The 71,747-nt window shown below is 41.8% G+C and overlaps 4 protein-coding genes across 6 annotated transcripts in view; all 4 read right to left on the bottom strand.

Moving 5' to 3' along the window:
* Positions 1-1,784, bottom strand: part of HOXC10 (homeobox C10) — a 5,192-nt gene extending 3,408 nt beyond the window's left edge. The window contains exon 1 of the mRNA XM_061615085.1: positions 834-1,784. Within this exon, the coding sequence (XP_061471069.1) occupies positions 834-1,662 (829 nt within the window). The 5' untranslated portion in view covers positions 1,663-1,784. The remainder of the gene's footprint in view (positions 1-833) is intronic.
* An 11,612-nt stretch (positions 1,785-13,396) lies between these two features.
* HOXC11 (homeobox C11) lies at positions 13,397-15,764 on the bottom strand. The gene is made up of 2 exons (XM_061621725.1): positions 15,086-15,764; positions 13,397-13,629 (listed from the first exon to the last, which is right to left on the bottom strand). The coding sequence occupies exons 1-2, from the start codon at positions 15,762-15,764 to the stop codon at positions 13,397-13,399; spliced, it is 912 nt and encodes a 303-aa protein (XP_061477709.1).
* Positions 15,765-34,307: 18,543 nt separating this feature from the next.
* On the bottom strand, positions 34,308-41,883 carry HOXC12 (homeobox C12). 3 transcript variants are annotated; one of them, XR_009761203.1, is made up of 4 exons: positions 41,824-41,883; positions 40,051-40,749; positions 37,901-38,564; positions 34,308-35,310 (listed from the first exon to the last, which is right to left on the bottom strand). XR_009761203.1 is itself a non-coding variant. In XM_061615084.1 (3 exons), the coding sequence occupies exons 2-3, from the start codon at positions 40,613-40,615 to the stop codon at positions 38,326-38,328; spliced, it is 804 nt and encodes a 267-aa protein (XP_061471068.1). In that variant the 5' UTR covers positions 40,616-40,749; positions 41,824-41,883; the 3' UTR covers positions 34,308-38,325. The 3 variants fall into 3 exon arrangements, 1 of the variants encoding a protein (XP_061471068.1); XR_009761204.1 differs by having other exon boundaries at positions 34,308-35,305; XM_061615084.1 differs by having other exon boundaries at positions 34,308-38,564.
* A 9,213-nt stretch (positions 41,884-51,096) lies between these two features.
* HOXC13 (homeobox C13) lies at positions 51,097-55,995 on the bottom strand. The gene is made up of 2 exons (XM_061621724.1): positions 55,201-55,995; positions 51,097-52,498 (listed from the first exon to the last, which is right to left on the bottom strand). Exons 1-2 carry the CDS (start codon positions 55,862-55,864, stop codon positions 52,242-52,244), a joined length of 921 nt encoding a protein of 306 aa, XP_061477708.1. The 5' UTR covers positions 55,865-55,995; the 3' UTR covers positions 51,097-52,241.
* Positions 55,996-71,747: the final 15,752 nt, after the last annotated feature.

The raw sequence follows: 71,747 nt of genomic DNA, 5'->3' as shown, positions 1-71,747 counted from the left end.
AAGGACACAAATGTTTTTTTAGGGGGTGGGGGGTCTGCACCAACAAGACTCCTGATGCCGGGAACCGCGGTTATCAATGAGGAATGCAGCAATGATAATGAAACTCAACAATCAAGTCCAGCCTGAAGTGTTTGACAAACCATCTCCACGAGCCCTCCCCCCCCACCTTCAACAAGCAATCCGGACTTCGCAAGTTGAAGAAGAAGAAGAAGAAGAAGGTGTTACCCAGGGAGAAAAGAAAGAGGATAGGAGGAGGGAAGGCATCAACAACAACAAAAAAGCACATTTCTAGCGGAAATAGCCTTTTAGAAATTTCTACAAACCAAAAAGGCATTCGTTCATACTCAAATCATTTCCGAACTTTCCTACAACAGACTTAGGAACTTAGCAAATATAAACACGACGACTTCGCTCGCAAATTCACCATGAACAGATACACCTAACACAATCCGCCCCAAAGGAAGAGATACAAAACACAAGAACAACAAACAACAGCAGTAGCAGCAGCAACAACAACAACAAAAATAGCAACATGAACTTTTAATACTAATGTTTGCGTTTGTATTCATTTGAATACCTAATTCTCAACTCCATTTACTTCGATTATATTATTATTATTATTATTTAGGAAAGGGAGAAGAAAGCTTAAGCAATTTCGAAATGACTGCATTAAAAAAGAGTAGAGAGAAAAGTTACTGCAACTAATGAACCATAATACCAGGATCATTGCTTTCTGATTATTATTATTATTAACAACAACAACAACAACAATTATTCTGATTAGTACTGTGATTTTCAAGTTAGTTGCCTAAGGCCCAGAAGAGTCCCTTTACCTTTTGCTTCGTTGTCAGAATTGTCAGTGCTGGTTTCTGTACATTTATTCAGTTCTTTCTCCGTTTCCGACGGACTTATTTTGGCAGCAGGGAGACTTTTTTCTGTTTTGATTTCGTTGGCGGAGGTGTTCTGAAGATTATCAGGCTTAATGTTTTCAGGGAAGCTGAGTTTAGCTCCTGGCTGTGATAGCGGTGGCTGCTGAGATGGTGGTGGTGGAGGAGGAGGTGGTGGTGGTGGAGGAGGAGGAGGTGGCTGTGGTTGCTCCAGATGCTCACTCCTTTGGCTGAGGCTCGCCCTGGGTTCAAAACTTTCCTCAAACTCGCTTGCGTTGCTGCAGTCTGACGCCTTTTCCATGGAGGAATAACCTTGGCTGGCTCGGTAGTAGCTAGGTACGGGGACTTCATGGTTATTTAGGCACGATTCGGGCATCTGACTGGGGTAGCAGGTCGCCTCAGTGGCGTTTTTAGCTCTTTTGTCAGCATTGTACATACAGCAAGCATTTTCTTCCTTGACATTGGTCGGGAAAGAGCAGGAGGGGAGTTGTCTCGCAACAGGTTGTTCGATTCGATAAGTATTTTTGGGGTCACACCAGGTGTCTAGCTGAGAAAGATAAGATGGATAGGTGTTGAGAGACAGGCTGGCGTTATTCACCTCGTCTCTTTTGGAAAGAGACGGGATAATTCCACAGTTCCTCATCATTCCACAGTTGAAGTCGTTCCCAGACTGCATATACATTCCTTGGTTAGAGGAATAATTCTCCCCTCTGCAGGTACCGGCTAACGAGTCCATCAAAAACGAGTTAGAAGTCACATTGTTGGGACATGACATTTTCAGAGAGGGATTTTAAAGAGGAATACTACAGCCAGGGGCTGACATCTTTTTTTTAGGGAAAAATATCAGCACCATAATTATCCACGCATTGGGTCCCAGCCACGTGACTGCCAGGCCAATGAGGATTGAAAATGGCCTTGATGATTCAGACGCCGGTGACGTCACCGGGGTCAAGTTGTCGAGAGAGGAAAAAACCAGCGTGGAGCAACAGCGACATCTATCAGTTTCTGAAGGGTAGAGAACCCAGGACCTTCACGTTGAACAAAGGAGAGACCTCCTTTTCCTCGAGTTTGTTTACCAATGAACGAACGCGTGTCTGCAGCGGAGTGAGGGGGGGAAATAAACGAGGCGAACGCGTAAATAGAGGCAAAGTCAAATTCAAATTAAAAGGTCAGCAAATAATCAACCTTCATTTCCCCTCTTTCCTTTCATTCTTACCTGTTCTTTCACTCACCTGCCCCCTTTAAAATAAGTCTAATTTTTTGGGGAAAATAATTAATCAGCCCCAACCCCTAAATTAACTTTCTTTCTATCCTTTTCTCTTAGTACCAATTCCTCTTTCTTTTTCATTGTCTCTCCCCACACCAAGAGCTAAAGTTGAAATGCATGAGGATGCTTCCTTCAAAATATCCCCTCCCCCCCTTTCAGAACTACTTTAGTAAATTCATTTTTTAAAAACTCGAAATATTGGATGCAATTCCCTAAAATCGAGGGCGAAAGAATCTTTCAAATTCTCCTTTAGTATTAGTATTGGCATTGTTAGTATTTAAATACGGCCTAGGGTCAGACAACTCTAAAGCAGTGTCGTTAAGTCACTTTGTTAAGTTCAGGAGTTTCCTGGTGAGAAACCAGCTTAATAAAAGTAACTGTGTCATTTTAGATTTTTTAAATTTTTTATTTTATTCAAACGGTGCTTTCTAGTCTTCTGTTATAAAAGTTCTGTCTGTTAGCCTTCCTTCGGAGTACTTTTGAAGATATCTCCCCTCCAAATTCTCAATAAAAGGGGCTCTTTTTTGTAAGCAACAAAAAACTCCAAACCCTCATTCTTGTTTTCATTCCTTTAGAACTCTGCACCAGGTTTGTAAAGAAACTTGAACAAATTGCATCAAAATAAATATATCAATGGGAGAGAACACAGAAGTATTCTGTACTCTAAGCTACAACTCTGGACTTTTTTCCTCTTCAGGAAATGGCTACAATAAAATAAAAATGAAATTTTAAATGATGAGATGTTTTAGGGAAGCTTGATTCAGCAGAAAGGTTGCCTGATCAAACACGATTTTTATCTGATCTTATTTTCATTGATTGCACTCTAAGCAATCCAAGCAATGTGTGTTTATTTCTTCTTAGTTAATTTCCCTACTCTGGACTCATTATTCTTTAGGAGCTTAACTCTCTTTCTCACTCTCTTTTTGAACTTAACGATCACAGAAGAATAACTGGCTTTACAGATATAAAGGTATGTTGAACTAGGTGCTTTCCTTGTGGCTTTTTTCTTTATTAGACGTTTTCTAAACCGGGCTGCAATTAAGATAATTGTTCTTTAGTATGTATTAAATTGACAAAACTGTAACAACCCAACTTCTTTGGGTTTTTTTTTAAAAAAGAATCTGACACTTTCTGACTAAATCCATGAAAAATACTGCTAAACAATGAGAATACCACCACCACCACCACCACTACTTCCATTACTACTAATAATGCCAGCAAGAACAGAATGAGCTAAATGGTAGGAAACTCAAGATCATTACAAAGGCCTGCAAACCTTTAAAGGGTTCATAGTCATTTTCAAGGGGTGGGTGGGAAGTTCTTTTTTTTAAAAGAGTAATCAGTGAGGAAAACTGTGCCAGAAGGTGGGAAACAGAAGCACTGAACTAGATCCATTTCATTTATGTATATATTTTGGGTTTGTTTTTTTTAAAAAAATGCAGTGCTTGCTGCCTAAAGCCATCAGCCCTTTTATAAAAATATTTTCTGCAACATTGTGTGATAATTCCATTGGGCTGTTGTTTTGGGAAGGCGTGCAGGCTGGAGCCCCCACTTTCAACACACCCTCCTCATCTTCAAGGGTGAGAAGTTTTAATATCTTAGGCCAAGGAAGTCTTAAACCACATCATTCTATTTGTCTCAAACCCCCCTCCACACACCCACACACCCCGAAATATAGTGCTCTAAGAGCTTTTCCTGCACTTTAAACGCCGTTTGCTTCCTCTGCAAGGCTATTTGCGACTTTATAGCCTCTATTTGTGTTATCTGCATAGCTCTTTTTAAAACAGTTTGATAGAAATCGTTCAGTTTTATGATATCCAACGAAAATTCCACATAATATTTATAAGCAAAGAATAAAACTTTAGCATGGGAACCAATACTTCCTCATTTATAGGTGATGAAATTAAAGACCAATGCCGTTCGGCATTATATGGCTTTTTTCCCTTTCGTTTTCTCTGCCCCCCTTCTCGTCTTTATTTTTTGCAGATCATGTGGTTAACTCAATAATTTTAGGCTCTGAAGCCCTATACGTTCTCATACGAGCATTTTGGGGGAAGGCGAGACCAACATTTGACCCTATTTCCTGCACTGTCTGAGTGAAAATGAAAATGTATTTTCAAGTCTTTTATATCCTTATTTACGGCTGTGCATTCTTGCTGTGTGTTATATTCTCTCTCTCTCTCTCTCTCTCTCTCTCTCTCTCTCTCTCTCTCTCTCACACACACACACACACACACACACACACACACACACACACACACACACACACACACACAGGGGGGCACGCGCGCGCGCGCCCGAGGAAGCAGAAAGAGGAATTTACAAACCTCATTGTGGTGAAAGTTGTCAAATAATTTGATTTTTGTGCTCTTCACAGATTCATATACCACCAAGGAATTTTCAGCTGATACGATATTGTACCCATATCCCTGAAGACAAGACAGAGGGCGTATAAAGATGCTGAATATAAAATTAAATATTAAAAATGTACACGTGTGTGCACGCACGTGTGTAAAAAAACTGGTGGTGTTGACTGTCATTGCTTTCACTGGTAAATGTGTGTGTGTGTGTGTGTGTGTGTCTTGTGTGTATGTGTGTCTCCGAAGTCATTTATTTATTAAACAGATAGAATAATTCCCAGTGTCTCTTTTGGGCTTTGGCGGTCAAAGTCTTTCCCAAAAGAGAGGGAGGGGGAGAGATGGTCATCGTGGATGGAGGGAAGTGGGTGAGAATCCTTTTCCTCACAAAACGCCTTTGGATATCTAGCGGATCTGACGAGGAAGGAACGCTCGGAAATGTCTCCAGGAGACCGAATATTGTTTAAAGTTAAAAATAATTAGAAGTATGATAAACATGGGTCATTAATGGGAAGAGAAATAAAATCCATCAGCTTAAGTAGAACCCCCGTTGGGAAAAATGCTTTGGTCTAATTGCAGAAAATAAATACCAACAAATGCTATTAAAACTTAGAAAGGAGAAGCCCGTGTGTGGAATAAAGGCCCATAACAGCCTGCTCTGGGTTTTTACGCTCCTTTAGAAATCAGGGTGAAAATAAAATATTCAATACCCCTTATTTTTAAAAGAAGAAGAAGATTTATCAGTGCCTTCCTCTCTTGTTTTGTGGCTTCTTCGGAATGATTTTGCTGAAGGAAAAGACAGGAAGTGAATAAAAAGTCAAAGAGGGGGGAAAATGTAGGGGGAAATTTCTTCCTTCCTTTCTCCCAGCGTCTGGGTATATGAAGCAAACTGCAGACGGTCTGCCATTGTCTTTGGGTGTCTGATTGCCCTTTCTGTGAATGCCAAAGGCAGACAGTGCAGTTGACACCCCAAAATGGAGAGGACTCTTGAAACCAGTTCCCCTTTGCTGCCCTTGCAGAGGTGTCCTGAGCTGGAGACGGGAGGGCACGCGGCTGTGAGGGAGGAGGCGGCGGGGGACAGTGGAAAACACAAACAGGCGCGCTGCCAGGGGAGCACATCACCCTTAAGATAGCCAGCATTTTTTTCCAAAAAGGGAAAAACGGGGGGAGAGAAAAGATACACTTGTCTAATAACTCATGCAAAAGCACATCTTAGACTTGCACATAATATTTTACCTGTTCCCTTTTCCTTCTAATTATTTAACCGTGAGTTATGCGTCGAAAGTGCCTCTTATGTCTATTGTATTTTTTAACCAACTTTCCCCCCCCCCCGTAACGTTTTTATAGCGGGCATTCATTGTCGCTTCTAGGAAGTATTTGGTAGCAGCACTTTAATGATTACTTTAAATTTGTATTTGTGCCTGGTATTATGCCCCGTGTTGTGGAGGAAATAATTCTGATTTATGGCAAAGTACACTAGAGTACAATAACAGTGATGCAAAAATAAAACCCACGCCTTTAGATGTTGGCTTAGAAACTGTAAACTATCACCACAAGAAATCTATCAAACTTTACAGCCTCTTATACTGCTTCCTTCTTTCGAAGTAACTTAAGTCCAAGAGTTATGGAATGATATTATGTTCCTTGAGGTGGTATTGAAAACTGCTCGCTATTTCTACCCTCAACACAGAATCTTCCATCACTAACAGGCCGGTATGAGGTTGGCCACCTTTCTTGATGTTGGATAGTGGAGACCAAAAGTGGCCAGAGTAACTCTTTGTCCCATTCTCATTGGTGACCATACTAAAACTGCAGCGCTCTCTCTCTCTCTATATATATATGTATGTATGTGTGTGTGTTAACATTTATGTTTGTGTATAGCTACATAAACACAAAACACAAAGAAAGAGAGTGTAAAACACTTCATTTAAATAGCTTAAAAAGTTTAACCAATGTTAAAAGACTGCATCTGGGGGCAGCAACAAAACTAATATCAAACATGGAGAAAAGAAGCTATCCTACCCACTATCTGAATTTTTCCAGTCTCAGTTCAAAGGATAATGAGGAATTGTTTGTTAAAAAAACTTTTAATTGGGGCGGGGTTATAGATCTATAGATCTATATCTATAAGGGCTCAGATAGTAATGTCTACATCTATCTATTGTATATCCATCTATCTAGTACTTACGGCAAGTTTACAAGTGTGAATTCGTGCAATCAGCTTGATAAGTTAGCAAACAAGTAGGAAAGGCTGAAGGATTAATATAATTCATATCTGAGTTTATTAGGAGAGAAATAATAATATTATGCCCAATATATTCTAAAGGTTTTCTGACTTAGTTCTATTCTTAGGTTAAAATGGAGACAAAAAGTATTTTAAATATAGGTGCTAATTTACATCGGTGCAGCAACTTTAATAAAGGAAGTTTTTAAAATGAGAATACAAGGGGTTTTTTTCCTCAGGGAAGAGGATAATATCATATTCTTGGAAAGAAAACACACACACACACACGGGGGTGGCAAATGTTAGGATACATAGAATTAGGGTTTTTTCCCCCAAGCTGCCTTTCCTCCCAAGCTCCATCGATCACCAGACAGGCTTTCCTGTAAGATGTGCAAAAAGGCGTTGTGATTATTTCAAAATATGTGTGTGTCCCCCCCCGAGTTTTATCCTCAACTGTCACCATTTCATAATAGTGACATGGGTATTGGAATATCTTCTCTAAAGTGACAAGCCGCCATTAAAATACCTTCCCCCTTATACATCCATCCAAAAGTCTGTATCCTGCCTCGATAGGTTCCAAAGATCCATGGTAGGAGGGGATGCTAGTTCATTCAAACAACTGGCATTTCAGCATTGATGTCTTCCACAGGAAGCGATAAGTGATTCAGGGAATTTGGAAATAGACCTGTCTTAAAATATGCACACACACATCCTTAGTTGTAGTGTTGACATCAGCTGTTCATTTTTTAAAGTGCAAGTTCTGTGAAAAACTCAATCGGGAAAAGAGTATCCAGTTATTTTAGCCATCGTTTGAACCAAGACATAAGGTTTACATTAAAAACTTTCAGGGGAAAATGACTACAGATGGGTCTGTGCATGTATCACTTAAGTCGTTTCTTTTAAAATGCTGTGGCCTTCCTTTTAATCATCTAAACAAACATTTTTGTGTGTTCTGCTTCTAGTCCATAGATTTACTGTTTATTATATCATTTTATTCCAATAACTTACTGTTTATTGTATCATTTTATTTGTCGCCAAAACAAACACATATTTTGTTGTACTGCTCCCATCCACGTGCTCAATTTTCATCTGCTTACAGCAGAAATTCAAGTCTTCTGAGGCTGCAAACCCCATTCTTGTGGTTTTATGTTGTAATTTGGAGGTTATCAAGAGCAGAGAAATGTGCTAGTTGGTTCTAACATATGTTGAACATCCGTATGGTCTGCAACTTATTTATTTATTAAAAGAGTAGAAACAAGGCCTTAATGAGATGCGGGTTTAAAAATTAACAGCAGCAACAACAACAACAACATGAACGCTATGCTTGCCCAGTTTTGCCCCAAGAAAATTCAGATTTGTATAAAGATAATGTAAATTGAAGAATGGAAGGAATGGTAGAGTGTGGGTTTCCTCCCTTCATATCAATGCCATTCACAAATGCTTTCAGAAACAAATCCGCTTTTTAAAAAAACCCAGATAAAACCTTATAATATTCTACCTCCCCTTCATCCAATTTTGTGCCCATAAGATGCGCAAAGAAAGGCAAGAGACTAAATTAATCGTACATTCGATTATGCTTTTTTGGGAGAGGGGGGTTTCCTGTTCACGGCCCGTAAGAGCCTCTAGCCGCAGAGTGCCCTAGGAAATGGGAGTCGCAGGGAGATTTTATTTTCAGACATTGGCACGGCTGGGTCTCTTCGCCGGGGACTCCTAAGCGCCTCCCGCAGAAGTTACTTGCAAGCAATTCAACAAAGTCACCCCCCCACACACACATACACACACACTTCCCTAGTCCACAACCAAGCGAAGAAGACTGGAGAGAGTAGAGAGCGTCAAGTCCACTTGCCAAAGCCACTGCCCCTCTGCTCGACAGGGTTCTCCAGGTCCATCGCGGCCAAGTTACCGAATCCTAAAGTCAAACGCTGGGCGGACAGTCGGTGGTGGTGGAGGGGGAAAAAGTTTTGCCCCAGAGTGACCGCGTTGCGGTTCTTTGCTGGGTTGTTACTCACTAAGTTTGTTATATTTACGTCATGCCACCGGCGAGAGCTCGCCCTCTGGGTGAGCTGGCTACACAGTTAAGTTTATGTCCCTCAACTCCAGAACTCAGAGGAGGAGAGTGTTCTCTGTGCTGCTGGGACCACTTGCCGATAGGTGCGTGGACGGAGGGGGGGGTTCTGTGTGCCTGGGAACAGTCATATCCCATATAGCTGTTAGCCTGCACAACCACACCAGGCACATGCACAAATACATGCGCGCCCACCTCTTCTCTCCATCTCCCCCAACCCGAACGCACATGGATTGTTACGCGGGGGGGGGGGGAAGCTTGCAGTTCGCAGACAAACAGCAGCAGCACTAACACAACGGGAGAAGGTATTTATTTCCCTCCAACCAAGGTAAATGTACATCGCTTTGTTTTTATCCTGCCCAGAAGCCAAGTCAAAACCCCTCCCTCACCTTTCTTACCCTGAACTACATCTCCCAACAAAGTCACCTACTAGCAGGCTTCCACTATGGGAAGGAGGGACTCCCGGCAGGGGATAGGAAACAGGTTCGCTAGCTGTGTGTTTGCACGTCACGCCGAGAGGTCCTTCGCAATTAGCCGGTAGGTCATTAACGTGGCTTTACGCCGAGATCCTCAGCCTATGAGGGAGAGGACTGATCCTGGATGGACCTTCCGAGCGGAAAAGAAAGTTGTTTTATACAAAGCCCCAAATGCGTACTAGGAATTTATAGGGAGGAGGAAGAGGAGAGAGAGAGAGAGAGAGAGAGAGAGACGGCGCACGGGAGGGGGGAGACTTGTAAAACTTTTATGCCAAACAAAGTTATAAAAACTTTCCATGCGTTAAGATATCAAAAGGTTTATAACAATAATAAAGCGTGTATGTGTGCTGGTGTGTGGGTGTGAGAGAGAATGCTAATCTTCTAGCTATATTAAACCGCTGAACAACCGAGATAAAAATTACCACAAACACGGCGCTTGGCTCGAAATTTGTGCATATATTGCATATAGATAATATATAAATATCTCTCTGTGTGTGTGTTTACACACACACGTATATATACACACACATATATATCGCTGCCTTCCCCTCTTAACTCAGTAGGCGGGAACATTGAAAAAAAGAGACCGAGGGCCTTTCTGATTCCGGTTTATTACAAAAGGGTTAAAGGTGATGGACTTGACTCCATTGAAGTTCAAAGACATCATATATTCACATTTTTGTTCTTCTTATAGCCCCTTTCTCTCTCTCCCCCCCCCCATGGTAAAGCATAACGCCTGAGTATCAAGTACACTTGGCTATTAGGCTCTTTTGCCTCTGGATGCCACGACTTTTGAAGAGGCAGAAGTACATCTGAAGGCTAAAAAATTACACTGTTCTCCTCAAGTCGCTTATAATGGCACCCCACTCCCCTAGCTCAATAGCCCCCTTCCAAAGAAAAGAAAAGAACAATCCCAAAGAACATTAACGGGTTATCCCTACCTCGCACTGCTGCTTAATACCCTTGTAAAGTCCCACATGGTCTATAAACTTGGATTTTACAACTGGCATTCCATTTTAGCTCGAGAAAACTTTGAACTAGGCCTCCAGTTTCATTGTGTCGCAGCCCCAGCGAAAGACATGGAAGAGGAGGTGGGATGGGGGGCGGGGAGGAGAGGGGGAGAGTTAAGAGTGGGGGGAGGGACGGATGGGGGAAACACTGGAAGAAAGCTAGGCAAAGACACCGTTATTTGTTTACTATTTACTGCGGAAGTCTTTTTCTATGGCCAGACGGTGGTAATTAAGGAAAAATTCGGCTGTTTAGTGCTGCAGCCTTTATTACAATGTCTAGACTAGTCGCCCCCTTTGTCCAGATAACCGCCGCAGTTACGGGGTATTGACTGGACTTTCTGACCTGGCGATATGCACCTTATTGCACCTACCTTTTAAGTTTTCCCTAACCTTGGAAAGGTTTAGAAGTCACTCACTAAAGAGAGGCGGGAATCTCTCTTTCTCTCAGAGAGGTGTGCAATTTTGCTTCCTCAGATCTCTGACTGTGTCGCCCGTGAGAGTGGGGCAGTTGGCTCCACTTTTCTCCTAAGGGTTGTTTTGGACCTTCTGTGGTCCACACCTTGGGTTCCATTGTGCTTCCAACATCCTTCTATATTTTGAGCAGCACACATCACAGAATCGACCATGAAAAGGATTTATTTACAGTAGACCTTGAGTGTTTAATCCAAATAAGATGAAGGTTAAAGGCCCTGTGTCCGTATTCACAAGACTCTTAATGAAGCGACTACTCCACCACACACACGCACCAGGGGGAGAAAGGGGGGGGAAATAAATGTATAAATAAAGCAGTTCCCATCCAGGCGCTCTCTCTCGCTCTCTCTCTACACACACACACACACACACACACACACACACACACACACACACACACAAACACACACACACACACTTGTTTTACATAATCTTCCCTCCTCATCTCTTCTAATGAGAAACATTCCTGTTAACATAACCCTTTCAGATAGTATCATGGCGAACCGGGAGATGGATCTATCAAGGAAGCTAAAGTTTCTTTTCACTCTTCATCTTTTTCTTTCTTTCTTTCTTTCTTTCTTTCTTTCTTTCTTTCTTTCTTGCAAACGAAGCACATTTTTGTGGGTTTTCCCTTCGCTGACAAATCAAACCGAAAAGGAAACATCAAAGTATTTTTATTGAACATTTAGAAGCCATCCAGAGAAGCTCGCATTGCCTGTGGATGAGGATATACTTTGTGACTGCGTGTCCTTTAATCTAGAGACACGTTCAGACACCCAATGTGAGTTGCACAAGTATTCATCAGGAATCAGTGGGAGATTTAGGCTGGGAGAGTCTAACAATTAAAAATTGTTAGATTCCTCACCACCGCCATCAACACACACACAGACACACAATTTAAAAATACATTCAACTAGTGAAGGCATTTTACTGTGTTTATCTTTTCCACTGAAGGAAAATTACATTTCTTTAATGGAAGAATGGGGTGTAAACACAAAATTCCACTACTGTCCTAATATCTGGGAGTCGAACTTGTTTTGTTTAAGAGAAGGAATTAAGTACTTGAGTTTGCATTTGTGCATTGTGCAAGGAAAGGGGTGGGAGGTGTTTCATCCTTGACATTATGAACATTTCGACTTCTTTTGTCTATGCAATCAGAGACGCTCTCATCAACAGCCACCATATTAGTATTTTTTTTAAAAAAGTACGTTGGAATATTGTTCATTAAGCACCAATTTTTAGCATATCGCAATACGTTGTTCATGCAGGCCGGGGTGAAGGATGAGAGAAATAAATAAAAAGATTAACTACATTGGGAAAACAGACAAAGACATCTGGAGCCAAGCACAGAGCTGTATTATTGGGCCAAGAAAGTCCTATAAATTTAAATGCAATGTTGAAAACAATGAACTCCACAACAAATGTCTAGTTAAATGCAGAAGGTTCATATTAATTTGGCTATATCATGTCTCATATGTATGTGTGCATATATGTTTGTATGTATGTATAAACACACACACAGACACACACTTTTACCATTTGGTAATTGAAGGTTCTATAGGAAAGTCCATACCACATTGACCACAATGAGTTTTTAAAGAGGAAAATACTAATAAAATGGTCAAATAAAATCATAATGTAGAACAGTTTGAAATGTCTTTATTTGCCACAGAATTTCACAGAGTTTCCCGGGATTCACTTCTTTACATACACAAAGATTTATTTACTGTTGTTCTTGTTGTTCTTGGTGCTGCTGTTGGTCTCCCACGTCAGGGGAAGGGGGAAGCATTTACATACCATTTAAGAGACAGTTATTGCAAATTTATTGTAGTCCATTCCTCTTCCTCCCTGCCCATCCCCCACCCCTATCATCTCTCCAGATGCAAACAGGGAAGAAGGAGAAGACTCCAACCTGGAAGTACATAGAATATGTATATATATATATAAAGATACATGAAGGAATCAATGGAAATCACACCATTATAATGATACCAATTCTTGGACAGGGTATTTGAATTAGATTTCAGTGAGCAACAGTCCTTGGTATGTACAGCAGTGGAACCCTAATGGAGTGGAGTGCTTGTGCATGGATGAACACGTGTGGGCATATACATATACAGACACACAGACACATCTGCAGGCACACTCACACAAAGGCCTCCTCCTAAATGAAGACAGGGAGTCTTGAGGAGGTGCTTTGGCATTAACACATCGCCAACTCTTATATCAAAATAAAGAGAAGTCTATTAATACTGTTGAGAACACAGCACTGTGGTTTCCTCCATGAAACATGGATGGCTTAAGTGATGATGGTGATGGTGACGATGAAGAACAACAAAAAAGCAATCATAAAAATAATTTCATTCCTTTCAGACTAAACGTTATATTAAATGTTCATACAGTATTCAAGTCCTTTCAACGTTTAGGTAATCAGGAGGAGCGTATAAACCCTGAACCAGGTCCCAAACATACAAATATAAGAAAGGAAGGAAAAGGTTTGAGGGTTGCTTGTAGACTCCACAGTCAAACCGTGCTTGCAACGTCCCTTCTTCATACACAGAATACTTCAACCAGCAGAGGATTTTTTTTATTTTTTATTTATATATATATATATATATATTTATATATACAAAAGAGGTTCACAATAAGGGATTTCCAGAGAAATACTGCAGGCGGTCTCTGCTTAGTTTTTTTTCTTTCATCCTTCTGTTCTGAAACCAAATTTTAACTTGTCGATCAGTGAGATTCAACATCCTAGACAGCTGCAGCCTTTTCTCTTTGTTTATGTAGACATTGAAGAAAAATTCTCTTTCTAGCTCCCTGATTTGGAATTTCGAATAGGGACACCGCTTCTTCCTTGTACGGGGGGCACCTTTGGGGGGAGGGGAAGAGAAAAATACAACCAGAAGGGAGTGAAAATAACCAAGCAAATGACATAACAGAACCCCAATATCCTCCCCACCGACCCACCCAAGAGTTGAAATACATAGTTTCACACACACACACACACACACACACACACACACACACACACACACACACACACACACACACACATCTGGAGCCACATCCTACGCCATGTGTAACATCCTAACAGATATGTGTATCCTAACACGGCCACTTAATACAGTCTTTCCTGATTTTAATCCATGATAATCTCCCCGTTTGGGGCTTTCTACGCGTGGTTCCTGAGCGCAGTAATCAACAATAATAGCTGGGGAAGCTTGCCTGGAGCCCCTGGAGCAGCTGGGCAACATATACGTTCAAACTGCAAATCTGCATCCTTTCTCCTGTAGAGTCAACCTGAGCAACGCTGGAACTCTCAGAACTAGGCATTCTATTCTGCATAAGTTTTTGATTATCTGGAATGCCACCCTCTGCAACGCTCAGCACACACACAAACACACAAGCACACAGAAAATCAAAGCAGCAGATCTGAGCAGTCAAAAAAGGAAGCAATGTGTTCCCCAAGGCAGCAAACAGTATTGCAAATAAAACGTGGGCACGAGCCTGCATGTGTGTACATAAGTTCATACAGGGCTTAACAATCCATTCATATGTGAATGAAATAAATAAACATCCGTGGGGCGTTTAGTTGATAAGTTGCTTCGATTTAGGCTCTTTTTTTCCCCAAAGAAAAGAATGGAAACCCACATATATATGAATATCTAATAACATCTGGGTGTGTGTATAATATATATGCATTTTGAGGTGATCTAAACACCTTTAATAATAAAACAAATATTGCATATTTCATACGAAAACACTCAAGAAATTACTCCTAGGTTTAGGGAAGAACCAAAGGAAGAAAAAGAAAGGCAACAACAATCACAACACAGTATGCACTGAGGATATGAAAATATTGCATTTTCCCTTTCCCACGTCCCTAATAATGTAGATAGATGTTTAAATTTGGGCATGCATTTTCAATGGGTAAAACAACAATTCCCCCCTCTTTGCGTGCATCTCTCAATGACTCCTCGCCAGGACAGGAAGCTAAAACAGTGTTCTGCCCAATTGCCTTTTACCCTCAGAAGCCCAGGACCAAATCCTTTTAAAATGCTCATGTAAGTTCATGATCAAAGTTAATATTTGTCACCATGGTGTGCTTTTAAAATTTCACAGACTCTGAGATACTGTGTCTGCGCCTAACGTCTCCATTTTTCTCAAAGAGCCTTTACCATCGTAAAAATTCTTCTCGTTGCAAGAAAGAGCTTTGTAGGTTATAATAAAATCCTTTGAATGCTTATAAAACTCCACATAAAATTTGACCGACAAAACAGCGGGCTAGTCCCTTAACCTTTCCATTTACTGCTCTCTCTACCTACTCGAATTGATGGTTTTGCTCCCTTCCTTGTTGACAGAGGCGGATGAAGCTGAGGAGCCCGGGTTGGTGTTTTCCTCTTCGTCTTCCGGGTCTACGACTTGGTCGCCGCGGGATGACAGCGCGGTGGGCTGGGAGTCGGTCTCCAGCTTGCTCTCGGTCTTCTGCAAACAGGTCTCGGGCGGGTTCTCGGTCGAGCAGTAGGCGTTTTCGAAGAACCGGTCGAAGCCTTGCGGGAGGACACTGTTTTTGTTCATGCTGGAGTAGAAGCCCGTGGAAGCCGGGTGGTTGGCGCTGGGGTGGTGGTGGTGGCTGTACACACTTTCATTTTTCATTAGCATTTCGGTCATGGTGGAAGGAGGGATGCAATCTCTGTGCATAAGATCTTCTGCGGAGTAACACGAGGCGTAATTGCTTCTATGGTGCCATTTATTCGAGGGGTCTAGCCCGTAGGAGACCTCTCGCACTGGCTGCACTTGAGAGAGGTTAGTGGAATAAGGGTAGGAGATTTGGCGAGAGGGGGCCTGTGGCAAGAAAGATGACACAGTTGAAAATTCTGGGACGTAATAGGTGCAGCTGGGCAGGTAGAGATTGGAAGCGCAACCTGCTCGCTCTCCAAAGTCAGCACTCCTCTCTTTGCGCGACTGGGAGCAGAAGTTTCCTAGATTCACTGAGTTAAACATCTTTCTCCTTTTCTTGCTCCTATAGATAGATGTTTTGGATCCGATGTGCAGAGAGGAAAAAATTTGGGAATGCGAGATGACGCGCTATCCGTCTTAGTCGCTCTCTTCAGGACACGTGATCCAAAGTAGATATTGTCATATATCAGTTTGGAGCACTTAGAAGCGTAGGAGTGGTTCACTTAGGTAAGATCTCAGAGGTTCAAACGATTGGTTTTCAAACACCGCAGAAACATTATGAAAATCAATCGCAGATTTGTATTCATTTTCTTCCAGGCACACCACACCCCTTGTAAGCATCCAGGGTAGATAACGAGAGGATGGCTGGGGAAGCTCTCTCTCCCCCACTCTCTCCCTCTCTCTCCTATTTGGATTTTGCTTTCAGTTGTTCGCGAGGATTCGGATATGGGGCAGGGTGGGGGTAACTCAGGGCAGGGTGGGGGAGATGAGGGAGGGTCTAAAGGATGTGTTAACTGTAATTTTTCCCCCTCTGACATTTTTTTTGTTCCTTTCCATGCTAGTCACTTTTAGGCGTGATCAGGCTTTATGAAAATAAAAATAAAAATGGTAGATTCAACTATTAGAAGCCCAGGGAGCTGGATAAAGATTCTTCAGTAAGTTTCCAAACATTTCTTAACATCTTGCTCCAGAAGACCAGACCATATCTCCGTATGTTTATATATATATATATACACTCTGTGTGTGTATGTGTGTGTGTGTGTGAAACTTTGGAATGGATGGATATATACTGGAGCAACTGGCAAGTTTTCTGCGTGTATTGATAACCTAGGTGCCTCTGTATGGGTCTCAGGTATGCAGGCGCATTAGCTGGTAAAGAGAATGCATACCTCTGCAGTAATGCCAAACATGCGACTGGACGGAATAAAGTTTGAAACTTTTCTAGTGATCCCCAGGCTTAATGATTTTAGAGTTTTAGAATTAGGGAGGGTAGATCAAGGCACAGAACCAATGAATGAAGCCGAGGACTGATAACTATTCGAAAGCCTCCTTTAACGTTTAGTGAAATATTTATTATGTAAGAGTGCTATATTGAATATTTAATGTAGCTGTTTATTGTCAATCAATGTATGTTCACGGTGCCTCGCGACCTTTATTCTGTCAGCTAAAGAAAAAAGGGGGGCAAAAATTAAGATTCTGTTATTAAAGTCATTTGTCTTTGTATTCGGTTTGCTTTGATTCTTTCCCCTTCTATATTTTCCCCTAGATTTAAAGCTGGGCGAAGGCATAGCTGCAGATGGTGTCCTGTAGAACATTTCCCCTGATTTTCAAACAACTGGTAATCTAAAGTGTCTTCTTTGAGTAATAATCCAGAAAGCCAGGCTACAAAGGCGCATCAAGAATTTTGACAGCTGATAGAGGTTGTTGGTGCATCCACAAAAGTCCCCTTAACAAAGGGTGCATGCTTAAAACTCGTCTGTCTGAATTGACAACCTTTTCATTTGGTTAAAATATGCCCTGTTATCGATCTGCAAAGAAAGAAACAAAAAATGTGTTCCGTTTCCACCTGATATAAATATCACACATCTCCAACATTCGGTTGTCTCCTTGCTCTTTTCCCCGCCTTCTTATCTCTGTCTTTGTTTGTTGTTTCTAATTCACTTTGCTTTCTTCAAAGAATTTTGTGTGAGTGTGTGTAGTTGTGGAAACGACCCAGAAACTTTGCTTTGTTTACATAGAATCCTCCCGCCTTAATCTCCATCACTCGCTCCAGTTATGGACAGTTTAAAAGCCTCATAACAAAATTCACACAGCATCAGGAGGGCAAAATGACTTTACTAGTGATATCCTGTCAATTCCTGTTGCAGTAAATTAAACCCTCAGGAGCAAATAACGAAGTCCAGGAACATAACAGGCTGGTATACAAGAATATGTGGGGAGCAAGACTGTCCCCCCCCTCCGAACGCTATGCTTATTTTCCTCCAAAGCATTTCTTTTGGATAAGCCTTGAACGAGTTCCTTTAAAAAAAAAAATCTAACAACTTTGGATATAACAGGAGACGCTCTGCGATGACCTCATTTGCTCCGTAATTTATTTTAATTTGCATGGCTCCTTTTAAAACCACCAGGTAGGTTGTAGTCTGCAGCCAGCAGGTAGCATTGATCCCTAAGCAAAGAAAGAAGCGAAGACTTCTTTCCAACGCTCCAGGAAAGGAGCGGATGTCTGCTGAAATCAAAAGGGAGCATGAAATTAATAAGCAGGATGACTTAAAAATGCATTTGGGTCACGAGGAGCAACCTGACTATATCGGACAAAAGATGAAAACCCTTAAAGGTGTGTGTGTATTGGGGGATATACCGGTGCTGAACGGCAGCATTCAAAACCACAGATATGTGTTTTGAATCCAGGGTCTTTATTAGAGCTCCTCCAGACAGAACCCAAACAAAACATGGCGGCTTAAGCAGCCCAGCTTTACTGAAGCCATCTGATCAACCTGTCCTTTTAATGACGTCCTCCCACGAGCGACGCCCTTAAGTTTCGGCTCTTCCTGCTTTTGCGCCCTCCTCCCTTTAGAAGGGTGCCTTTCCCCAACAGCTTTCACGAACCTGCGCCTGCTGCTTCAAACTCTTCTGAGGCCTCCTTACCAAAAGTACACCTCTGCGCATGGGGAAGAAGGGGAGGAGGAGAGAGAGAAATCATGCAAGGCTTCTGCAGGAATGGACTCCTTTGGCGCTCTTCTCTGCGATGCTTTGATGAGTTGGATGTTGTTTTAGACAAAACTTTTAATTAACGTGTCAGGGAGACTAACTCGCCTTTTTACGCCGCAATATCCATACTAACTGCAAACTAATAAATATATTGTTCACGAGGATCACTATTACTTGTTTGTTTATTTGCTGTTTGTTTATATTCCGCCCTTCCTCCCAGGAGGAGCCCAGGTCTGCAATTCCTCCCTCCTTTCCAAACACTATTGAGCATGCAGTTGTTGGTGGTGGAGAACTGAAGAAATTTGCAGTGATGGGGGTGGGAGGGAAGGATGTTGCACCATCTATCTTTCTTTCCATTTTTTTTTAGGGGGGAGACATTTCTTCTCTCCTTCGACTGCATTGGCGGCTAGCAGAAGGGGTCTAAAGGGGTGGCTGTTGAAAGCATGCGGGGTATAACACACAGGTTCTCTCTTCTAGGTGTGCGAATAATTTATTGCTCTTCATAGGTAGATACAAGTACAAGCAAGCCCCAGGGCCGTTGTGTTTTTTAAAGCCCGGTTTAAAATATAGGATTTGTCGGCTTCCTGCGAAGAGGCACAGAAAAGACAGCTGTGGAGTCACAGCACTTGAATTTGAACCACCAAAGTCAATTCCCTGACTACCATAAAACAGAAGAATGAAGGCTGGAAGTCTCACATTCCTTTTGGTCTCCACTTAAAAAAAAAGAGAGAGAGAGAGAGAGAGAGAATCAGCCGAACGAGTAGACGGCAAATAAACCGTAGCGTTCTCTGAGTGCTTTAATGGTTGATTGATTTCATTTTCACAGCCAGGAATTACTTTTAAAAAACTTTTATTTAAAAAAAATACTTTCTAAAACTCTTCAATACAGAAGAAATTGGGGAGGGGGAGTTTCAAAGTCGGTGTGTTGAAAGTGTCTCCAAAGTTGTGTGATGGCTTGACTTCTTAGGAAGAGGAGTGAGAAAGAAAGAACAGAGCAGATGAGGCAGAGAAAACGGATTGTGTCAATTGTCAGGCCGGGCTTTCTGGGTGTAATTAGACATATGCATATTCACCAGGCTGGCTGTTTGTGGCTTTCCAAGTATGCTTCAACATGGCATTGCGGTGTTAATCAAACAATACATTCCCATTTCATGCTGCCGGGTCATTTGCCTGATAGAATCAGGAGCGCACTTAAAACGCACCCTAGCATCGGATTCTAATAGAAAATATCCACTTGGACAAGACTTTCTAGGAAACAGTATTTTCTGTGGGTAAAAATGAACTTTCAAAGAAGCAGGCTCCCTTACAGTTGTGGTGGACATGGTCAAAGTAATGCTCCCATTGTGGCCAGGACTCCAGTCCCTGGGTTTGCTTGTGTACATTAAGCGAATCTAGACTGAATCGTATATGATGTCCAAGGCTGGTTTGGACATAACCAACAAACATTTGCCAACTAGTTTATTGACGGCAAATGTTTGTACGTTGTGTCCAAACCCATCTTGGACATTAAATGAGCTAGTTTAGCTGCTCCCTTATCAGTTTGAGAGATCCATTAATATATGTGAACATTTCTATGAACTTCCTGCTCCAAACTGATTAAAAAATTTCCTCCAAGATTGTCACACAGCGCTGTTTGTTAGAGATGTGTGCTAATTATTATGATATGGAGACTACTTTCTGGAAAATACATAAATGTATATATTTCACTGTATTCCAATCTCAGTTTCTGTGTTTCACCCCAGCACCCCTAATCATAGACACATGTACTGCCCAACCCTAAATGTGTTCCTAGGGGAGAAATGGGGTCAGAAAAGTGAAAAAGTGAAGGCATTGTTCACATCTTGCCTTTTCGCCATATTGGGGTGCCTTTTCTTATCGGATTTCCTACTGATTTCAGGAATAAGGGACGTTCTTAACTTGTTCTTTTGTCGTGTTTAGGGGTTTGAAATCACACAAACATTTCAAGCAGCCATTTTCTCATGCCTTCTTTGGGCCAAATAATCCCAAACTTTGGACACCTAAGGATTGTAACTTGTGAGACTTATGTACCTAAGTGGAAGCAACCAAGTCCCAATGATTCCTGGGCAACTGACTCACAAGTAAATGTGTCTGGGATCATAGCCTAGCACTGGTGTGTATGTGTGTGCAACAGTAAGTAATTATTTCCCAAGGAAAAATAAAATACCCCAATGTATTTAAATCAAACCAAGGGTATAAAAAACATACGCCAGCAAGCAGATTATCCTCGACTGCCTGTGTGTTCAGGAAATCCGGTGCCAGAGACAATAGCTGCAAGTAGGAAGCTCTTGGAAAATATTATTGTCCCCCAATGGCAAAGATAAATTTAATTGCATATAAGCCAGCCTACTAAAGACGACTTCATAAGCTGCTAAGGATTCAAAGTGGTGGTGAGGGGGAAGGTTTCAGATCTTCCACAGGCCAGGGTTGCAAGTTCAAAATCATGTGGACCCAATAAAGATAAAAGCTGATAAGCAGTATGCTTCCCAGCCACACGCAAAGTCAACACTGAGCAACATAACTGCGCTGAGGGATGCCCTGACTAGATGCCCCACACACAATTCTTCTGTGCACATTATTGGTGTAATATAAACCATCATAAGTGGGTGGATTGCAAATGATGCTTGGCATATTGCAATGAATAATAAAGCACAGTGAATGCTCAGTGGGATCTGATCCTATACACAAGTAAGTTCAATTGAAGCTCAGGTCTATATAGGCTTGCTAGGAAGTAAGCCCTACCCGGGGCTTTACTCTCAAAGAAACCATGCATAGGATTGCAACCATTTATATGCTAAAGGACCATTAGGTCAAGCCCATGAGTGAGCAAGACAGACAGGAGTGAAAGGAAGTATGGCAGCAAAACATTTCACCGTCTTCCCACCACATAAGACACGCATATATAAGCTACAAAGCCAAATTCACTGGAGTTTGCCAATGGCCTATTCTCCTTTCCACTCAAAATTCACCCAATAAGTCAATTTTTGATGTTTGTCAGGTCAGTTTCAAAAATATTAGGTGGACTAGGTTGTGTGAAAAAAGATAAGAAAAAAGACAATTGGTTGTTGACCAGCATAATACATAAGCCCTTTAAAAGCACCCAACGTTTTAAATAATATTTATACAGCATCCACAGAGAGAATAGTCTTGCATAGATTAAAAATGTTTTATTGTCTGCATAAGGTACTGGGAAAGTAGAGAAGTGGATCTAAAGTCTCATCAAGTTCCATCTAAGAAAATGATGTTTCGCCTGCGAGTTCAGTTTTATTAGCAAATATCTCCATATGCACAATATAAGTTTTATTGAAACGGAATAGCTCCTTATTAGATTGTCTGAAGGGAGACATTGCAGTCACCATGAGGGAGATTTATTCGAAAGGTTTTAACCTATACAAAACATTTTGCTTTTGGTTGTATGTATGAGTGGGGCTTCTTTTTTATTATTTTATTTACCTTGATACCTTCATGTCCTTCATTGCAGCCAGCAGCCAGTCTTGTTCTCATCAGACACACCGTGATCAAAGGGAAATCTCAATGTTTTTACAGGGGAGGGGAAAAATCCTTTTCTATAGCTTCCCCCCCCTTCAATGTAAGTCAGTAGTGCTGGAATCAGCCCCAGGATCCACATTTATCAAAATAAAATGAAACAGAATGCTTGGGGTACTTATGTGGTGACATTCTGCAAACACAGAAACCAGCTATAAGGACTTCACATTACTTCAGACGGCCTTTTGGCAATGCTATGAAATATCAGCCTCTTTGTTTGCATGGGGACGTGTGCGCATGCGCTTGGCAAGTACTCCCGCTCTCATGATATCTATGTGTCCCTCAATATATGCATACACAGACTGCTAAAAAGTAATTTGATAGCCCACCAGTGCATCTCCAGACATAAAGACATAGTTGGAAATTCGCATAAAATGCGACTTCAAACTCAGCTTCTTCTACACGCTTTAAAAATATAGATATTTTAAATCATTATCATGGTTTCTGAAAGTTAGCAGTATGAATCAGCTTGCGATTTTCCATGGGGTAAAAGGTCTAAAATGATGGAGTAAAGTTTCCGATTCTGTCTTTTAAAAACAAGGTTGTATGTAGGTTAAGAGAGTCTGTAAAGCCACATTTAACTTCCAGTACTGGGCATTCCCTTGGAAAGTCTTCTTGGCAACCCAAATTCTAATTCTAAAATGAGGTATATCGATTTTTTTAAAAAAAAAAATCAGAAAAGTTCTCTATATGCCATTCCATATATAGGGGCAAATAGTTACTGTGGCCACGATCCGGCTACAGTTAAATCCCACTGATGTCATAGCGAGACTTATGGACATGCTTCATTATCCACCAATGAAATTAATTTAAAAGCAACTGTCTTTGTACAGACGGTGCTTTTTCAGTTGGGTTGCAACTGAATGTTTTCATTTATATACCCTGTTTTTATTAAATACTGAACACTTTCACTTCTTCCTTCCTTCCTTTGTGTGGTCCTACATCTCTTTCAATTAACAAACACACACACGTACACACACACATATATACACACAAACATATTCCGTTCTGCCTTCCTCATATGACCAAATTCTAGGAATTTCTTCAGCTTGCTATTCTGTCTCTGCAGATCAGCTCATATTTTGTGTGAGAGAGAGTTTAGAAACGCGCAGGGTTGTGCAACTGTGCTGTCCATATTATACAGCCTTTCCTGCAGTTAATTAAAGGAGAAGGGTGGCTATATAGAGACCAAATCCAAAACTGTGCACCCGTGAAAAGGGATGCAGATTGGTTTCTTGATTTCTTTGTTTTAAAATATCCTGAAATGCTACCAGCGAGACACTAAGTCTCTTCAGTTCAGAAGCCCTGTTGACTTCAAGTGCATCAGGCAGTCTGGTCATAATAACACCCTCTGTGTTGTAGGTAACATGGCGGGTAGGTTACAACTTAAAGAAAATAAAGGCAACGTTCATTGATAATGTGGGATCGAAAAGAAAGAATGCCTGTGGGTACAATCCGCACATATTTTGTGTTGATATTTGAAATAAAGAATAAAGTAAAACAACTTCCCAGTTTCCCCTTTGCCACACAGAGCAAATGAATGGAAAAGCTCTCCCATGCCGCCTTCTGTCCCAAGGACAAATCCCAAACAAAGTTCTAACTCGAAGCTCAAAACGGGAGGAGCTATAGATAAAGCTGAAAATGCACATCTGGCATTAGTCTGGGAAGAGCCACACAAGCGCACACGCACACCCTTAAATGGCTTGGAAACTGTCATTGGGAAATCCGTTCATTTATCTAATGGACCAAGAGCAGGACTGCTGCCATTTCCCTCTCCCGTCCCACAATAATATCCTTGCAAAACGCCAGACATCAGAGGAATAGAAATGATGGGGTTTTTTTAAAAAAAGAAAGCCGTTAGGACATCGCCGCCGCTAAGTACAGCTGCATTCACGACCGCTGTGGAGGGCGGCCCAAAGATCCAGGGGAAATGTATCCTTGCCTGAGCGCGCGATGATTATTTTGTAATGATATTACTGAGAAACAAAGTTCCATTGCTTCCTTTGGAACGTGCTCTCATGCAAGGGCGTGGGGATGTTCAATTTTGTTCTTGTTTGTTTTGTTTGCTGCTTCCACCCTACCCCTCACCCCCAAATCGGTGCCAAACCGTGGAGAGAAGAAAATGAAACAGCTGGGGAAGCTGCTTGGATAACCTACATGATGGGTTGACCTCGATCGAGATTTAATTCTCAGCCTCCACCCTGCCGTAGTCGGGTGCAATCAACTCCCCTCCTTTGTCACGGCCAATGGGCCTTCTGCCATTTTTCATAAGGAGTTATATCGTTTCCTCGAAAGGGAGCGAGGCTTATTTATTTATTTATTTATTTATTTATTTTAATTTATATACCGCCCTAAGCCCGAAGGCTCTCTTCTACCATAACTAAAAACAGCTTCGCCGTTGCAAGGAGGGAGGGGCGCGCTTTTGGGGATGATAATGATAATGATGATAATAATAATAATTGCAACCTCCTAATTCACCCGCTATCGCCTCTTTTCTCTCTCCTCTTTCCAGCCCTTAGCTGAGTCGCGACATGACCTTGTCGGCTCAATCTACGTATTTTAAAAGACCACCCACCCGCTCCTTCTTTAACCCCCGAATTACTGGCAGATCTCCTCTGCGCAATTCGGCCCGTGCTAGCATCGGACAATCTGGAATTTAAGAACTCCTATAACCCCAAAGTAGGCAGCCAAGACGTTTTCAGGATCTCCCTCTTTCGCCTCATATTCATTGCAGGCTGTCTGAGCTGTTCGCCCCACCCCCCTTCGCCTTTATTTAAGGATTATACGTTCAAGACAAAAAACATCTAAAGCCTCCTTTCCCCCCCCTCCTTCCTCCCTCCTCCCCTCCTCCCCTCCTCCCCTCCTCCCCCCCCTCTCTTTTCCTCCTTACCGAGCGAACTTCATTGTTTTCTGGAGGAAACGGTAATGTTGAGACATTAAACCTCAATTGGGCTTTTCTTTATGACGTTTAATTTCCTCCATCGCAGAAGTGCTTGCATCTTGCTGAAAGAGGACTTGTTTGAAGTCTGCAGTCCAAACCGGCGTGGGGAGGGGGGGAAGAGAGAGAGAAGGGGGAAAAACTTTCCTGCAGCAGTCGTCATTGAGGATTTCTGGTCTCATTCCCACACAGTTGCACCCTCCATCCCCCCTTCCTCTTGATCGTTGCATTCAGACAAACCCCCTTCCCCAAAATAAGAATGGTGATGTAAAAGGGGGGACCGGGGGGTGAAGAGTGAGTGAATGAGTGCGTGAGAGAGAGAGACCCGTATGTTAACTTGGGTAAGAAATGCGACGGCTATTTAGCTCTGTTGTGGTAAATCCATGAAAATGGAGGACCGCCGTATACCATATAAGGTAGGATGCTAACTTGACCTTCACTTTGTAATGGCGGCCCCCGCCCACCCAGACAGACAGTTGTAAACAGAAGTCATCCGACAAAAAAAAAAAAAGATTAGCACCGGGCAGGCAGAATTGCAAAGATCTTTGCTGATTTTTAAGCTGCACCAAAGGAGGTACAATATTCTCTAAGAACTCCAGTAGGAGACGGGGTGGTGGTGAAGGAGGAAGAAGGGGGGGCAAGACCCATCACTGGAAATCAACAGAGGTGTCCCCCCACATCTTTAGCTTGCTGTATTAAAGGGCTATTAAGAGCGGCTTCTCCAGCACAGGGCTTGTATAGATTGCAGCGTCCGGAGCTGTTATTGTTGTTGAATGTGGCCTTGAGGAACGGCGAGGGGTGGGGGTTAGCCAGAGCTTCTTTCAGTGGCATTGTTTGTCCAGATTCTAATAGCCAGCTCTTCTTTCATGATGACGCAAAATCTAATTTTAATCCAGGAGGGCATTAAGAAAAACGCATCTGCCTCTATTGTAACCTATAAAATGTTTTGTTTACATCAAGGTAAGATCGAAAGTGTGAGAAGAAAGCACGTGTGAGAAGAAAGCACACTCTCTCTTTTTCAGGAAAGCTGTGAGGGTGCCTTGACTCGCCATTTACGCAGCAGCCAATTCTTAATAATGGCATAAAGTTTATAAGAGTACAGAAAATAGCTTTAGCTTCTCTTTTGAAATATTGTATTTGGGTTCACGAAAACGCTCAGGTAGTACTTAACTGTCAATGTGGGGAGTTTAACCTTGTGAGGTGGAGGAGGGCAGGCGGGGAGAGTTGAAGGGGGGGGGGAAGAAGCTGTCGCCGATCATCTGATATAATTTACTACATATTTTTGCAAGTCAGGTACCTAGAACCACAGGAGCACTATCGATAGAGAGGGGAAAACGCATTTTACGTTTGTCGAAGATCTGGATCCACTGTTCCTATAAGTCGAAGGACTCGCATGTAAGCGATTTTATGCCCTTTGACACCAACTCAGTATCTAGTCGCTACCAAGTTGTTCTTCCTCAAAGAGTACATCACAGAAGCTTTAAAAGCAGTGGAAGTTTTGTCACAGATTTCAGGAATGGGGATTCCCCTCACTCCTAGTTGTTTATATTGATGAATAACCAGGAAAAGCACGGCTAAAGACCAATTAATTTCAATGAGAGAGAATTAAGTATGTGCTTAATCTACATCAAGGAGATTTAGGAGGTGCTTCACTTGGGCTGGATTCTGCCCTTTTATTAATTGGTTCAGTCATACAGATGAGACATAGTAATCTAAAGGAATGGTAAGAATGACATTGATTATTTAGCTGCATCTGTGATGAAGATGACTAGCATGGGGAGCAGCGCGTGAATGTTTATTCGTGTGTGCTCGCATACACACAACGTTCTTATCAAATTAATAATAATCATGAGGAAAGGGTGAATGTACTTAAATCTCTGTCAGCAAACACGGCTACCTATTGGGCGCTCTAATCTAATTTCAAAGCTGCCCGCTCCCTTTGATTTCAGTATGAGCGCGCGTGTGTGTGTGTGTGTAAAAAACCCTTCATTTGGTGTCCCTTGGTCGGAGCGCCTCCGAGATCAAGCACGTACATTCGCCTTTGAAATTTGCATCTAGATAACTATATTCATTCCTTTGAATATTTATTACTATCGCTGCTTTGCATGCCCCCCAAAAAGAGCTGCACTACCACGCCAAAGAAATTAGACATACAGAATGTTTTCTCCCATTTGTACCTAGTTAGGAATTCTTAAGGGACACAAAGGTAGCCTACGGGCGGCAGGGCTTTGCTGACTAGGCAACCTTTAAGAACAATTCACTCCTCATGGAAGTCAACGGCAAAACTCTCGTCAATTTGGATGGCGTTTCGAGAAGGCATCCTCTGTTTGTTATTAGGATTCTCTTCCACCCCAAGCATATTTTATGTAATAATACTAATGATTCTAGTACTAATTTATTTCACAAAATCTCTCATAATCTCATAATAGCTCTTCATCACAATTAAATGATCTTCCACATGCCCTGTAATTATCTCATCTCCATTAAACATGTGTTTTGGAGAAGGTAAAGGGAAGTCTTGGATACAACTACTAAGAAGATTCCTTCGTACCCCACCCAACCCCGCTTTCTGTGAGAAGATTAATGTTGGCTGTGATTCCTAAATGTCTTCAAATATAGTCTAAGCTGCTTGCCTAACAGCAACCAAAAAGGCCTTCATCACATCATTCTATTAAAGAGGGAAAATATTTTTGGCATTTGTCTCAGGGCCATCCAAGCATAAACAAAGATTCTTAGATGCAAATGTGGTTTTATTTGAGCTCTAGCAGGGGAATGAGATTTCTGACTTCTGGGCATGCCATAAAAGGAATGTTTTTGAAGCCATCTTCACTCTTAATTATGAGATAGCCCTTTAGTTTCTAAACATAGGAACAGTCCAAGTTAAGCGTTAACTTACTTCTGAGTTAACCTGGATGGGATCCTGCTGCAAATCCCATTGATTTCAACTGGGAGAGTATTAAACACCTGCTCTGAGGTTGCAATTCTAGGCAGACACGTTTAGTAAGCGCTATTGCAGTAAGAGTAAATATGGGATAGGAACTGGGAGTGCATCTAAGGGAAATCAGTGGGACTCCAAAGTACTTAACCTGAGCTAGATCTGGTACACTTTTCCTTTCGAATTAAGGTTATTGTGTATAACAACAGTTGCATGTATATATAACCTCAGCTTGTTGCTTGTGTGTATGCATATGTGTGTGTATGTTTAAAAAAAGAAATAGCCTTGATTCGTAAACTCGGCCGGTCAACATAATCACACAGAAACAAAGCCTGCCTGCAAGAAAATCTATGCAAACTCTTACAGCTCCTGCAAGGAATACAAATGTACCCATCTTTATATTTTTCCTATCCTTTTCATCTTTATTATCACTCTTGTTAACAACACCAGCGAGGCTTGATACATATATCTCGTTTAAATGCAGTCAACCATGAAGCCACTGTAGTTGGTTGCTACAGACATATTAATTAATTTATTCTCTCAACAGTAAAATATTGCTGTCTCTCCTCACTATCTACCAAGTCATATAAACATCAGGGTGCTTTTTTTTTTACCCCCTCTGCAGTTCATTAGGCTTTACCTATAAGTTTCCATTTGAAATGATTTGTTTTAAAACTAATTACTCGTATTCTATTTCATTTCCCAATCCCAGAGTATAAAATGGATTCAAAGGTGGTGTGGGTGGCATATGTTGGTAAACATTGCTAATTATTCCCACTCTGTCTTGATTGTGTATTTATGAACCCACCCTTATAAAAGTAAAAGGTGCACTGGCATATTGATGATAATGGCACATGTTACTTAAAAGAGTGTAATGTCGCTAGGGACAGTGTAAGATGATAATGTATCAAGCAAGGTTTTGCTTAGCAGTTTTCCACTTTGAGAATAAAATACTGGGCTCACTCACAGCACATTCCTATACAGAAGTGAACCCCATTGAGGTTAGCCAACATGGTGCCCCCCAGGTATAGGGGACTTCATCAGCCCCAGCTAGCAAGTCCAATGGGCAGGGATGGTGGGAGTTGGAGCCCCAACAACATCTGGTTGGCACCGCATTGGCTACCCCTGGATTGCCATCTCAAATAGCATGATGATGAAGAAGATGAGGATGAGGCCAAAATGACACACCCAGGAAGCAACAGGAGGATTAAATATATGCCTGACCCCACACACCGTCTAAGGTGTATTTGAAAAGGACTGTTTTCCTCTTCCCTAAATGTATTCCGTAAAGCCTTAAAGACCTGGCTCTTTCAACAGGCCTTTGGGATCTCCGGGGATGGTTAATTACTGTGACTGAAATGCCTCCTACCCTGTTTTAATATTGTTGCTGCTGTATTGTTCTCATACTGTTTTTTATTGTATTATTGTATTTTATCTCATTATGTTTTAACTGTTTTGTACATCGCCTAGAGTGGCCTTTGGCCAGATAGGCGACACAGAAATCAAATTTATTATTATTATTATTATTATTATTTCAGATCATAGCTTCTAGGGAATTTCAGGGCCTGTGTTTGCCTAAGCCCTAAGTAACCATGTGGAATTTAGCTGGGATTCAGTTCTCACTTTCAAAAAGTGTGCTTAGAATTGGTGTGAGGAGACCACTTGCCAGGGTCTACTTGTCCGTTAGCCTCCTGAGTTTCCTTAATACCAATGGCAAAGGACTAGAACCTTTATGTCTACATTTTCTGGGTAATCTGAGGACTGGATCAGTGCTGTCAATGTATGGCCCATGACTTATACAGAAATAAAATGTGAATTAGGGGGAAAGTATCTCTAGAAGGTGCTATTACTGTTTCCTTAGGCATGAACCAAGCAGAGCTAAGCACTTTTACGTTCCTCTGAAATACTTCATTTTCTCCCAGGGAAAACAGTGGGACTTAAAACATGCTGAACTCTGCCTGGATAGGGTCTGTCATTATCGTTATTAACAATAAAAGCAGTTAAGCTCTTCTATTGATTACAGTAGGATAGATGTCAACAACTGATAAAAATGCTTTGGGTTAATCAGGTAATTTTTTTTTAGCTCTTGCCTGTTTATTTTACTAGCTTGTACTATTGCTATATTACATCTGTATAGTAGCTTACCTAGTATTAGTTACTGTATGTTGTCTTACTATTTACATACATTCACTCTAATTAAAAACATGTTACAGACCTTGATGATGATGATATTTACCCCTAAACACTTATGGCTACTGATGCCTGGCCTCAATCTATTGATCGCCCTTAGCTACTTGGTGTCCCAAAAGAAGAGACATTTGTAACTAGGCCTACCCTTTTTTCAAAAACAGACACAGTTTGTATATAACTAATGTCACCTGGCATCATTTAACTGAGTGAATGACCCTACATAATAGAATTTCATTCTGTAATGTCTTTCACGATGAAATTTGTTTTCTTTTGTTTTGCCTTTCTCATCAGTCTCCAGGATCTGTCCAAAATACCCAGACAAGAACATGAGGATGTTTGCGTTTTGGAGTGCGTGCGGCTACAGTCTTTGACAGGATGAAAGCCAAAGCAAGACAAGAGTCAGACAGCTCCTGTGTGAAGTCCAAGACCAAGGCTTGCTGACCCCCAATCGAGGGACCATTTGTCAAGAGGGAAAACATCCCATGTGTCTGGAAACGAGAAACGGTATTTCAGTTGTTTTATATATGCTTCCAAATAGCATTGATTCTGAATTCTCAGAAAGTTGATATGTGGAATTTGTCACAGAGGCTAAGTTTACTGAAATATAAGATGGATATATTCCATCCCTATGTTCATCTTATATTTCAGTAATCTTACTGAAGAGGTGTGGATGGCCGTAGCTGAAAGGCCTATCTGTGCATATTCCACATTTGCTCATCTATACAAGAAGTTAGCACTTTACTGTTTTATAATAAATATATATATATATTCATTAGCTTGCATACTTTTTTATAAAAAAACTACGTTAGTATGTTCCTTGAGCAAAATGTATCAAAATGCTTACTAGCATTCTTCTTCATATCATAAAAACTGAGTTCCTACTTGGGAATAAGTTCTAGTGGAGCCACTATAAATAATGGGATATGATGGTGGTGGCAGCGTGTAATATGCAAGAAAGGGAAATCATGTTGTCAATCATGAATATTATTTGTCCAGTGTTATGAGGATGAGAATGTGTGGGTACCTTACCTGCACAAATCCCATCCCTGGGATTTGCTTGGGCCTGGTGTGGATCACATCAGATTCTATAATATATAATTGGCCTTTGCATCATCTTTCTGCACTGAACAGTGGCCATTATGTGCATTTGTTCAACCCCAATGGGTAAATTCTATATTTTCCCCGATAACACATAAAATATTTTCTCACAACCATACCAATACAGAAAACAGCTATAGTAAAAAAAAAAAAAAGCTTAAATATGAATTATTTTTGGATCAAGGCAGTGTGCTTTTGCATATTTCCCGTAATTTTGGTATAATTTGCATCGCAGAAATACAACTTAGCAGGGTGTGTGCATGTTGCTTGAACCCCCCCCTTCCCTTGAAGGCAGAATTATTCCTTGCAATTCAGGAGATAGGGGTATACTTTCTGCTTCTTAATGAATTCATTTTAAAGCCATAGCAATGAAATATACCCCCATATAAAAAGAAGCAGTGGCAAGCAAGCTCAGGAACAATATGCACTTTTACTGCAAGCAACAATTTGTCCTAGCTACTCACTGGTAGTAAATAAGTTTTATCTATTTGGGTGAGTGTTTAAGCATCATTGGAACCAAGCATTCCCCCTTCAAGGTGAACTGATCCACAATTTTCTACACAATTTATGCCACTATATACAATTCAGACTTGCTGGCAATGATCCAGAATCCTACTCATTTCTATGGAGCCCTTAACAATCATCTTATGACAACCAATGCCCCATGCACACCTCCAGTAAAACAGGAGGAAATGATATCTGTGCGGGTACTACTTCCAAATAAATAAGAGTGGAAAAAACAACAACCTGTGAGTGAAATCCACAGCCTTTTGAAGCCAAGGGAAAGTCTCCAATTGATTTTAATGACTGCAAATGACAGCTCTTGAGGGCACGGTGGGGAGTAATTCAGTCAGATGGGCACCCCCAAACAGATGCACTTGAAAGAAAGTCCTGTTGAGGTACAGTAAGGTCCCCCGCATCCCTCCTCGGGAGTAAGTCACAATGAGTTGAATGCAGTCTAATCCCAAGTTTGTGTACACAAAACTGCATTTTTAAAATTAGTAGTAGTAGCAATAGCAGTAGCAGCAGCAGCAGCTGCTGCTGCTCTTTGGAGTGTTCAAAGCACTTCACACAAACATTACCGCAGTAGTTCTTACAACAGCCTTGTACAGTAGGACAGTGTCTTCTCAATCTCACCACCCACCTTTAATATAGAGATAATATTAAGGTGGGCTGGGTGAGGCTGAGAGGTCATAGCTTGTCCAATGCATCCTAGGCTGTAGTTCTGCATATATTTACTTGGGAGTAAATTCAAGTGAACTCAAGTGGACTTCTGAGCAAACATGTATAGAAGTGGCTGCAGTGAGATTTGTACCAGAGGCTAGCTCTCAACCAAACTTGCTCCCAAATGAGCCCCTTAGGATTGAAGCACTGCAAGGAAAAAGATTAACACAAAGTTTCCTATGTTAGGGCAATCAAACGTCACCAGTTCATACCTCGCAACTTCCATAACCAGCATGATTAGCGTTTCAATGTGTTTATGCCAGCCTCCTCAGCTGAATAGTGTGAATGTAAATGGATTTATGCTTCCCTTGAACGTTTGTAGGATCAGGGCCCCATTGGCTTGAAAGTTCCCATAGATTTCTTGCCCCCAGCTGATGGGTTTAGGGCTGAGCTATAGAAATAGTTTCCCTTGAAATCAATGGATATTACTTCCTAAAAGATACTGAGTCTTAAACGCAGTACCTGTACTGAACTGTATCAAGCTCCAAATGTACAGAAGTAGGTGTTTGTTCACCCACGAAGGCACTAAAGACCTACAAGCGAAGAAGCAGCCTTTTGTCTCATTTGTGGCATCATGTTTAATTTATGGCCCAGTCCTATAATTTCTTCCTCCAATTCAGAAAGGATTTCCAGTTAATTTCATATACACACAGGAATGCTGTCCGGCCCTGTGTTTTAAACGCTAACTATGGGGTCAGTGCTGAATTCAATAGGATTGTTTTATGGACAAATAAATAAGAGGAGGCTGCCCAAACTGGGTATGCACACCTTTTTAACAATATTATGCACACACATTTTACAAATAAATACAGCCTCATGATCCCTCTCTTCTACTATAAGGTAAGGCGTGTGAGTGAGTGAGATATATATTTGCCTTTCAAGTTCAGATACTCTCTGTGAGTTTGGTCACATTTGAAGTTCCTACACAGCACAAGCTGTGTTTTTCCACGCGTCAACTCTGTATATGTTCAGAAGGGGGCGTCGCGTGGTGGTGAGGGAGGGAGGATTTGAGTAAACCATATTACCAATCCCCAAGGACTGGCTTCGCGCACTGTCTTTCTTTCCTTAATGCACCTACACTGTAGGAACACAGGGCCTTCTATTCAATGAAGCACCTTTGCTAAGAACAGGACAAAAGAAAGCTGTGAGAAAAGCCTGTCACACCCCCACCCATAGCCACAGCACTAAGAATCGAAGCCAGGAAGGGTTCTACAAGGGGAAGGGCTGTTCTTGATCTGCTTTGCTTTCCCCATCCCCTGCAAAATTCCATTACTGAGCTTTTAAAAGGTTATTGGGTGTGCGTCCCTAGTCCGTGCCTCTCTCTCTGTGTGTATTAATGCATTGCTCCAGCCACCACTAAACTTTAAGATTGATCCCAAGACCTGAAAGGTGGACAAAGCCATTACATGTAAATCTTCTTTTCCAGAGGAAGATTCCAGAGAGAGAATACAACAGCAGACCAATGGAAAGAATTAAATAGGGGATCATTGAACAAGATCGAATCCAAGGATTCTGTTTTTTGGGGGGAGGGTTCTTTTGTGTGTGTGTGTGTGTGTGTGTGTGTGTGTGTGTTTGTATTTCAAGGGTTGTAGAACATCAGTAATTATTCAGTTTACCGGCAACGCCATATAGGGATTCCTCCTCCCCATCCCCAAACTATAGTTGCATTAAAACCCTAACATCCTAGACTAATTTACTCTCTTATCTTCTTGGAGGTTTTTTTAATTATAGGTATCACTGTGCTCCGAGGAATCCCACACTTTATAACATATTTTATACATCCACTTTTTTAAAAAGGGAAACGGTGAATATCTCTATATCTCTAAATGTTTCATTGGCTTATTGTGCGCACACCTTACTCTACGCTTGCTGGTTCCTCTACATTCGATAGTAAATCACCAACTAGAGGTTTGAACAATTTTATTTATTATCAGAAATCACATAATACATTCAATTTATCATCATCATCATCATCATCGTCATCATTGTGGAACAACTTTTTACATGACTATATAAAGCCAGGGAAACGTGCTATGACAGACATTTGCATAGGCCCTACATATAATAGCATGAGGTAAGAAACATTACATATGGACTATATTGCCGGCGATGCATATTTAACAACAGCAGAAAACTATACTAGAGAATAACAAGCGAAGAACCGAGCCACAGACACCGGGAACTGACACAAGACCAACAGAATTCACACAGAATAATACTTTCAGACTGCATTAAAGATAATATTGCATATATTTCAACTTCATTTTTTAAATTATCACTCCCCCCTTTAAAAATAATAATTGGAGCGGCAATTGAGAATTGTCTAGTGTATGTAGTTGCACTCCAAATATTCTCAAGGTTTAAGATTCTTGCTGGTGGGTTGTGTATTGTATTTCAAAGCGTAGAACTCCCTCCTTCACTGCAGATAGAAATCGCTCTCGGCATGTGAAATATTAACAAGACAGTCTCTCTCTCTCTCTCTCCCCCTCCCAGCTGACGGGTTTTAAATCCAACCCTGCGTTATGACATCGCTCTTTAAACGCTAAACGCCTGGTATGGCAACCACCAACATTCTTCAAAATGCAACCTTTTACTAGGCCAGTCAGTGAGTAACATATCACAGCTTTGCAAGAGGAGGCGACGGTAGCGAGGAACAAAGGACTGTGAACCTTTTGCTCTTCCTTTTTTAAAGTTAGTAAATCAAGTACAATTTTGATAAGTCTGGTGCCTCGAACATTACCCAGCACTTCCCACAAACCAAAGCTTCTTTAGATATTTATACAATATATCATGTTACACTTCGCCTGGATGAAGGTCCTAATTTTGACCGAAAATGCTTTTCTTTCTTTCTTAAAACAATCTTATTAACAAGAAAGCTGGGGCACAATGGATGATGACTGCGCTGTTGGCTTCCGTGATTTCAACCGGCTGCTCTGTCCAAAGGAAACAAGACACTGGCTGAAAAAGATGGAGTGGTGGTGGTAGAAGGTTCTCCAAGGTACCATTTTGGAGAAATAGGTAGGCTTCCTCCACATTTAGCCTCCTACTAACACCACAGACACCACACGCACCCTGCTCCTTCCACATAATTGGATGGATAGACAGACAGAAACTCACACACCCGCGCGAATCCATTGCACACCACTTTGAGTGGACACATATTACTTTCAAAGCCACTTATGGGAGGAGGCTGACTTCTTTTACAGGGGTCTAGAATTTGTAAAGCATGGTGGTCTTTCAGAAAGATGCTACTGGAGGGGGGCACTCAAACCTATGGATCTGTATTTTTGAGGGGGAATTGGATAAGGAGAAGGAATGTTGACATCGGCATTGGAAACAGACTTAGAGAAAAGGCTGCCAGAGGAAGGGGGGAGAGAGAGAGGTATTTTAAGGACTAGACTGCATACTTTGCAGCTCAGCTGGTAAAGTCAAAGCATTCCTGCCACCGGTCATGACCATGAACGCCGGGACAGAGAGCACGTGGTGACAACTGAGTCTGGCCCAGGAAAACGGTCCCTTTGTCATAAAATTAATCCCCCTCTGATATAAAACGAATGAAGCAAAGCTTGTCATAGCAAAACTCGGGTTTAGACCGTCTTGACCCGCTCATCCTACTTTGCTGTTGTGGCTCATTTCTCTCTCCTTCCGTCCCCCCACCCCGCCCCCGACTTTTTTAAAAAAAATAAAAATAAAAATAAAAATACAATTAGGAAACCAGCAGAGCAGAACGAGAACCTCAGTGGGAAAAGTCCCAGAAATATCAATGGAATTTATTCCCAAATCGAGCATTTAGGTGGTTGGGAGGCAGAAAAGAAATTCCTGTTAGATTACTTTCACCATTGCCGCCAACCTTCTCCCGTCCATGCAGTGAGTGGGATCACTGAAGGGTTTAAAGAATGCCCAAGCCTGGTAGGGCTATTAGGAAATCTGTTTGCGATAGGAGATGATCGACAAGGCAACCCGCTCTGTGCATTCCCTTCCTGCTCTGGGCTGCTCTAAAATACAAAGGAGAAGCGGCGGGGGTTCGATAGATGAATAGAAGTGTTAGGCAGAAATTACCGTATATCCCCCAAAGTAGAATGCTTGTGTGTGTATAAGTGTGGGGGTGAGGGATGAGGAACACCTCGTAAATGCTCAGAGTCGTCAGCTGCTGCCTATGAAAAATCAGGAATGAAAATGAGAGTGTGCCTCCGTGTGTGAGAAAGAGCGAGACAGCGCGTACACACATACGGATAATTCTTGATTTTTAAGGTAGAACAGCCGTGATTTTTAAAAGATAAATACCTCTTTAATTCAATGTGTAAGCAAATATGAGAAAGATTAAAAGAGGGGAAGATGGTAGTGGTGGTGATGATGAAGGCACATCACCATCATTTCGAAAACAGCAACCATGAAAGAAATCAGTTTTAATGCCAAATCTCTCTCTCATTCCCTCAGAAGGAGGGAAGCTATTAATAGCTTAATTAGCTCCAAGGGGCCGCCACTATAGTTGATGTATAAAAGGGGGCATCCCCCTCCCACCGCCCCTCACCACCATCTTGATCATCAATAAACACAATAGTATAATAAGCGGGACAAAGACCCCTTTAGCGAAGCTATTATCAAAACACAAATTGAAAATATTGTTAAGCATTCTATGGCGCTCATGGTGGGGAGGGGGGAGGGTGCCCAGGAGACACACAGGAGAGTAATGTAGGCAGCCGGCTGAACTAGGGCAAGGGACGCACAACACAATCCTATACAGGTCTACTCAGAAGTAAGCACCACTGCGTTCAATGGGACTAACCCCCAGGTCAGTCGGCATAGCACTGCAGCCGCAGCCTCTGAAAAAGGCTGGGTTTTATAATATGGTAACATGACAAATCATTCCTCACCTAAACGTGTGTTTGTATGACTGTATGGGCGTTTTGCAGCCCACTCCTATGTGTTGTTTACTTGAAAGTCATCCCACTTGGTGCAGTGGGGCTTTACTCCCAAGGAAGACTGCCAAAATGGCATCCTCAGAAAGGCAGGTGCTGGCCTGCCAATGAGAAAACCTGGGAGTGAATTCGACAAAATCCCATCTTCAGGTCGGTTTTTCCCCAGAACAGCCTCCGAATTAGCACCGAGATCCATTATTTCCTAAGCACAGGGGACGCCAGCTGCACATCGATGTGCCAAACATTGGACACCCTATCCTGCTAACCTATAGGTGTTGAACTCCGTTCTCCTCCCAACTTGCCTTGAAAATAAAACCTGGCAAACATAAAACACTGGCTCGCCGTTCGCCATAAGAATGGTTGCAGTTGATTTAAGATGAATGCCACATCCACTTAAGCTTTTACTCCAGAGAATGAAAAATTCCAATACACTAAGCCGATCATGTATATGCTACAGGATAGTGACTTTGCTTCCAAGAATACTGTCTAGCTGAGGACCGGGTTACCTACCAAACAAAGCCAAGGGCGAGGAAATCAAACCCTCTCCCCCCCCCGCCCCTTTCAACAAAACAGGGAGCCCTGTTGCTTAGAGTGGAAACCGTACCTGTGAATGCTTGCGCACGCATAATAAGGACGATAGTGTCGGACTGAAATTCACATTCAGAACATATTCGACAACACTGACAAATATTTGTTAACCATTTTAGAAAAGCCACGCTGATGGATGGAAGGGGTTCCTTTCTGGGTATTCACATTTGGGTCTTCCCCAACAGGTCCAGGAGCGGAAGAGAAGCATTTTCTCATACTCTCTCAATCACACACTTATGACGTATACATGCCTGCTGTTGGGCTTTTTGAAAAGAATACTGACTTTTGTCGGTTTGTTTTGATTTAGAATAAGAATAAAAATAAAAATAATCTAAACTGGCTATTCAAACCAGATCAGGTAAGAGTCCCGGGACCATAGTTGTGATGAAAGCTGGAGAGTCTCTGTGTTTTTACCGAATATGGACTTTACTTGTCTGAACTTTAAAAGAATGAAAGGGCTTGCTCTCTCAGGAGGAGTCTTTTCTTTTTCATGCGCCGGTTCTGGAACCAGATCTTCACCTGCTGGTCACTCAGGTTTAACCGATCTGAAAGCTCCCTTCTTCTTTGGCGAGTAATGAATTCATTGACCATAAACTCCCCTTCCAGCTCCGCTAGCTGTAGTTTGGAATAGGGTTTTCGCTTTTTCCGGGATCTTGTGTGCATCGGGTACCAGGGAGCACCTAAGAACAGCGTGATTGAAAGGAGATTTAACACACAGAGGAACAGAGAGGGAGAGACAGAGAGGAGAGAAATAAAGAGGGAGGGGGGAAAGCTTCAAAACTGGGGAATGCTTCCCACTCTTTTCTTTTACCCACCTTTCCATTGCCAGTTCAATAATAACGTGAGACAGATGTTTCTATACACAATGCATTAAGATGCTTTAGTTTGGAAGGAAAGGTGGAGGGTGTATGGGAAGAAGACTCTTACATCTGCATGTTAGGACTTCTGTATCATGAGTATCACATAAATCTTACATTGTAGGTTCTCCCAACTGCTCCGATTTAAAGAGACATCGGAGATAAAAGCTATCTAGGATTTTCTCTTGCACACACCATACCCTCTTCTGTTGGACTTTTGAAAAAGACGGAAACTTCTTCTTCTGAAAAATAAATAATCTAAGCTGGCTATTCAAACCCCAACATCTAAAAAGTCACAGGAACATCAGCAAGAATGAAGGCTAGCATTTCACAGTAGTTCTCTAGGAAGACCTCAAGGCACCAAATGACCTGGCATGGCTTAGAAATCCGGTTTGGGAGATGGAGATCTGAAGTTTGAGGACAAGCCTCAAGAGTCCCAATGGCAGATTCTGCAGAAGGAAGAACCACAGCTATCCAGAGACACTTCACAGGAGACAATAACCAACTGGTTCTTGTTCGTGGAAGTGTTGTTCACAAGAGGATCAGGCACATAACGTATGAGAGTTTTTTTTTAATGGTGCCTCAGTCAGCATTGGGTGGGGATATTCTTTTAAAACGCCTCCCCGGCTTTCTATGGGAAAAGGCTGGGATGGTGGGAAGACGAGAATGGGGTTTTGAAAACCAGTTTTTTAAAAAATGCTGGGCTTGGCATCCGTCTCAGAAAAGGTTTTTTCACTTAAAGTGGCTATTCTAAGGGGTGCAGATAATCCTTTTGCAGAGTCACTTTTGAAGTTTAGTCCTCCCTCCTGCCAGTCCTCCAGTCAGACTTCTGTGAAATCTTCAAAAGCACACACACACACACCTCCTTACATTTCATTTCTGTTGCAAAGTCTTCACGCACCCAGTGGCAAATGGTCCTGGAGGTAGCGTGCTTGTTCGAATGGGGGGGGTGGTGGAGAGAGAAAGAGAGAGAGGCATGGAAACCTGTCTGTCTATCTGGGCCATCGCGACCTCTTTTATGGGATATTTACATGTTTATAGGCTTTTCTTTTAAAAGAAGCACCACGTAATAAAGCGCGAGGCATTTGAGTGCTACCCCTAGTGGCCTCGGCACAAATAGACATGCTTCAGTGCCGGCTGCTAATTTCATGGAATTTATAACAGCAAGAGTCGCGAGCAGACTTTCTCAAGCGAGCGCGCGCGCGTAAAAGAGACAGAGAGAAATAAAATGAAAAATTAAAATAAAGGAGAGGCATTGCATAAATTCGATTTTCTTATTCTTTTTTTTTCCCTGGCCGCACGTTCTTACCCCCAGCGGAAAGATTGCTTCCTTGGTTGATAGTGGAAACCATTGTGGACGGCTCGCTGGTGGCGCCCTTATTGCCTTCATTGAGTAAGGAGGAGCTGGAGTCTGACTCCAAAGACTGACAAGAGGGGGGATCGTGGGACACCGCCTCAGTAGCCGGATAGTCAAATTTGCCGAAATTGCCGCTCATTCCATTGGGGATCCCCGATTCGAGGGGCATCAAGGCATTGTCCCTAACCCTCTCTTCCCTTTTGAGCGGCGCGTTCTCGGAGCACGCCTCCCTATAGTAGCACTTGCTCTCTTCCACTCTAGCTAGGTCGCAGGCTCTGCTGAAGGAAGGGTTAATAGACACGGGGCTGCTGAGATAGGGCTGGGGGTATCCGTTGCAGGGTTCTGAGGACGCCCAGGGCAAAGAACAGACATTGTCCCTTCTTGGGTAGGAGAGAGACGGTAAGCCGGGCAGCTGTCCTCCGGAGGCTCGGAAATTGGGGAAATAGAAGGTGTCTCCCGTATGGATGTTCACCAACGGTCCCACAAACCCAGGATTAAGGAGATTATGTTCGCCCATTTCCGCGGGCCTGACCAAGAGCTTCTAGTTTATTGCTATCTGACATTAAACATAGTTAAACCTAAAGGTCCACCCTATTGGTCCGCAGGGGTCACGTGGGAGCCAACTCGCGTTGGAGAAAGGGTACCACCCACCTTTAGCAATTTGACACAAAACAAAACATTAAGTTCTGCCTTTCGGTTTTTTATATGCTTTTAAAAAGAAAAATCATAAAACATTTTATAAAATATAACAAAGGGCTTTAAGCTTGAGAAATCCAAAGTACTGTTCAAAAGAGAGACACCCCCCTTCAAGAAATGACACCTTTCTTCCCCAGCTGCGTTCAGGGTCCCTTCAACAGCTGGCAAAATTAAGCAATTCTCATTAATTAGCTTCTTTATTAACTAAAACAGTTGAATTTACAATATCTCCCAATAAATTGCTATTAGATATTGTGTCATATAAAGTTTACAGGCTCTTTAAGGAGACGAATGAGTCCAACCGCAACAGGCTCATATTTACAGATGATAGGGTGAAAGAGTTTTTAAATCTCTCCAACCCTTCCACCTTTAACAGGGAGCAGGGGTTGCTTCTGTCTCTCCTTCCCCCAATCCTGTTTATTTATTTATTTATTAAAAAGCAAGCAAGCAAGCAAGCAAAGAGTCTTGAAATTAAAGCGTATTTGCGTTTGTTCTCTAGGGAAAAATGCAAATATAACCATTGCCCATTTCCCCTGGCTTTAAAATGGATGAATCTCCTCCTGAAAATGGGATTTATTAAACAAAGGAAATGTGGGCTTCGTTTTCTCCCCTCCGCTCACCTTAACAAAAAAAAAAAAGGAGGGGGGGGAGGAACACGACACATCGCCGGCCCTTCAAATAACACCAGTTCAACTTTAAAGGAACTGCGCTCTGAGCTACAGAAGGGAGGGAGGGGGGAGGGAGGGAGGGGACCCGAAAGAGTTGATTCTGTCGGAAAGACGACGGCTGGGGGCGTTCTCCACAGAAAGCCGATCCTGTCTCAGAGAGACCCAGCTTTGAGAAAGGAACCTTAAAAGGCAACCCGGACTGTGAAAGAATCAACCCTCAGCGCTATAGAGAACAAAGAGGAGGGAGATTATCTCATAGGAAAGGTGAAAATATTTATCAACACCCCCCCCCCCCGAAGAAGATCTGAGGAATTTTCTACTATGCTAACTTCCAAGACGACTGGATTCGACGGCAACTTACCGTAAATACTCATATATAAGTAAAAACCGATTAGCCAATGACATCAAGCCCCCCTGCACAGCGCCCCAAATAAGCAAGCCAAAATGAGAAATGAAAAGCTATACACCTTAACAACAACAACAAAAACCCGCCACCCTGCTATTTTGATGTACACAAATCCAGAATTACTGAAATCCCTCAGAATACATTACCCTGGACTTCCTTTACATTATTGGCTACTCCCCCTCCGCCCGACACGCTCGATACTTTAGCTCTCCCAGCTATGTAGGAAGGAGGGAAATCACGTGTTAATCAAATAAACACTTTTATTTCCTAGTTCTGTTAAAGGGGCAGCTCCCTAATATTCCAAATTTCCCTTGCAATGTGCTCCTTCTATAACTATAGGCATCGTCTCCGGCAGATACACCCCTTAATGTAAAAGCTGTATGTCCAGTTGAGCTCTGTTAATCCGTCATTACTTAAGGTTAGTACTTTCAAAAAAAATATTTTCCAGGTACAACAGAACAGTTTCTTGTACTTCGTGGTTTAAACGGAGATAAATGGAGATCATTTGCATCTCTTAACGGTTATCCACAATATATGGAGAAAACAATATATGATCGCTGTAGACAGCTATAAATTTGGATATATATATATTTTAAAATAGTTCTTGGTTTTAACCTTTCTAGTTTACATAGTCTAGAAGACTTTGTGGCTTTGTTCTCTTACCGATACCGGCACAGTAACTGTACAACGTCTCTCGGAGACGTTTTAATCCTCCTTTCATGCGCTCTGCAGTAACAGCGAGAGGTAGACAACCTTTGCAGACGTACAGGAATTTTCCATCCAGGAAAGTCAGAGGGGTAATACAATACAAAGAGCAACATTAAATTGCTCTTGTTGGCAGAAACTCTAGAAACATTTGAAGATCGACAATAAAATCGGTACTATCTATTGGTCTAAGCTGTCCGTGGGTTTCCAACCCTAGCCACCGTTTTAATTTTCACTGAATTCCATGAGACTGAAACCGCTTAACTGTGTCAGCGTTGCAGCCCATATCATCAAGAAAACAGGTTCACAGGTACATAGCGTGAAACATTAATGTATTTCTGGTCAATTGGACAATGATAAACCTTTATTATTTTTATTTTATCCCCCCCCCCCGCCTCATTGCACATTTTGCTGTGGCTCACGCTGGAATAAATGATGTCGCAGGTCCAAAAAGAGACAAGATGCAGAGGGGGAGAGAAAACTCAGTGATCGTGCTAAAAGACCCCCGCTTTCTGTAATTATCTATTACCAATAAGGACGACCATTTCGGTAATATTAATATGATCATTGTCTGTTGAAAATCCAGCTTAATTTACAGCAAGAGAATGTAATTACTTTACTGCCGTCCTTAAAATAAAACATTCTAAAGACTCGGCTAAGGTTTCCCCATGAATAATTTATATTACAAACTTAAGATGGGGGGAATTCATGATTTTGGAGAGAAATACTCCTTTTCATGAGGGATTCAGAGATGATGTTTTGTAAGGGGACCCAGCCCCACACGTTTTTTCTGTATACATCTGATTTTTTTAAACCCAACAAAGATCCCTACTCGCCCTCTCCAGAAAAAAAAAAAAAAAAAACACAGACAACAGCAGTAGCAGATATTGGGAAATAACAACAACAACAAGGCCTGAAATGTACCATGAAGGTATGATGGGCGTTGGAGAAAATCTTCAAAATCCCCACCTTCCACACATGCATGGTCTTTGGAGGTGCCTGCCTTTGATCTAAAGACATTTGGATATTGCTACAGAACTAGTGGAGCGCTCCCTTAATGCTTCTTTGAAAATGGGGCGTCCAGAGCAAGTCAAATCCGAGCCGAGATGGTGTTTGAGCCAGTTCAAGGTCACTGTCTAGTGTATTAAATGGGCTCTACATCTTATGCAAATAGCTGTCTTGAAAGAACACCAGCTATTGCAAGAAAGAGAAAAGCCCCTCACTGGGGGGGGGGGGGCAGCTAGCTCTTCACCGTCGACTTTTTCCAAAGCTTTGTTTTATGCTATCTTCAGCATCTCTAAGATGTGCAATAAAGCATATTAACTTCCCACCCCCCGCCCTCTCTCTCAACTTTTCACTTTCCTTACTTGTAGGTCTCTGCTTCCAACAGCTCTTTACCATCGCATAAACTTTTCCCTATTAAAAACACACACAATAACTTCACATAGTGCCATCCAGTAGACGATTCCACATCAAGTTATTTAAAATCACTTTTTTAAAAAAGGGACTTTGGAAAACCTGTTAGTTTGCTGCAAGAAAATAATCTGAAAACCTTCTAGTGGAAAATTCCTTTCCTCGAAATTAAAAGCATGCTGCATTCTATTCCCTCCCTCCGTCCCTCCCTTTTAACACCCAATTGACATAGTCGCAAATTCTCTTTTAGGAGTATGTTTCCAGGCAGAAAACAAAAACAGAACCCAACTGCATTCCTAATTTAACTGAATGACATTGCATGTCATTTGTTCTATCCTTGGAATTTTTCGTTTTGGGGGCTAACAGAATATATTTATTAAAAGTGGTCTCCAAAGATTGGATATGACCACTAATGGTTCCAGAAATTATCCTACCTGAATGTGAAAGCTCAATAATTCAAATTGGACATTTCTTATGAAATGCAGAAGAGTGGGAAAAGATGAAAGGGGATTAACAGAATGGAATATATAAAGCAAAAAATGCAGAAAGTGTGAACCCTTTTGAAAACAGGGGTCATCTGTGCTGTTGTTTAGTTTACACACACACACACATGGGTTTTGCATGGGCTTTGATTAAGAAATCAGATTAGAAATTTAGAAATTCCGTCGAATTAGAGTCTCTCTATGTGCACTCAAGAGTTAAATGCTTATGATGCAGCTACATTTTCCCCAACACTGCCAGCAGAGGCTATCATTCTCCTGTTGGATTTATGTAACCCACTGCCTGTATCTTCAGTACAGCCAAAGTATACTGCTAAGAAGGAGAAGACAGAATAATGCTATGAGTTTTCTTTGTCTGGAGGGATACATAACTATATCTCTATATCCTCCTGGCTTATTGTGGCATGAGCTTTTATGGAGCAGCCCGTTAAACTGATAAATTAAATGTATCCATTTAATTATAAACATATGGAAATAAATCTCATTGCTTTCAATGGGGCTTGCTCCCAAGCCAAAAGCTTTGGATCTCACTATCCGAAAGTTCTCTCAAACCTATGCTAGATGGCTACAAATAAAACAATCAACAAGGAAGCTCTTTCTGTTTCTTTCTCTGTCATAGATCTATGATAGGTCTGTCATAGTCAAACCCATAACAACAACTTCTCAAGTTGGTATGAGATATTTACACTGGAAACCCCTGTATACAAACTGTACTTCGGAACTGCTCTCAGCTCCCTGCCTCCCAGGATAACATACTTGCATCAAACTCTGTGTGACTGTAAACATCTATAAACACCATAATGTCCAGTGTGTATGTGTTTTCTATATGAAACAAATCACCTCACTTTACCGGTAGGGTGTGCATTCCCCCCCCCACACACACACACACTTTTTTGGTGTAGTTAATATAACTATTCTAAAGGTAATTTCCCTGACTGAAGGTAGCAAGGAAGGAATATGGTGAAAAGTACAACAGTTTAGCAACGTACCTCAACATATAACTCAGTGGTGTGAGATCAAGTTTTCCCTCCCTCCATATAAGCAGCGACATTAAAAACTTTTTAAAACAAACAAACAAAAAATCTTCAAGTGCAAGTGATACATAAGTAGGAAATGGAAGAAAGAGAGGGAGCCTTTTACTATAAAGGGCCGTAGTTGAGATGCTCCTCAAAGCACTTGATACAAAGGAAAGAAAAGGCTAAACCTGGGAGGCTTCCTTTTCATGCCTTTACTGTTGGTCATTAGGCTGTCTGTCTAGACGGGAAATGACACCTTGTTTATCTGTAAACAGAAACAAGGGACTCTAGGAAAAGATCGACTTCTAAGTTGTTCCTAGACTTCTAAGTTGTTGAGCATTATGCACAAAGCTCGTGATGTCAAGGTCAAATAGGCCGCATAGTCACGGTCAAGGCCAGTGATGTCATGGCGTTCTCACCCAACATCAACTAACTTGCTTAGCACAAGTTGGAAGTTCCCTGTGTATTTGGGGGCCAAGTGGAAACAAGAGGAAAAACAAGGCTGCCTTCTATGTCCAAAATTCACTGCCAAACCGTCCCTTCTTCAAAGGTTGAGAATTCTGGGTGCAAGTATGCTAATTAGATTACAAACAGGTGCCGGGCCCACAGTACTGGCCAATTTACTGGCAGGTTTGTCCAAAACGAGGCTTTACATTTTACAATGTATTTACATCTTCCTTCTCCTCCCCGATTCTGTCTTCCCAAAGATCTTGAAGATGGGAAAGACACAAAAGCTTCTTTATGATCGCAGAAGCTTGTTAAGGTTTAAAGAAGGAAGGAGGACTAGAGGAAGTGAGCTTTATATAGCCCTGAGAAATGTAATGGTGGAAATAATGGACCTAAGAAGGTATCATAGGAAGATACCAGAAATCTTTTGATTCCCTCCAACCACTGTCTTTACGGTATCTCCTTTATTAGGGGGAAGGTTGGATGGATAGATAGATAGAGACAAACAAGCAGAAGCACAGACATATATACACATAGAGGTGTATGTGTGTGCAGAAGCTTTCTTAAAAGCACATTTAAGATTATTATGAAGTTTCTTCATTTGTGTGAATTCTCATTAGATGTCCACATTCCATTGAAGTCAACAGCTAAGGTGCCACTAGTCTTAATTATTCTTGAAGGCACTCCACCACTGTCAAAAGGAGTTGTTTCTGGCCTCAGCTAGCCATTGCTCACTTATCCACAACTGTCCTTTGGATTGTGACCCTTAGGATGCCTAGGAAGTGAAGTTTGTTCTGGTGTAATTCAAAACAACCACAGCACCTTAAAAGACCTTGTTGCTCAAGCCCTCTGTAGACCCCACTTCAGGAGATGTTTAGCAAGGGTCACCTAAGTTGCTATATATACTAAAGATGGTTTTACAGGGATGGGGAAGCGAGTTTTCCAAAGTGGACCCTGAAAAGCCAACAAAACTTGAGCATTGTACAAGGCACAACACCTTTCAGTGCAGAGCACAGATTTACTTAAAGTAAAACAATTGTGTATGTGTGAGTGAGAGTGAGTGAGTGACTTAGAGAGAGGGATAGTATCATTTGGGAGAAAGGGTGGGATATAAATTTAATAAAAAATAAATAAATAAAGTTCAGCTAATATGGGATGAGAGTGACATGGACGAGTACATGGAGGATCTGATTCCCATATAGGAGATGCTATTGAATGGTCTGGAAGATGCCAATAGTCCTCTTCTGGCTGTAACATCTGGAATTATTATGAACTCTGGTAGATCAATGAAACTTCTTCACAACCAGCCTGGGTCGAACTGATGGTGGCCCAGGTTTGAGTGAGGTAGGATGGAAAGAGTTGCCATCATGCCTAGTTGCATAGATCCCAGCCCGGTGATGTTTCTCTGTGGCCTTTACTACTCAACCCAAAGCAACCTCCACAACAAGATCCCAAGCTAAGCAAGTGGACTTGCCACCATGCTAGTCAGTGAAGTTTGTAGGTTTGGAACCTGATCTTCAACATACTTATGTGAAAGTAAGGTGCCTTGAAATATATGGACGAAATCAATGTTAAAGCACACCACATGAATTGAAACCAATGTTAAAGGGCACCATGCAGAGCCTAAAGTTACAAGCCTATGCATACTTAGCTGGTAGTAAGCCTCACTGAAATCACTGGAGATTTATTTCCAAGTAAACATGCAGAGAATTGGGTTGCTTATTAATTCAATCAATGGGGCTAAACTCCCAGTTGAACATGCAAATCTCATTTACTTTGAAGGGATTTAGGCTCCATATTTCCTTTGGATTGCACTCAGAGTTTGAAAAATGAGGTGGAAACTGATTCTTCTATTAGAAAAACCAAGGCTGCAATCCCATACACTCACCTGGGACTCAGTGGCTCTTACTTCTGAGCAAACATGGCTAGGATATCGCTGCAAATCAGCTTCACTCAAACAGCTCTGCTTTGCTTCTCTGTGGGCAGAACTTTGTATTGTCACCTCATTTCTCCTCTTCCTCCTATTAACTTCAGAAGGCCTTTATTTTTGGAGATTGGTGGGCGAGGATAGTAGAGCTATTAAATATTTCACCCAGGTTCCCCTTTTTTAGAAGCTCAGAGAAACTAAGAGTCATGTTCAACATCAGTCTCACGGAAGTTTTGCATTTTGTGTATTTTAAAAAAATCTTACACTTTCTACACCCTTTCCCAGTTTACACTCTTTATTTGGTGATTGATATTGTCATTCAGTCAGACAGCAATTTCTTTTAGAAAGAAGAACGAGCCAACAAAACAAAACAAAAACCCCAATAGTAAACAATCAAACCTATAACTTGGGAGTAACGAGCAATTCTTATACACATAACCTTATTAAATTGGAATCCATGGATATACAGTCCAATTCACAGAATAGCTAAAGCAAAAAAAATTGGATCTGAGTCGATATTTGTGGGACTGAAGAGAAAATGGAATCCCTAGTCTCTCAATATCTTGCCTTAAAGGGGTTGAGAATTTAACTGCTATTCTGCCTGAAAGCATTAATGATTTTAGAGCACATCTTCATCCCATGGAAGTGCATTTAAGCCTAACCCGAAAGGCATTAGGTAAATGTTCACTCCACTAAAAACAACTGGCTTGCTCTTAAGTCACCACGTTTAGAATGTGTCTGCATGCACGATGAGTAGATCCGACTGCTTAGGCTAAGGGGTCCCAAATCCACATTATTTCAAAATCAATGGGTCTTGCTTGTAAATAATGGGCAGGACCCACTTTAGCTAAGCACAGCAAAGTTCTCATGAAACAGGAGTTTTAAGGGCATTCCATTGGAATAAAAGAGAACTTTTCGATCAATATATTTAATTAGAGGCATGGGTTTGGGGGAAGAGTGAGAAATAATGGAACTTCAGAAAGTGAAAGCTGCAATTAAAATATTCTCCCTGTTACCTACCCCATAGAAAGACCCTACAATAAGAGCTTTTTGTCCATGTCCAAGGGCCATAATTGACTAATCTGGGCCAGACGGGACTAAATTCCATCTGAGGAGAGTCATGGTTTTCTATCTTAATCGGACTTGACTTGAATATCTTCAGATCTCCCAAATTCATGCCTGCCCACATATTTCCAAGTTTTTTATTATCATTATCAAACCCCACATCCCAACTGAGTTTAGGAAACTTGAACCGATCTATTTTTCATTTTCTACCTGGGGTTAAAAAACAGCAGCCCCAAAAGCAACTCGGATGAATAGCGTCTATGTTTAAGAGGAGAAGGGTTTGTCCACTGCATGTCTTTTGGAAGCCAGAAAGAGGAGGGGCTGTCTTAAGAGTACTTCAACACGGTATACCAAGAACACTAAACTGAGGGTCGATCTCAGACATTTAGAACTTCACAGCGGATCGAATTATTCTTAATTTAGGACCTATCTGAAGACATCTGATTTTAGTGGAGAGGAACTGAGAATTCAGCCGTTTTCTATTGGCCGTCTTTAATTGGGGGGGGGACTCCATAAAATAGTAGACAATAATCTACTATTGAGTATATGCGATAAGGTTCTGATCATTGGTGGGCATCGGTGCCCCTGCTGTGTGCTGGTGGAAGGGTTCTTAGGTTGGCCCTAATCTACAGAAAGTTAAGCGCCTCATGCCTCCATCCCTTGGACATTTCCTTGGGAATACACTTCACTGATATTCGTCCAGCTTTCTTGGAAGTAGATAGATTTAGAACTGGAGCGCAACAAGTCCCTTAAGAATCCGGCAGAATTAGAGGAGCTTGATCCCCAGAGATTTTTAAGGAGATCGAAAAGCACGCATAGCAATTGACTGAACTGTGGCCAGGAGGGGAAACCTTTCAAAAGCATCCTAGAATATATTTAAAAGGCACTCGAATCTACCTATCCGCCCAGACTTGCTTATCAGCGACTGAATACTCTTAGGAGCGCTTGGACAGGGAGGACATGGATTATTCTATAGGCACTTGACATACGTAAAATCAGATTGGTTTAGCCTACATCACTTTCAAAGAGTCTGTTGCTGACAATTTTATGATGTAATTAGCTGGAACAAATATTAAGGAAGATAGGTTTTGCCTAAGGAAACAAAATTACCGCGACAGAGTTGAGGGGTTGGGTACTCGAGAGTCAAGGCACACTTAGGAATCGGGACCTTTACAGTTCGACCTTGTGCGTTCTCGGGCGTAATTCCCACTGAATTCAATGGGGCTTATTCCCAAGCAAAAAGGGAGAAAACCGTAGCCTTCCTGCTGAGAGCTACTGGTTGCGATCCTATATACACTACCCTGGGAGCAAGTCTCATTGAGCTCAGTGGCACTTACTTCTGAGTAGGCTGCATGCCTCTTGTTTATTTGGAAGTCCGACTCAGCATCTTAAACTGGGCTTACTTTGGACTAAGGATGCCCAGGCCTACAACAGGCCTAAAGCGACACCAGTTGAATTTGCTGAAGCAAAGGAGAACTTTTAAAATATAGATTTTTGAGGCAGGGCAAGGTCGGGTGGGTTACAGGTCCTTCAGCAAAGTAATTTCCCATGAGGAGAGGGAGTTAAATGCCAGATTCGCCTGCTGTAGCACCTCTTGATGAGGTGTGCTGCTGTTCCATCTGCACGTGGCTTCTTTTTCTTTCCTATTTCCCTTCTCCCCGGTTCTCTGTTTGGAGCAGACCTCGCAAGTTTCCACACAGCCCACATTGCAGTCAATGCCTCTTATGAGCATTGCTCAGACATCTACATTAGTTTTCTCTCTTTTTCACGCCATTCGGTGACAAATGTTCTCATCACCTCAGCTTGATCTCAGTAGGCTTCTGTTGGCTGTACATGGGAGTAAGCTAGCTAGGATCCTTATGGAATTCATTCATACTTGAATAAATAAATAAGCAACCTGGGTTGAAGAACCGACCCGGTATGGGCTGCAGTCCTTCTCCATGATTTCCTCCTTGAGTAGTCCTATTAACTCCAATGGAAAGGGAGCAATCTGAGCTTTCAGTGCCCCTCTTTGATAAGTGGGATGGAATTGCAGATCAGTCTGCATATATCTGAACCTTCCTTAAAAGGGGACTATATCATCAACTCCCTGCACCACCCTCGTTTCCAGACATAAGGTGAATCAGCCATACCAGTTTTCCAAGGCAGAGAAGAGGAGGGGGGAAGAAAGAGAGAGATTTATTTTTAAGAAATGTATTCAGCATTCAGTACATATCATTAGGACACCACATTATATACATATACAAGACATTTTTTTAAAAAAATGGATTGCTTTAACATGGCGAAAGAACACTGACTCCTCTTAGCGACTGATAATAGGGGGGGTAGAGTGAAAAACACATCAGAGCCACATTGTGCACTTTCCATACTGTCGATGGAGAATAAACACTCCAGTTTTTTTGGAGGAAACATACAACAACAACTCAACCCAGTGAGAAGATATTACAGAAAATCAAAATAATAACAATAATAATTAAGGGCATGATCCTACCAAAGTTAAGCACTTTGAAATCCCATTTATGTCCATGTCTTATTTCCCCCTATCAAAATCAAGCGGATCTGGAAGTTACTATCGTCGGCTGGATCGTGCCCTAGGAATTACATAGCCGGTCTCACTTTAAATGCAGGAGCGACTTAAAATTATTGGCATGTAACAGACCAAAATCAGGAAAACAGCAACAACAAAACATTCAGGGTAGCAGCCTTATTTTTTTTCCATTCATATTTTTAGGTCCACGTTAAAAAACCCCAAAAGAAATTTAGGATTTCTTTACTGGAATCACTGTCAATAGGTTCTGTATATATACATATATCTATATATTTATTTAATTTTAATTATTATTATTTACATCAGAGACAGAAACTGCCAAAGAAATGGAAAATCTTTGATAAGCTGCAAGGGGAGAGGGCTGGAGCTACAAAATAATATTCAGAATCCCTGCGTGGCAAATCTACATATTGTGTATGCGTTTTCCCCCTCCCCTTTTCTCTCCTCCTCCTCCCCCTCCTCTTGTTAAATGTGCACATTTAAAACCATATCAAAATGAATATTTAAGAAGGGAGACGGGATTCACAGTTCAAGACGGCAATGCATGGACAGAATAAACCAAAGATGGAGGTTTAAACCCCCCCCCGGGGGTTTAAATAATCAAACTATTGAAAGAGTTGGAATGCGGGTTCTTATTTATACAAATTTACCAGATAAATATTTGTATCTTTGTTTGCTTCTCTCCTCCTTTTGATTTTTTCTTTATATTTTTAATTATCTCCCTCCCTCCCCAATTCGGAGAGATTTCTTTGTCAGGTAGCGTGAAGGTGAGGTGTCTTAGATTTACTAACGACTTTTTTCTCCTTCACCCTGCGGTTCTGAAACCAGATAGTGACCTGGCGCTCGGAAAGATTAGTGGTCGCTGAAATCCGTCTTCGCTTCTCTTTGGTAATGAACTTGCTGGCGCCGTACTCCTTTTCTAACTCCTTCAGCTGGATTTTCGTGTAGGGGACTCTTTTCTTTCGCCCCCTACGGTAGCTGCTCACTTCTGGCTGAAGAGGGACCACATCTGTAAAGATGAGGAGAACAGGAAAGAAAAAGCGAGAGGGAGGGAGGGAGGGAGGGAGGGAGAGAGAGAGAGAGAGAACGTGGAAGAAGGAGAGAGAGAGAGAGAGAGAGAGAGAGAGAGAAGGAGAAGGGGGAGAGAGGGTGTATGTTACATCAAACAGCATCTTGTAAACTAACTGAAGAGGGCCTCTACCAGGCATTATAGAGAAGGCGGAAAGAAAAATAAAGAGGAGTGTGTATGTGTGTGGGAAAAGGAAATATTTCAGAGGGAGAGGGGAAAATGTGAAGAGGGGGAAGGGGAAAGAACGAGGGGCGGGAAGAGGGGGAGGCGAGGCAGGGACCGGGGTGGGTCTGGCTGGCTGGCTGAGCAAGGTATTAATATATTAGCATGGGGCTAAGGGCCACACTTCCAGGCGATATTTGTCAGATATAAAGAAGGAGCACCAAGTCACAGATAAGGCATCTCGCAAGCACAGCACCCTCATGTTAACGTCAAAATTAGTAAAACTGGAGACAGAATCCAACCTTCAGCGCCCCACTCCCCTTCAAAGCATCCAGTGAGTTTTCCTCTCTCGCTTTAGAGACAGATCCGTTGAGAGCCTGGGCGACCTCATTAATTGTGCTGGCTTGTGGAATCAGCGTACAGGACCACAGCATTGGGAAAAACAACAACCGTGTGTGTGTCATTCTAGACGCTCCAGAGTGATTGATCTATGCCATGTAAGGACCATCGGCAAGCTTGAGGGACCTTGGATTAGGCTTTCTACTTCCTTCGTCGCTTATGGTAGATACATTAAAGGAAGTAAAAAGCCCCAACGGCTTTCTTGACGGTATCCGAAACGTTACCCAGCTACCCTAGTCCAGAATAGATTCGAGAATCAATGAATTCTCATCGCCCTTAATGCATTCAGTCTTCGTCTTAATAGCCCCTTATGCTAAGGCTGTCCATTGCTAGTCTTCATGATTAACTGTGATCACTTGCACATCCTCTCACCCCCCCAGTCTACCTCCTCAAGGATCCTTGAACTAAAGATGAAGACTTAAGACTGGATGTGAAATAAGAGTGATTGTCGTAATAATATTGCTACCACTAATAATATAAACACTAAAGAGGTGGGAGGGTCTCTCTCCAAGCAAAGCGAGAATCTCTCCGGTTATCCCAGCCGCTGTGTTCCACAACAGAGAAGAAACACCCTGAATCGTTTTTGAAAGCCTGCTTCTCTAACATTTGGGACTGGACGATCTCTCCTCCTATCTAGGTAACCTTTTCTGGGAATTCTATTCAGGCCCAGGGATAGAGCAGCAAGACAAAATCGTGGTTCGCACTATGCGAGCGCACACAGAGTCAGACAGACACCCCTTCGTGTCTTTGAATGTGTGGGACTTCATCATGTTATCAGGCCTATACAAAAATCGGATAAGAATAAAGGAAGACGTGTTGGGAAGGGAGAAGAGGAGAGGCCTCCATTCACAACGTCTTCCACCTTCCTTCCAAACAGCAGCAGCTTGTGGAGCAGGTCATTCCAACCTCAGTTATATTTCATCCAGGCGGGAGAAAACAATCCGAGAAGGGGAAACCTCCTCTCTCACATCACTGGATCTCATGCTAGGAAATCCCAAGGACCTGACCCTCCCCACCACCACCCTCCCCTAAGGAATCTTCAATGTCTTCTTACTGTGGCATTTAAAAAAAGGGGTTGGGGGGCTTTTTCGCTACCATCGACCTTTCCAAGCTCAGACACCAATATGTGACCGCTACACAGTTAAGATCTAGACAGGCCTCCTCTCCCACACTCCCTAAACTCCAATGCCTCTTCCTATAGGAAAGGAAAGCCCATCATGCAACGCATTGTGCAGGCATTGTTGGCAAGCCCTGTCTTATCTGATGGGTCATTCCCCACTCTCCAGTATTACTAAGATCAATGTGTGTATGTGTCCACCTCCGTATTTATTTCCCCTGCTACGTTATCTTAATCTCTTCGCTCCAATCCATCCATTCGGATCACCAAGAGGGGCCTGTATATTGATTGCACGGTGGGGACACCGAGAGCAAAGGAGACATTCGTTGGTCTTCCGTCTCTCCCTCCCTGCCTCCCTCCCCTCAGTGGCAAGGCAATAAAATAAGCCCGAAGCACTCCAGCTATCAGGGTTAGTCGCAGGCTGTCACTCATTCCAGATTTCTAACCAGAGGCGAAAGCATCGTCCTATTTCTCTTTCTCTCCCCGCTCCTCTTACAAGACCCATTTGTAAGATTCATGTCACTTGACAGCTACTTCTGCGATTGCAATATGATTTACTGTACCTTTCCGAAGAGCCCGGCCTTTCTAGTAAGGCAAGAAGGAAGGTGGGAAGGAGGGAGGGAGATGCTAACTCTTACTGTGTTCAGAAATCTAATTTAAAATATTCAAAATTTTAAAAAAGGATCAGAGAAAAAGATGGAAATCCAAGTAAATGAGCCAACAGAGGGAGGGAAGGAGGGGCACACACCTACGAGTGCAAATTGCCAAACTGGCTGTGCAAGCAGCCTGGAGCTCCAAGGTATGTAACTGGATTTGAAACCCGGTCGCTTTGACTTCCCTTCTTCCCTGCAGGTGCCCATGCAAGCGTTCCAAAGCCAATTCTGCTTGGGCGGTTAAGGTTAGAGCATATGCACGCGATCATGCAGGAGCACAAAGAGCAGAAGTCGATCTCAGAGTACCCTACCTGGGAAAGGTGATTTCCAGAGATGGGTAGACTGTGACTGCTCTTTCGAGCAATAGACCTGCCCGTCCCAGCCATTGGAAAGAGCCCAGTGTTGGTACCCTTCCATGGGAAGCAGTGCGTCGTGTCTTGGCTCTGGGTGGCCACTGATACCTGGAACTACCGATACGTCCAAATAACCAGGAACCGCCTGGTAGGAGCTGGCAAAGCTCGGGTAAAAAGCAAATTCTTTGGCCCTTGAGGATAGTTCTTCGCTGGGGAGGGAGCCGGTAGGCTCGGGATATTTTTCGGCTGGGTGGTAAGAACAAGGTTTCTGTTGTAAGTTCATGTTGTGGGAATGGGATAATCGGCATCCGTAGTAGCTGCCTCCAAAAGGATAGCCATAGCCCAAGGTGGCGTTGGAGGAAGCTGGTGGCGCGGGGCACTGCCGGGTGGCATCTGGAGCAGGTATATCCGTGTAGACAGAACCCTGGTGAGTCCCAATGGTGCTGGAATGACGACCCAATACCGGGTGAGTGATTAAATCCCTGCAGTGGCTCGCTGGGCAGTTCCCACTTAGCCCTTCCATTGCTGGGATTTTATTCTGATTATTTTCATTCGGGTTCTCCTCATACACGTACATGAAGGTATCCGCCCAGCGTGGATGCAAGATCAGTGAAGTCGTCATATCATGGTCTGCCCGAGCTTTTTAAAACTCGACTTCCCAAAGAGAGACACCTAATTTCCCCCAACATAGTGTTTACGCAGGAGCATGCGCAGAGGCGACGGGATGGGTCCGGTCCATTAAGAAATCAGCCGGACCACGTGACCTGTAAATAGTTCTCGCTGCAGTTAGCCAGGCCACGTGATCCTCCGGCGGCCCTATCACTTTATCCCTCTTGGCTTTGAGCAGAGAACTGTGAGCTCCCGTTGGATACTTACCCATAACGGAAACAAAAATCCTTAAAGGCAACGAGACGTCCATTGATTGTAAAGAGAGTAAGGAAATAAATAAGGGGACTGTGGGGGCTTAATATTTGGCCGATACAAAGAGATTGGGATTTGCCATACTGGAAGCCGTGAAAAATCCTCAGCGCTAAATATAAAGCTAATGATTGGAATAATGTCTTTAAGCAAGCCCTCTCGCTAAATAGTATTGATCAGGAGTTTGGTTCTTTATATACTCATGAACGGCTGAAGGACAGAGATGGCTGGGCGCTGAAACGAGAAAAAAACCTAGAAATTGTAATACCAAGGGGAATGATGTACAGGAAGGTGGTAGGTAGGAGCCAGTTTATCTGATAAAGAAAAAATATTGGCAATCTGATGAGGGGAACCGAAAATGTTAGACCCTCCGATTTTAGAAGAGTATTAGGAACCAAATAATGGACCAGGGCAGCTGAGCTGGGGCTGGGCTTGGCTAGGTGGGTGGCTTCTTGTTTTAATTCTTAAGAGCCGCTTGTTGCCTGTCTGGCTGTTTTCTTTCCCGTCCACCCCCACCCCATCTTCTCTTTCTGGGAATCAAGTATTGGATCTTACGGGAAGTAAGGAATCTGAACATGTATCTCCCAGTAAATTGATTTTCTCTCAGTTTCTTTCAGCCTCAAGAGTGAATGGGGAGATTAATATCTGTTTGCTTAAAAAAATAATCAGCGGATTAATTTGTTCAATATAATTGCATGTGTGATTGTTTTCAGAGAAGGTACTTTGAAAACAGGCACAGATGCAATTCTATTGAGTAAATGTGTCTGCTGATTTTTCCCCTGCAGATGAAGGTATGTGCATTTTAATCCTTTGTTTGCTTCAAAAAATAAACAGATACTTGTTCAATATAATTCCTAAGCTTAATAATAATAATAATAATAATAATAATAAATTTTCCACAGAAGGACGTATTTGAAATTTTTAACTTCTTTTTTCTAGAGGCATTTCCTTAGTTCTTTTGTTGTTGTTGTTGATTATCAGTTGTCTACTGCTTTTGGGCATAAAGGAATGAAAGAGCAAGAAAAGGATGGAAGAGAGTTGCCACTACTGCCCAAGAATATAACAGATGCCTCCAACGCGTTTCAGCAATTTATGGGGCTTGTTCTTTGTATGAATCCAACCCAATAATGCTTAATCTTTCGTGCTCAACAAACTGGGCATGTTTTAAAGGGATTGGTTGTGATTATGATATTATGTTATTAATGTTTAATACTTGAGTAGTAAATATTGCAGCAACAATCTCTGCTATTGAAGCGTGCATGTGTGTGCTAAATATAATGCTCTCAATGTTGATTTGTGTGTGTGTAAAAGACAATAAATGCAATGCACTTTGTGCAACATAAACAGGATCTGAGATGGATGGGTTATAATTAAAGAGATGAAAAAGAAGAATAGCAGACTACTCTGCCAGAGATTGATGGCTGCGACACACACACACACACACACACACACACACACACACACACACACACACACACACACACACACTTTCTCAGAGACATATGTTCCCAACCTTCAAAATTATTTCACTGGTTGTTCCCCATTTGATTCTGATGGATGCGTTTGAAAGCATGTGAAATTTAACTGGAGAACATCAAGGGCAGAGGCTAGGATCTCTCACTTACCTCCTCACTCCACATTACAAAAGACAAGTTTGGGAAATGAATGCAGTCAAACATGAGGATGACAGTGTGCTGGTGAATCCAGAGGGAACAATTAGTAGTCCAGACTTGAGTCTTACACACACCTGACAGACGAATCCTAGTAGGGTTTTACTTCAAGCCAGATTCGGTAGGATCGCTGCTTCAGTTTTACTGAAATCAGTGAAATTCCACTGCAGCCAGGAGCCTCCCTAATGGTCAAGATAAGCCCCCAAATTTTATGGATCTCTCTCCCACCCCTACCAATCCCCAAGTTATTTTGATCCACTGAGCACCGGTAGACAACCATACATGCAGCCATGAAGACAAGCAAAAGTCCTCCTAAATTTTGTTGAAAGGGTGCAAGAGACTAACCCAACTAATTCAGTGCACATATATATGTGTTAAACAAAAATGAATTCACCAAGTAGAGTGATGATGATGATAATAATAATATATCTGCCATTATTTTGGGATTTGCCTACCACATTTGGAATCTTCAGTAAGAATTACCCCAAAATAAAAGAAAAAAAGAAGGAAAGAAGATTCCCCAGTGGCAACACACCTCTTTTTCGTAGCATTTGCTACCTCGAGGCTCATCAGCTCTTTCTGTCATAAAAATGCCACCGTCTGAGCGGAAACTAGGCAATTCAGCCAAAGCCCCCCACAAAGAATGCAATCTAGAAAACGGCTTTCCCGAACTGAATTTCGCCAAGGCTTGATTTTCTCCTGGACACGTTTTACTTCCCCAAAGGGATTCCAGGCTTTTCGAGCAATCTTTGCTTATAGTTCTTGAGCCACAGCAACCAAATCAGCCGAAGTCCAAGGTCAAGGCAAAAGAGACAAACCGACTTGCAATTTGTGTCTAGACAAAAAAGAATGAACACATATAGCGTCTAAGTGGCTGGAAGCCCTTGAGTCCAAAGGAATGGCCATTATTAGGAATTGGGTGGGGGAAGGAAATGGTCTTCCTTTTAAAAATAATTTGAGGCAACATAGGTTAGGGAACCTTGCACATATGAACTCACATTCCAAAACAACATAATCCAGTTACTGGAGTTGGTTACAACAGTTGGTTCATATCCCATTGAACTGTTCCCCAGAAGGAGATATACTTCATTTAAAAATATTTGAGGTACATGGGCAATTGACTATACAGACCCAGAAAGGGAGGGGAATACCTGCATCAAAATCTAGATTTCTAATGCTGGTGATGGAGGTGGGGCGAGAGAGCCTCTCAACAAACCCCGGTGGTGTCTCCTAACAAAGAACCCTCTCCTTGCTCGCTGCAGCGAGTGAGTCTCTGCCTACCCGGTGGAGCGAACATGGTGAGGCTGCCTTACGGCGGAGGAGATCCAATTTGGTAATTGAAAGATTGATGGTAATCATAATAGAGGCACAATGGGTCATGTATAAATGAGACAAGAGGGTTGGCTTTGACTTGGTGCTGAGACCAAGACTTTCTTCATTTCTCAACACTGATGGATGTTTATTTATTTATTTTAAAAGGTATGCTTCCTGAGTAAAGGGGACAAAAGTAGTAAATAAAAAGGGATGCCCCATATTTTTAAAAAAACTTAAGGCCATTTACAATTCCTGTTTCAATGACATATAGATTTAATTAAAAACTGGATTTTACAATTCAATTTATTGGGACACATGGCGGCTGGGAAATTGGGGAAACAGCGGTGAAGAAAACTAAAAAAAAAAAAAAAGCACATTTCATGCTTCGGGATATTAACACTCGCTTTAAACTTTGGTGAAATTGCAAAATAAATAAGGCCAAGGAAAATAATCCAGCCTTTTACAGGAAATGCTTTTCTTTCTTTCTTTCTTTCTTTCTTTCTTTCTTTCTTTCTTTCTTTCTTTCTTTCTTTCTTTCTTTCTTTCTTTCTTTCTTTCTTTCTTTCTTTCTTTCTTTCTTTCTTTCTTTCTTTCTTTCTTTCTTTCTTTCTTTCTTTCTTTCTTTCAAGGAGAGGGGAAGGACTCCTTTCTTAAACAGCAGATTTATTCCAGGGTCTGGCGTCCCCTCCATTTATCAGGCTTGTCTTAAGCAGCTTTTCATTTCATAAATTGCTTAGCACTATCTCATTTAAACGGGCTGATCTTCCTAAGATACGGAGCTGTGGATTGATAGCAGGAATCAATTCTAGTGGGTTAATTAACTTAAAAATGCATAAGGAAGCTTTTATCTCCGCGGGGAAAAACACCGCGCAGATCCGTTTACTACAAATTGTGGTGATCAATATATTACAAATGCCCTAATGCAAAGAAAGAAAGAAAGAAAGAAAGAAAGAAAGAAAGAAAGAAAGAAAGAAAGAAAGAAAGAAAGAAAGAAAGAAAGAAAGAAAGAAAGAAAGAAAGAAAGAAAGAAAGAAAGAAAAAGGGAATTTCTTAGAATGTAGTAGAATCAGGTATCAGGTTTGATTGCTCAGAAGGAGTACATCTCCCATCCTTTCCCTTGGTGAACGTTGTAGATACATTGACATCCTGTTTTATCATCAGAACCGTCTCAGAGAACAATGGGGGGGAGGAATGTAAGAACACACCGAACGAGACCATCTGAAGAACCTTCGGTCTGGAAAGACATAGCAACCCTATGCATGTCTGCTCTGAAGTAAGCCCCATTTAATCCCAAGCAACGATGCATGCGATTACAAGTCCCACATGGTAGGGAGTCCCATGGAATTTAGTGGGACTTCCTGCCTGGTAAATATGCCTGGGATCCGGCTGTTAATTAGTGAAAAAGTCTGTTCGGTTGATAATAGGTTTAATATAAGCAATAACATAATTTCAAATTGGTTATTTAGAACAGGAGGAGGAAAAGAAATCTCAATTTATTTGAGAGTAGGTGCCAAATTCTTTACTAGCTTGATTGCAAAGTATATGACCTGAATATGGAAAGGAGGGCTGTGTTAAAAAAAAATGGATCAAAGCAAATAAGCTCAATGGCGTTTGGGAGTCATTGTCAAGAACATACTGTTCGTTCCTAGCTACAGTATTTAGTTAGCTATTATCTGTTATAGGGGACAGAAAGGAAGGTCTCTGAGAGTGAAAATTTATTCTACCCCCCCCCATATTATTGCTAGAGAACTTTTGTAAACTGGAGGGATTTCAAAGGAAGTGGGGAAAATAAAGGAGGTTTTCCAGGTTGTACAACACTGCTGCGTAATATCAAGACACAAATCCATGGCCTTCAATTTGTAAATTGCTAGAAGCTGGTGATGTAATTTCATCTATCCCCACACCCACGAAAATTAAAATAAATATGCAGAGTTACAACAAAATTATTAAACTGTGTATAAACAGAGTTACAGCACAAATTTATTTATGTCTGCTCCGAAGTAAGTCCTATCAAAGTCAATGATGTTTACTCACAGGTAATTAAGTATAGGACTGCAGCCTTCCACTGCATTTATATGCATGGCTACTCAACAGTAAGCCGCAATGAGTTCACTGGGGCTTATTCCTAGGTAAGTGGGCATAAGATTGCAGCCCTAATGTATGACTTGTGGGTAAAACCCTTTTTTTTAAAAAAAAAAAAGTGTAGATCTTAATTCATTACAGTGGAGACATGAAAGTATTATTTAATGCGAATTAGGTCACACAAACAGTGGTGATGTGGAATAACACCCCGGGAATATCTACACAGAGATAGTTAACAAAGTCAGTAGAAAGCAGTGGGAAGTAACAACTCTTATGCAACAGAAAACCAGCAATTCACCAGTAGTGTGCCTAGATTTATTTATAACTTCCTCAACATACCCGTCTGGTGTAATGAAACCTTTTTTAAAAAAGGATGATTTATTTGAAGTACTTGTTATTTTAACGGCAAAGGAAAAGTTTTTAAAAACACGTACACTATAGAAATCCTTTCCTTCTTGCCATTGGTGGTTTTTGTGGCCATTTTAATTCTTCCCTGTCTTTCAGCCCAAAGGTGGTTTCGCATTTGAAAATGTTGTCCACAGTCTGTAATTTTGACTTTTCAAACCGGTTGCTCCCTACACCGCTGCAGAAGAAACCTCATGGCAGATCCCAACGGATCTTTATAGTAACCTTTCTAGCCCTCCCATCAATAAGAAAATCAGTTGGATCTGCGAAAGTCCCTATAATAAATACAGGGTTGGAAAAGAATACGCCTAACACCATCAACTTGTTAGGCAAGAAACATAGATTTTAACCCCACAGGGAAGAGAGAATGCCTAGTATGGGGATGTTTTAGAATTAACAGAATATCATTTCCCCCACTGGAATGCAAACTTCGCCAAGAAATTATAACTCTCTGTCTCATGTTATACCAGAGTGTTCTTTCTTCACCCTCCCATTTTTGCTTTGTGTGTATAAATATGTGTTTTGTTCCGTTTTGTTTTTCAGAGATTTGTCCTCCGATTTGCTCAAACATGTTCAGTACAAAGCTAAGCCTTTGCAAAAGTCTCCATTCTATTTTGGAGAAAATTAATGGGCATCAGGGTTGAATTAGTATAATTGTCCCCGGACTTTTTGAATTCCCTCCAAAGCGTAGTCTGTAAATTCACCCTTGGAGTCCACTGTGTGTGAAAATAGCAGGTAAGTGTGTGCTTACATTCATACACAAAGTTATTAGAGACAATAGGCGAAGCATGCGCCCTTATGTGACGTCCAGTTATTTCCGCAATATACCACAATGCTTGCATTTCTGTACTTGATTGTTAAGCGCAAAACAAGATGACCGCAGAGCAGGTAGACTTCAAACGGAACGTTGAGATCATAGGCAGAGATTGGCTCTCTAGAAATCCATACAATATTCCTCTCATCCTTCCTCCACGTGTTGGGCCCAGGAAATCATCATAAAGTGGAGTTGCCTCGAGAAATGGGTTGGGATTGTTCATGCTTTTAGCCATTCTTCGACACGAATTTCTGCTCTCCTTGTAACATGTTACGTCCTGGAGGCCTGCAGAAGCCGAGCTTTACTTAGGGGGCCAGCCTCCTGGCTTGCTTGTTCATTGTTTTGTCTTGTGCTGAAATGGGAAGAGCTCTAATTACTACAATAAAACGCGAGTTCGTAGATGCCGAAACCAGTACATTTATTTATCTTATGACAAAGGGGAGGGCAACAACAAGAGTACTAACAATGTGATTCCTCCTTTCTCTTCCTTTCCCAGTCCTACCTTCCTTGGGATTTATGCGATATGCCATACAGGCGATTCGGCCTCGGGTAGTGGTCTCTCTTCCCCTCCTCTCAAGAAATGACTCATCTCTTTTTTGGGGGGGGACCCATAAAAGCCTTCCTTCCTTCCTTCCTTCCTTCCTTCCTTCGTTCGCTGTCTCACAGCCAAACGTTTTCATGGCATTCCCATTCCATTCCCTTCCTCCTGGATGAAAATCCTCCTCCTCCTCCTCATTATACTAGTAAGAGTGGGAAATACACACACACACACACACACACACACACACACACACACACCCTACCTCTCTGCCGCAGGCTCTGACACATCATAACACAACCTGACGCTCTCTCCAGCTGGCAGCGTTATGTAGTTCTTTGCAGCGATTGAACGGAGGCAGTCACAGCATGGAATACAGGAGGTCAACTATCCCCTTCGTTAGAGCGTGCCCCCCTTCCCTCCTAAAGGAGCATTCACATCTTTCACCCCCACACCAGTACTCCCCCCCCCCAACTTATATACACATACACTCTCTACTCTCTCTCTAAGCGTCCTTCTTAAGGGCAAAAGGCTGTGGGAAAATGGGGGACTTGTTCCAGAAAGAAAGGATTTGCTTGGGGTGTGGGTGTACCCTTTAAATATTCTCAGTTCCGATGACTTCTCCGTGATGATTTTACACTCTTTTCAAGAGAGCACTTTACCCGTTAGGAAATGATTCAGAAGCAGACAAATAAAAATATCTCCTCCAGTTTAGTGCCCCTGTCTGGTCGGAAGTCCAAGTTCATTTCCAAGTTAAAAGAGGCAGCTTCATTCTGAAGTCACAATGAGAAGGGCCCCCGCTTGGCCTTGTTGTTTGTGTCAACAAACGAATACCTCCAAAGGTATTTGTCTCTTTGCATCGTTTGGACGGCAACATTGTTCAGAGGCAACTGAAGGAAGCAAGAGAGCTTCCTTTAATATCTCTCTCTAGAAGTTCTTACACTTTATTTAGTGGGGGGTTTGTTGCTTTCTTAAAAAAATATATAATTTGCTAAATCAGAGTGTTTCAGAAGACTAACAACAGAACAGTCCATCTCCCCACCCTCAGTCATCCTGATACCAGAATGGTGGTTGACCACATAAAACATCTCAGGAAAAGAATATTGGGATGCAACCAACAGGCCTCTTTGAGAAAATCAGTGTCTTTGGTTACATAAAGTTGTATTCAACAGCATTGAGATAGGAAAGGTGACCCAGGTATATGACAGTTCTTACTCAGTTTTCTTCTCTCTCTCTCTCTCTCTGTGCACCCCTTTCCAGGTTTTCTGATGGCTTCACATTAACCAGTTTGGCAATAATTTCCTGTAAATATCAACAACCAGATGTCTATTTGCTATGTGGCCATTTGGAGCCCCCATTTTTGGAAAACAATTGCCTTAATTCCTCCTTCCCTCATCTCTCCAGATATCTGTTTATTGTCTTCATGAAAGTCTCATCCTGATGTCAGACTTTCAATTGGATAGCAACCAATCCCGATGCATAAGGGAGTGTCTTAAGTATTAAAGATAATAGATGCCCATAGCTTGTTTTATCGTACCTTTATGGATCCAACACGCACAATAGACACACACACACACACACACACACACACACACACACACACACACACACACACATGTGCATTCTTTCTTTCATGTGCCTACTGTGCATTCATCATCTGTGTTTAGGGGTGCAGTGTTGAATAGAAGTTTCCCCCCCTCAAGAATGATCATTTATAACAGCCATATAAATTCTCCTTTTCAAAGTTAGTGTCAAAGCCTGCCAGATTCTTCCCTGGTGAGCTCTGCCTACAGTTGTTTAGTGGGATTTGTTGCAATAAGGTATTAAAACACATTTATACTTTCCTCTCCCAGCATCTTTGGGCTCATATTAAGTCATCCTACTTGCATAACTCAATTTCATCCCAGAGAAAGGAAAGGAACCCCTAAACCAAAGAATTGTCTGTCCCTTCCACCCACACGTGCACAGCAAAGGAACCTGCCATCTCCCCTGCTTAGATATGAAGATAACCATGTATTCATGTTGCAAGCGACATCTGCAGTTTCTGCAGAGTTTTGTTATCCTCCTGTGTGCGTGCATACGTGTGTGTGTGTATTTTTTAAAAAAATCTGTTCATTATGTTTAACTGTAAGGAACAGGGAATCATTAATGTTGATCATAAGACAGCTGCAGTGTTAGTTTCTTGGATAAAATCCTGTTTCTAAGTAAAGTCAGAGGCAAAACCTCTTGCTGATTGTAGTAGAGCAAAATGCATCCTGAGAGAATTACTTGAAATATAAAGATGAGATTGTAATGGAAATGGTGTTCTCTCTGTGTGTGTAGGAAAGAGAGAGAGAGAGATGGATGTTAGCATTACAAGGGTGTAGTCGTCCCAGGTCTCAGGGGGTCTTAGACCCTCATCATTTGGGGAGCAGAGTCCTAGCAGGGTTCCTTTGTCTCCAGCATCCTACGAGCCAATCAGTATGAAGGGGGAGTGTGATATTCATTGAGAAGAGTCTTTTAACATGCTTTCCCTTTCAAGGGGGAGTGTTACCTACTGAAAAGAGTCTTCTCAGTGGCTGACCCACCTCCTTTCACTCTGATTGGCTCTTAGGGACATCTGTTGTTGTGGGAGAAGGCATTAACAAGGATTCTCAACCCAGCAGCAAAATGTTGTGCTGTGTGTAGTTGTGTTGCTTAATTTCATTTAAAAGCAGCACCACAGCAGCAGAGTAACAGCAGATGTTGAAATGCGAGTGTGCCAGCGTGTGCGTGCATTTACCTAAGAAAGCAGGCTTTTACCCTGCATCAGCATCACTGAGACTTGAGACTTAATAAAATAAGAAAAGCTACTTTATAGAAATACATAGTAGATAGAAAGACATACCTAGTTCTAACTAACTAGCTAAGTTGGAGGCATAACTCCCAGGTGTAGGAGTTAGCCCCATGCTTGGAGAGAGAGCAGAGACAAAGAGATGTCTCCTCTCTCCCGGACAGCCTGAGAACAAAGGGCAGAAGGAGGAGGGGCAGGTAAGCTTCCTTAAAGGCGTCACAGTCTAGCGACAGAAGGAAGTCAGAGCATCACAGGTAAAACGTAAACAAGCCTATCCATCTGGAGGACCCTAGCCCTATCTTCCCTCTGGAGCTTAAACAAAAGAACAAAACAGGAGTTGCTCTTGCCCCACTTCCAACACAAAAAAGGGTGGTGGTGACTGTCTCTGTTGTGAAGGGACCCTGCTAGCAACATGTTCTTAGTGGTGTTTACTCAGCAGGAAGACCCTTTGATCTTAAACTTGCTTAGAATCCCTCTGCCTGTTTACCCTGGGGCATACAGTGGACTGGTCGATGTCGGAATTTCTCTATTGAGATGCGTAGCAGAGTTGCATAGCGCTGCTGAACGGAGAGTATTGAGCGAGCTTAGTGTGTGTGTGTTTGAATCTTTGCTAAGATTCTACCTTCCCTGCAAATTAGTCAGACAGAGACTTTAAGCTTTAAAATAAGAAACAACTACTTTATTCTGGAAGTACATGCTTGATAGGAAAGAGTTCTATATCTAGCTAAGTGGCTATGCTGGAGCAGCCTGCATTGGTCCCAGTGCTGGCACTCATCCTGGTTGAGAGGAGAGACAAAGAGAAGATATCTGCTCCCCTCTTGAGAGAAGAAGAACACAGAGAGAGGTGGGAAGGAACTGGGATCAAACATCCTGTTGCTTATCAGTTTAGCAGGAAGAGAAGAGATGGCAGGATCAAAGGGATAGGTATAGCCTCAACCAGCAAGAGGTCTAGCTCTCTAGCTACCCTTATCAACCCCATGCAGCCTCAACCCACCAAGTTGGAGTTGAACCTCATACATTCCAACAGTGGATTGGCTAGGTTTTCTTTAATCAAATGCAATTCACAGAGCAGCAGAAAAGGTCAGATTGTACTAATGGACAGTTGATTCATCAGCACTGATAAGAGTGGCACACTCTGACAGCCCCCACATAAACTCAAACAATCTGTGCCAACTATACAGTTTACCCACCATGCTTTCAATGGGTACCACCTCCCTCCCACTGCCACCTTCCCCAGATCCTCTCCATGCTCTTCTGCAGCATTTGTTGCAGGCTATTGAGCTGTGCCCCCTCTAGAATGCACACCTTAATGTGGTGAGGGGCTTTGAGCGTGTTGAACAAGCTAAGGGCAATGGCGTCAGTAATCTAGACTCCTGGCAGGGGCATCCAAGGTGGAATGGACAAAGGTGAGACGCCAGACTAAGATGCATCCAGACTCAGAGGAAGGCAATGGTAAACCATCTCTAAATACCTCTTATCATGAAAACCCTATGAGTAGACTATACAATATGCCACATGAGATAGTGCTGGAAGATGAGACCCCCAGGTTAGATGGCACTCAGTGAGCTACTGGGGAAGAACAACGGACAAGTATGAGTAGTGCTGTGACTAATGATGCAACTGGGCCAAAGCCGAAAAGAAGCCCAGAGGCTGATGCACTAAGATGCGAATGGAGAGTACGGAGTTGTATGACACACACAATAGGAACATGGAATGTGAAAAGCATGAACCAGGGAAAGTTAGATATTGTCAAACAAGAAATGGAATGTATCAACATTACAATACTTTTCATGAATGAAATAAAATGGATGGGAATGGGACATTTTCATTCAGGCAACTACAAAATATTTTATGCAGGAAATTAGAAATTAAGAAGAAACAGGTTGCTTTAATAGTGAGAAGTGATGTAGCGAAAGCAATTAGGAGCTAAAACACTAGGTCTGAGCGAGTGATATCAATGAGACTCAACGGGAAACCTATTAACATAACCATTATCCAAGTCTATGCTCCAAAGGCAAATGCAGCAGAAGAGGAGTTGGAGAGATTTTACACAGAAGTACAGGAAGAAATAGATCACACACCAAAACAAGATGTGCTGATAATCATGGGGGACTGGAATGCAAAAGTAGGGAACAGAGAAGAACTAGGAACTGCGGGAAAATGAGGCTTAGGAGATAGAAATGAAGCAGGTGAAAGACTTATAGAATTCTGTGAAGCCAATAATTTGTTTCTTGCAAACACATTTTTTGAGCTACCGAAAAGACAACTGTACACGTGGACATCACCAAATGGTCAATATAGGAATCAAATTGATTATATAATTGGAAGCAGAAGATGGAGAAGTTCCATACTTTCTGCAAAAACAAGACCAGGAGCAGACTGCAATATAGATCACAAACTAGTAATATCGAAAATCAGAGTAAAGCTAAAGAAGAACAACAAAACAATCATAATGCCAAAATACAATTTAAATAACATTTCAGAAGAATATAAAGATCAAATAAGGAAGATTTGAGGCTTTAAACTTAGTTGATAGAGAACCAGAAGAACTATGGATTGCAGCAAGAGACATTATCAGGGAAGAATGTAAAAAGACAATACCTCTAGTTAAAAGGAGAGAGAGTTCTCAATGGATGATGGATGAATCTCTTAAAATAGTTAAAGAAATAAGGTAAGCAAAAGCAAACGGAGATAGAAACATGGTCAGAACCCTAAATGCAATAATACAGTGACTAGTACAGCCTTTCCCAACCAGTGTGCCTCCAGTTGTTGTTGGACCACAATTCCCATCTTTCCTGACCATTGGCAATGCTGGCTGTTGTGGGAGATGTGATCCAACAACATCTGGAGGCACACTGGTTGGGAAAGGCTGGACTAGTATGTAGGGACAAAGAGAGCTATTACAGCAACTATTGCATAGAAATAGAAGAGGATAATAAAAAAAGGTAGAACAAGAGCCAGATTCCAAAAGATTAGAGAAATTAAAGGGAAATTTAAACCAAGAGTAGGGATGCTGAATAATCAACAGAGAAATACACTGACTGAATGAGATGAAATAAAAGGAAGATGGAGGCAATACACTGAATTATTTACAGTTTGGATTTCCAGCAACAGTCACCACATGTTAGATGTTAAGGGTTTGAAATGTTTCCAGTACCTGGCTTGCAGACGTGGAGGCTCCAAAAATAGCTTCATTGCCCAATTGCCATTATGAAATGGTAGTGTCTTGGTTCTGCTACCCCACCAAGAAAACCATCCCAATATTCGGATCCCTCTCCAGCCCTCAGTTCAGGTCGAGGGGAATAACCCATTCACACTGTGTGTAGAGGATTAGGATTTGGACAGCTTTCTGGCAAATATGCTAGAGCGCCACTCTCTTGTCTCCATATTATATTTAGAGGACTAGAAGAGTACAAACAAAGGAAGCAGGCAGGCAGATCTTCTCTCCTGTGTGTTTGGGCAGGAAGTGGATATATCTACATACTAGGCTCCCAGATGTATATACTATACAGTGACATATATTCCAGGTACATCATGGCACTCTGCTTTTATCTGATGATCTGTTGGTTATTGACCTTCCATGACCAATCATAGAGTCATAGAATAGTAGAGTTGGAAGGGGCCTATAAGGCCATCAAGTCCAACCCCCTGCTCAGAATTCTACCTTACGTGTACGATTTTTTTAAAAAAGTTCTGATTGATCATTGAAAGTGCTCTTTAGCCCATTCCTCTCTTCGTCCATCCTCATATATACCTTATTTTGTCTTGTCATGTAGCTTCACCATTTCTCTATCCCGTCAACCATCCACCCACCAATCCATTCATGCAATCAGCTTCATAGTATTTCTCTCCCTATCCCCACCTCCATTTTCTCACCTGGCTCCTAACACAACTTTTTGAAAACCAGGGAAATTTACATCAACAATTCTAGTACACAGTTTATTATAACAAAGTTATACAGTGGTTTCTAATTATTTCCAAGCATTTCTAAGCATTGTAGTGGTCAGTTGGGAGGCTGCAAGCACCATTAAAACAAATAAAAATAAGCAACAGGCAGGCAAATTGACGATAGATAGTACAGCCAGAGAACTGGCACACATTATAAGAAACAGTTTGAATATTTTCTTCAACTGTAAGACAGAGAAAAGTTTCACTTCATACCTACCCTTCTAAGCATCCCAATTAGAATCCGAAACAAAAATCAAGCACATTTAAAGTTTTTAAAAAAATCAGTGGGATTCTGTGTGCACTTTTAAATCCTATTAAATTATACTGGATTTTTTCTGGACTGAGTTTATTTGGAAACAAGTCCCACTGAGCTCACTAGGGCTAAATCCAAGTTAGAGCCGTGGGTGCTCACTAGGGCTAAATCCAAGTTAGAGACCGAACAAGTTTATTAAGGTCATTCCACAACAGGCGAGTTAAAATGCAACTGAACCTACACTCGGAAGCAATAATTTCATAAAGTTTCTTACCCACAGAGATCAGGCCTGAAGATACAAGGGTGCAATTTTCTGCATACTTTCTTACGAGGAAGCCCCATTGAACTCAATGCTGATTTCAGAGCAAACACGGACCTGCGGTTTATCTCTGCCGTTGATTCCAGAGGCGCCTAAAAGCGCTTAACTTTGGCTCCATATATCACCGTCATCATCAGTTGTTGTAGCAGCAGCAGCAGCTACAGGCTCACGTGGTTACTTATCTCGAATTTACACTAGAATTTCAAAGAATGGATACAATCTACCCAAAGTCAAGCAGTTTAGGTCAGATAGGTATGAATGAGAGTCAGTCATGTCCCTACTTCTCTTCCACTCAAGATTTCGCTAGATTGGGACTCGTCTTCGATATCTTTTAGTGTCCACTTTCAATTTCATTGTGGCTTGGTAATATTGAGTAGCTGATTCAGTTCGTACCAAAACAAAATATTAAGACAACCAGCTACAGTTCTTCTGGTGACACGGAATATTTCATGTGATGCCACATTGGAACATGGACTCACTCTTGCGAATATATCTTTAATTGTTAATCTCTCCGTCTAACATCTGAACAACAATGGCAAGAAACTCCTTGCCTCCTTTTACTTTATTAATTAATTAATGTGGCAAGTTTAAGGTCCTGACATCCATTTTGGTTTGCCTCTATGCAGTTTATGTTAATAGATTTACTTTGTATTTATATCCAAAAGGCAAAGTCTACCCGTTATAGTGTTCAATTACCCGTTATAGTGTTTTAAGTTTATTTATTTATTTTATTTAATTTATATACCACCCTAAGCAATAAATAAATTAAAATGTTCTTAACCTGATCCATCTGTACTCTGTGCTTTCCCCCACCTCATCTCCTGTCCCCTTTCACTTTACTCTCTAAATTGTTCCCGTCGGAGTAATGAGAGCAAAGATATTAGACAGTGTCATTACAAGAATCCCCTTTTATGAAAAAAAGTTCATTCAATCTATGCGACTCTATTAATGTAATAATAATACTATTAATACCAATAAAAGATGTCCAATGAAATAGTGGCCCTACAGGAATAGTCATCCTAAGAAGAGCTTTATATGAAACCATTTAATGAGTTAGTATAGAGACTGTTATCTCAGATATGGAAACTCATTAGAATTCAAAGACCTATAGATCGGTTGTTGAGATGCAGGTAAGCCTCCTGAAAACTATTTAGAAGTTTCATTCCTGATTTCCCCTCCCTTAGAAACACATAGGCAGCCAAATACTGCAGGATGCCTCTTGAGAAATATTTTACATACATTTTTCTCCTATGTTGGCTGACAAGAAAAAACCCCAAATCCCCATTAGAGCAATACCGTTATTGTCACAAAATATACTGTAAGTTTCCCACTTTTGTGGCTACACACTATACGTTTAAAACACGATTCCCTTAAAATAAAATAAACCCTGGAAACAGTAATTTTTTACTAGTGTGGATAATTGTAGCTTTCT

Source organism: Rhineura floridana, chromosome 3, assembly GCF_030035675.1.
Source record: "Rhineura floridana isolate rRhiFlo1 chromosome 3, rRhiFlo1.hap2, whole genome shotgun sequence".
Taxonomy (NCBI): domain Eukaryota; kingdom Metazoa; phylum Chordata; class Lepidosauria; order Squamata; family Rhineuridae; genus Rhineura; species Rhineura floridana.
The sequence above is the reverse complement of the archived record's forward strand: the minus strand, read 5'-3'. Positions and strand labels throughout refer to the sequence as shown.

What these genes read in the sequence shown, in the direction of transcription:
- HOXC11 (XM_061621725.1), bottom strand. Translation starts at nt 15,764, where the DNA reads ATGTTTAACTCAGTGAATCTAGGAAACTTCTGCTCCCAGTCGCGCAAA. An exon ending in GAGCAAAACCATCAATTCGA is followed by an intron (nt 13,630 to 15,085) that starts GTAGGTAGAGAG and finishes CTCCCCCCAAAG; the next exon opens with GTGCCCCCCGTACAAGGAAG.
- HOXC12 (XM_061615084.1), bottom strand. Translation starts at nt 40,615, where the DNA reads ATGGGCGAACATAATCTCCTTAATCCTGGGTTTGTGGGACCGTTGGTG. An exon ending in AAGCAATCTTTCCGCTGGGG is followed by an intron (nt 38,565 to 40,050) that starts GTAAGAACGTGC and finishes CGCTGTTCTTAG; the next exon opens with GTGCTCCCTGGTACCCGATG.
- HOXC13 (XM_061621724.1), bottom strand. Translation starts at nt 55,864, where the DNA reads ATGACGACTTCACTGATCTTGCATCCACGCTGGGCGGATACCTTCATG. An exon ending in CTGGAAATCACCTTTCCCAG is followed by an intron (nt 52,499 to 55,200) that starts GTAGGGTACTCT and finishes TCATCTTTACAG; the next exon opens with ATGTGGTCCCTCTTCAGCCA.